General features: G+C 49.9%; 2 protein-coding genes across 9 annotated transcripts; one reads left to right on the top strand and one right to left on the bottom strand.

Moving 5' to 3' along the window:
• Positions 1 to 12,462: 12,462 nt before the first annotated feature.
• On the bottom strand, positions 12,463 to 39,763 carry CYB5RL (cytochrome b5 reductase like). 8 transcript variants are annotated; one of them, XM_065912400.1, is made up of 9 exons: positions 39,676 to 39,741; positions 39,252 to 39,340; positions 34,169 to 34,423; positions 33,091 to 33,249; positions 32,788 to 32,855; positions 30,121 to 30,208; positions 26,597 to 26,701; positions 22,650 to 22,853; positions 12,463 to 18,113 (listed from the first exon to the last, which is right to left on the bottom strand). In XM_065912400.1, exons 2-9 carry the CDS (start codon positions 39,294 to 39,296, stop codon positions 17,910 to 17,912), a joined length of 1,128 nt encoding a protein of 375 aa, XP_065768472.1. In that variant the 5' UTR covers positions 39,297 to 39,340; positions 39,676 to 39,741; the 3' UTR covers positions 12,463 to 17,909. The 8 variants fall into 8 exon arrangements, with proteins under 8 accessions (XP_065768472.1, XP_065768480.1, XP_065768526.1 ...); XM_065912408.1 differs by having other exon boundaries at positions 39,672 to 39,740; XM_065912454.1 differs by lacking the exon at positions 39,252 to 39,340 and adding an exon at positions 36,730 to 36,840 and having other exon boundaries at positions 39,676 to 39,703.
• Positions 39,764 to 39,868: 105 nt separating this feature from the next.
• On the top strand, positions 39,869 to 57,414 carry MRPL37 (mitochondrial ribosomal protein L37). Its single transcript, XM_065912388.1, has 7 exons — positions 39,869 to 40,273; positions 43,527 to 43,710; positions 43,798 to 43,913; positions 49,271 to 49,456; positions 51,541 to 51,698; positions 54,987 to 55,190; positions 57,005 to 57,414. Exons 1-7 carry the CDS (start codon positions 39,928 to 39,930, stop codon positions 57,080 to 57,082), a joined length of 1,272 nt encoding a protein of 423 aa, XP_065768460.1. The 5' UTR covers positions 39,869 to 39,927; the 3' UTR covers positions 57,083 to 57,414.
• Positions 57,415 to 58,061: the final 647 nt, after the last annotated feature.

The raw sequence follows: 58,061 nt of genomic DNA, 5'->3' as shown, positions 1-58,061 counted from the left end.
TTGTGGAAATGAAATGTGGTGACACAAGCTAAAAAACACAATCGGCATTTGCTACAGGTTTTCCCATTGCCTATCCGTGTGGGAGGGGACAAGGATCCCTGAGACATGCATAGATGAGTTCAGAGGAAGAGCAAAGGGAAGAATGTAGTAGGAATAACAGAATGGGAAAACACTACAGGACAACTCCTAATGACACCTGGGGTAAAGACCCTGCCTCAATGCAAGAGACAAGAGGCGGGGGTTCGATCCTTGGGTCGGGAAGATCCCCTGGAGGAGGGCATGGCAACTCACTGCAGTATTCCTGCCTGGAGAATCCCTTGGACAGAGAAGCCTGGCGGGCTACAGTTCATAGGGTCGCACAGAGTTGGACATGATTGAAGACAGCATGCACATAGCACGCACAATGCAATCATGGATTGCATGGCCAACACTATTAAATGGTCGCCTTGTTATTGATCCACAAACCTGGCTCAAACATCACCATGTGCCAGGCCCTGTGCTAGGATCTGGGCTGCGGCAATGCCTTCAGGGGTTCCATGTCCAACAGGAAGCAGGATCTTTCAGTTTACTCTAGGAGACTATTTGGTTCAGCCAGGCCCCAGGCTCATTCCCTAAGCTCCTTCTCTGTGCAGAGCCTGTGCCAGGCCCGGGGCATCTGAGGTAAACATGGCCCATGCCTGCCTCCCAGTGAGGAGGTTGGGCTCTGCCTAGACAGACGAGGTCTGAATCCCGGCTCTACCCCTCACTGCTGGGCTGTGGGGTCCCTCTGAAGCTGGGCCTCCTGGACCACGAAGGGGAGCTTACAGTGCCTACAGTGAAAGGATTAGATGAGATGATAGTCAGCGCCTGGCTCAGCGCACAGGAGCAAGGAGGATTTTGCTGACCTCTGAGGAGCTCAGACGTCCATCTGCCAGACCACGTGTTGCCTCAGAACCATCCTTTTGTCAGGAGGTCCCCAGGGGGCCCTTTGCTGCCAGCATGGGAGGGAGGCTGCCTGGAAGGTATTCAGCCAAGAGCATTAGGAATGGTCAGGCCTGAGGGATTGGCTTATGTGTGGGGCCTAACTGACAGGAAAATAGGGGTGCCGTGTCCTGGACAGTCTGAGAGGAATGGAGCTTTTATTAAACACCTGTTGCATGTGTAAGAGGGTTTCCCCAGTGGCTCAGTGGTAAAGAATCTGCCTGTAGTGAAGGAGATGCAGGAGATGCAGGTTTGATCCCTGGGTCAGGAAGACTGCCCTGGAGCAAGGAATAGCAGCCCACTCCAGTATTCTTGCCTGGGAAATCCCACGGATGGAGGAGCCTGGTGGTAAACACCCCACGGGGTCGCAAAGAGTTGGACAAGACTAAAGTGACTGAGCACACGTGTGTGCGCACACACACACACACACTCACGCATGTCTGAGAGAGGGCGCTAACCCAGTGTCTGCTGAGTCCTGGGCATTGCGCTGAGCTTCCCAGACCTGTGTGTGTTCCCCTCAGTTTCAGAGGCACAGATTGGCCTCCCCGTCTTGCAGAGAGGGAAACTGAAGCACAGAGGGTTTGAGCCACTGTTGTGGGTTGAGTTGCTTCACAAGAAGACCCTGTGGCAGGGAATCGAGGACAAGGAGTGTATCTGGAAGGTGATCCCAGGAAGCACATATCGGGAGCTGGGGCAGGGAGATGAGGGGTGAGAAGAAGCTGACTCAGGGTGCGTTAACCTGCAGCTGACCACTGTGAGTAACCGAGCCTCCACCCTCATGGGCATCTCCGGGAGACAGCGTTCCACTGAGGGGCAAGGAGGCAGTGCATTTGTCCGCCAACTGCCAGCTGCCCCTGGGTGACCGCCGCTTGAGACCATCCTCTCGCGGGCATCTCTAACCTGCCTGTTAAGCTCCAGTGTCCAGGTGTCACAGCAGAAGCCTGGGAATGGTGAAGACCGCAGGATGTGGGCGGGGCCGTGACGCATTCATGTGTTGCCCCCTGAACCCCTCACCTGTGACGTGTTCGTCCCACCCCTGGAACAGCCGCATCTCTCTCAGCACTTTGGCGACACTCCTTTCCTGTCCCTGCTCATCTCCCCCGTCGCCTCGCATATCCCTCACCCCCTTCCCCCTCGGGCTTAGACCACAGGGTCAGGGTCATCCTACTCTCCTTTCATGCCATCTGCTGGACAAGCCCAGCTGGCCACTTTCTCCCCTGGGTGTCTGGACCTCTGGGTGCTGCTAGGCAGAGTGCCGTCCCTGTGTGGTCAGCACCGTGCTGAACCCATTGTTCATGGTCTCCAGCCTCGTCTAGGATCTCAGCTCCGCCCCCAGCCTTGCCTTGGCTCCCCCAGTGGCTCTCTCCCTGACTCCACAGACACCATCCCAGGCAGTCAGCAGCCTCCCTGAGACAGTGCATCCCCACCGCTCCTGCGGGTGACCCCATGCGTTCCTGCAGAGGGAGAAAGGCAAGCAGTAAGCAGGGGCCCCTTCACCTTACGGTCCTCACCCTGTGCTCATGCACTCCTCCCCCGAGCCTCAGGAAGGTGGTTCCACCTCCCGCCTGAGCCCCGCCTCAGGCACCTAGCTCTCCAGCAGCGCCTGGCATTCTCCATCCACAGTTAAGTGCACGCGGGTCTCCCCATCATGGGACACACTCTCTGCGAGCCTGTGCTCCCCTCCAGCACTCACTTCTACCCATCTACTGGCTTTCACAGCCAGGCTTCTTGAGAACAGCATCTAGACTCATCTTCAGTTTCTCCCCTCCCCTCCCCCTTCCAAGTTCTGCTGGGTGCACTGCCTCCCTGCCGTCAAGTTATCTGTGTCCTGGTCACTAACAATTTCTGGTCACTAAGTCTCGTCAGGGTTCCCTCTTTGTCCTAAATAAACCACATGCTTTCACATCCTGTCTCAAGGTCTGCTTCTGGGAGGGCCCAAACTGAGACGCATGCCCACTCTTAGATCATCACTGGTGAGAGTTTATCCTGATGGGCTTAACACAGCTCACCTCGGAAGACCAGGCATATCCCTTCCACAACATACCAGAGTTTGGAGGGCAGGAGCAAAGGTGGCTGCTAGTCTGGCATCCAGCTGTAACCGCCGTAGAGCGCCTCAGGCCCCTCAAAATCCACGGCTCCCAGCTGACCACGACGCCGCCCCTCCCCAGACTTGCTGCTCCTCTGGCATTTCCTCAAGGTGGCAGCACAACCAGCCCACCAGGAAGGATGCGGGAGCTGCCCGGGCTTCCCTCCCCCTCATCCCCACAGCGGCGGTCGCACTTGAGCCTAGTAACAGCTCTTGGCTCTGAGGCAGCTTCTGAAGACACCACCACCCCTCCCCGCCTCTCTCTGCATTTCTACAGTAGGCTCCTCATCTCGCCCACCTGCGCACCTCCACTCTTGCCTGCCCCCTGCCCACCCCGACCACTCTGCTCTGATCTTTTTAAAATGCTGACTGACCATGTCAGCCCTCTGCTCAGGATAAAATCCAAAGTCCTCTACTTGGTGTTCGTGCCTCTTCAGGACTCCTCCCCTCTCCCCCACTCACACACACACAGAGCACGTCTCAGATCTTGTGCCCATCCTGAGCATCACAGCCCAGTCATCAGCACCTCTCTCACTTCTCCTACATGCCATGCCCTGAGCCTGGACTGCCTTCCTTTCTGCTCTATCTTCCCTTGACAGACTCTTGCTCACCCTTCAAAACATTGTCACCTCCTCCAGGCAGTCTTCCTGACCATACCCCGAGCTAGGAGTCTGCCCCTCCCTGGATGTACCCCCTGGCACAGAGAGGATCGCCCATGCTCTGACTGCCATGTTTCTCTGTGAATATCCTCTGTCTTCTTGGGTTTTCATCCCAGTGCCCAGCACGAGCTTTGCTCAGAGCACATCCTCTCATGGTCTCCATCCTGCTGCGTGTCCTCCCTAGCAGATGCTAAGGGCTTGGCAGCCAGTCTTGGATTGAATGGCTCAGGGACACCCAGCTAGGAAGTGTCCTTGTGGATTTGAGCCCATGTTCCTCTTCGTCCCCAGTGTGTGCTTTTAACCCCACCCAGTGACTGGACTGTCTAGTGTGGTGGTTCAGCCTGGCGCCCCTAGAACCTCAGCCACACAGGTTCAAACAGCTCTGGCAGTTACCAACTGTGTGACCCTGGGCTAGTTACCACTTCTTCAGGCCTCGTTTCCTCGTCTGTGACATGAGAATGGCATCTCCCTGCCAGGCGTTGTGAGGGTGGGTGGGTGGGGGCCCGTGGGGGGCGGGGAGGGTGCCAGCACTCACGGAGCTGGGAACACATGCTTTCCCTTATGTCTGTGTGAGTGCCAAAGGCTGCACAGCTCCCAGGGCACACCCGAGCCTTTCTAACCCTTCCCTCCTTGCAGTCACCTCTGAGTGGGGCCTCCCCTGCCTGGCTGCCCCTCCCTCCAGTCAGCAGCCTGGCCTCTGCGCTCTCCCAGCCCCCAGGGGAGGCGATGGGGAAGGCACAAAGGCTGCCCACTGCCACCCTGCCGAGGTCACTGGGGAGTGCTATACCTCCCACGGGACTGTCACCCTGGGCACCTGGGGCCTTGCAGCACCTTGCTGGGGAGATTCCCATGGCAGAACCCTGAGGACCCACCTCAGACTTCCAGGGGGTGTCTTGGCATGGAGAGGACCCTCCTTTCTGCCGCCAGCTCTGCAGCCCTTGGAGCTAGTGGACACAGGGCTGTCCCTGAGGGTCGCTGTGAGTATGTCCGGTGAGGGGCGCTGCCAAGCTGCTTCTGTCACTGTGCACACGTGTCCATCTCTGGGTGCACCCGTGTTGCCATCTGGTCAGACTGTTTCCTCGGGCTCACGGACCCACCTTAGCTTCTGGGCATTGGGCACCATGTATGTTGGTCTCCCCGTGGGTGACTGTCCATTGCTGAGTGTGAAAATGCCCTTTGTGACGACACCCAGCGCTGTGCACTCAGACCTGTTCCTTTGCACACACTTCTGTGTACACTTGAACCGCACACACCCATGTAGGCACGTGTCCCTCGCTATGACTGTGCTTATCCACCCGGACCTGCGTACACCCAGCTCTCTCCCTGGATGGATACACATTTCTGAGGGAATGTCCCTCACTGGGTGCATACATGTGTCTTGAGTGCAAATGTCACAGCTGTGGGTGTGTGTGACACTCTCAGGGGACACACACCTCTTCACAGGTATACACTTTATAAGTGCACGGCTATTTCTGTGGGTACACAGCTACCTGCAAGTGCATAGGTCAGTGTGTTAGTGTAAACCTGTCCCTCTAGGTGTGCACCCAGCTCTGAGCACATTTGCTCCCGTGGGTCTGGTGTGCCTGTCTATGTCTGGGGTTCCCCTGTAAGCTTGTTTGTTTTCAAGCCTGAGTCTGCCCCTCCACCCCGGGTACAAGGACAGTGCCCACGGGATACAAGAGTGCTGCCTCATGCCTCCCTTTCTCAGAGGTCTGGGCTGACAAAGGAGGGTGCGGCAGAGGGCAGGGAGGCTGTGCCCGCCCTGGGATTCCTTCTGGGCCCTGGGGAGCCACATCTCTCTCTTGGCCAGGACCCTGAGGACTCAGGGGAGCTTCGCAGGAGTCTGGGGGCCCAGGGGCAGGGGTCGGGAGGTAAGGACATTTGGGGTGCACCCACACTTTTGCTCCTGATGCCACACCCTAATGTCAGACTTCCTCTGCTGGGTCTGACCAAAAGCCACAGGTCAGCACAGTGTGAGTGAGTGTGTAAGATGCCAGAGGGGAATGAGAAAGGGGCTGGAATGCAGACAGAACTCAGGAGGAAGGTACAAAGCTGAAAGCAGGGCAGCATGAGGAGGCAGGCCCCTGCAGAGCTGGGGCTGGCGGGGAGCTGGAGTGGGGTCCCGGGATAGGGACTGGCTTCCCACACCCCTGGGAGCCACTTGCTGGCTTCCCACACCCCTGGGAGCCACATGCCAGCCCAGGGCTGGGACTTTGCCGAGAGGAGGAAGACACAGCCCGCTTCCTCCCTGTGTCTCTGTTTTCTGTCAGTCTTGCTGCCCTGTCCTTGTTCCCAAAGGCTGAGTACAAGGGCCACAGCCCGGGAACGACATCGCAGAAGACCAGACGCACCAGAGATGAGGTTTCTGGAGAGACCCCGGGCAAGAATGTGACCTTCTCAGCCTCTGACTCCAGAGCTTCTGGGAGGAAAGTGGGGAGGGGGCCTAGATCGCCGCCCTTTGTGGGGCCCACCCAGCTCTGGGCTCTTCCTGCCCAGGAGGGTTACTGACCCACATCGTAGACAGGAAGCCAGGGCCCAGCTCGGAAGGGGCCTGCCTGGAGCTGGGACTATACAGCGTGGACACCCCCAGTCCTGGGACACCCTGCCGTCTGGGGGATCAGGAAGAGAATGCCCCCCACTGTGGGAGTTGCTCACCCTCAGCGGGGCTGGATCACTGCTATTATGCTCGGTTTAGTGGAAAGAGTGACAGGTTTGGGTTTGAAACTCCCTGGGTCTGGACCCATGTTTCACATCTGACAGCCTGTGTAACTTTGGGCAAGTCACTCACTTCCCCACCCCCCATCACCGAGCCTCAGTTTCCCCATGTGCCAAGCAGGTTCTAATCCAGCCCGACCTCCCTGGGCTGCTGTGAAGACCACATGTAAGACGCAAGAGGGCTTTGTAAACTGTGAAGGGCTGTGCACAGCACGGGCAGCATGTTTCTGGGCAGATGAGTGATAGCTGGGGCCACCAGGCCTTGAGCTGGGCACTGGGCTGAGCTCTTTACGTGGGTCTATTCTGTTTCATTCATGTAAATGCACTCATTTCAACAAAGTTAAAAATCTTTATAACAACCTCACAAAATAAGGATGACTAGCTCCTTTTTACCACTTAGTAATCAGGGCTCAGAGAGAATTGCTTGTATTTGTTCACTTAGTCAACAAGCATTTATTGAGCACTTACTAGGTGCCAGGCCAAGGCTCTTCATCCCACTAAATTCTCACAGTTCAGTGAGGAGGTGTTAGTGTCCCCATTTCCAAACACCCATTAGTGGGGCAGCAGTGCTGTTTACTGTCTGTCTTCCCACCAGCACATGTTCACTGAGAGTGGCAGAGATCTGTGTTCTGTCACGGCTGTATTTCAGTCCATTGCACAGATTAAGTGCTCGGTAAACATCAGTTGAAGGGCTTCCCTGTGGTTCAGTCAGTAAAGAATGCAGGAAATGCAGGTTTGATCCCTGGGTCGGGAAGAGCCCCTAGAGAAGAACATGGCAACCCACTCCAGTATTCTTGGCTGGGAAGCCCCATGGACAGAGGAGCCTGGTGAGTTACAGTCCATAAAGTTACCAAGAGTCAGACACGACGGAAGTGACTGAGCACATGTGCACATAAATGTAAGCTGAGACAAGGAAAGCAAGCGCTGCTAGTTCACACACAGGGAAACTAAAGTTCAGAGAAGAGAGATCTGCCCAAGATGACTCAGCCAAGAAGTGGTAGTGCTGAGACTTGAGCTTACATTTGATTAGTTCAAAAGCCTGTTCTTACCATGACACTCATTCTACCCACATGGAAGGCCACTTTTAGGGAGGACGAAGAGGTCTGAACTCAATGCAGACTGGGGACACAGGGCTGTAGATGCCTGGAATGGCAGAGCTGGGGCCAAAGCTACTCTTGCCTTCTTTACTGGGAGCCCTGGTCCCTCCTGCCTCCCACTGCCCACCTGTGTTTCAGGTCACTGGCCATCCTGTGGCCAGTCAGGGGAGCAGCTTCCCTGACTTCAGGGAACTTCCTCATCAGGTCCTCCATCAAGAAAGGTGTCCAGCCAAGCTTCAGAAAGTCCAGGTGCAGGAGTTGCCAGGCTCAGCTTCCAAGGCCTCCTGGCTGTTCACAGGCTAACTGAGGATCTCAAGGTGAGAGGGAAGGGCTCCAACTGGAGGAGGGGGTGGGAGCAGGGTCTTGGGCCATAAGAGCTGGGGAGGGGACTTCAAAGAGCAAGTTCAACCCCCTCATACCCATTTTCTAGCTGTGGAAACTGAGGCCCGAAAGACAGAAAGACAGGACAGAGCCCAGCACTTGCTGAGTGTCCACTCTGTACCAGGCAGTGTGCCAAGCTCTGTCACATTTGTTACAATGGCATTTGCTCCCCAACCCCCTACCCCAAAGATTGAGGACACCCCCAAAGTCAGGGTCCTCAAGGACCCAGCCTGCACACAGGTGGGTGTCCAGGAATGTTTGCTGAACACATGAATGAAGGAGTTAATTAGTGAAGTAGGAAGCATTATGCCATTGAGGAAATTGAGGGTCAGAAAGGAGAGAACTGACAACAGCCTCAAATGCAGCTGAAAAATGATCTCTGGGTGCCAGGGACCTTGTAGAGCACATGGGGTGGGGGTGGGGCAGGTACCAGATGGCAGGAGACTGGGGAGTGATGGGAGATGAGGAAGGTTAAGGAGAGGCTGAAAATATGAGTCAGAGAGACAGAGACAGAGACTGAGAGATTGAGGGAGAGGGTATTCTCTGGACTAACAGGGAGGTGAGGCAGGCTATTGTTTTATTAACATGGGTGTGGTGGTAGGGGGCGAGGAACTTGGACAGGCTTCAGGTCTGGTTGGGTGGAGCAAGTAGGGACATTCTGGAGATTCTTCTGGGACCACTTGTCTGGAGGTTCCCTGCAGGTGGTCACTGAGCAAGGCATTTGATTCACCTCTTAGTAGAAGGTGAATGTGAAAGTAGAAAGCAAGAAGATTCACCTCTTAGTAGAGACCCCTACTGCCCTCAGAGGAGAAAAGAAAGTAATGCTTTGAGACCTGACTGTGGGCCAAGCCCAGTGCTGGGCACTGAGGCAACTCCTTTACTCCTCAAAGCAGCCCCAGGAGGAAACAAGATCTCATCTTCATTTTGCAGAAGAGCAGTGGCTAGCCCAAGGTCATGTGGCATCCACCAGCTCATCCAACAAACGCTGCTTCAACACTCCCTGTCTAGATGCTGTGCTGGTGGGGTGGTGGGGGCGGGCACGCTACAGAGGCTGTCCTCAGGCCACATCACTTTCTCTGCCAGCTGTTCCACCCTGAGAGCATCCATCCCTTCGCCTATCAAACAGGGAAGCTACAGCTCTCAAGACTGTGAGAATTAAGTGAGATGGCCCAGTGGATGCTGTTGACTGCCAAGCTGTCACCCTGGCCCAGCTGGAGGGACACACACTGGGCTTCCTGCATTTCCCTGCCCAGGGGCTTCTCTGGCTCCACACCTGGGAGGCCACAAGCGCTGGAGCTGGTGCCCTGGGAACAAGCCTCAGTCCCAGAGAGGCACTAGGGGCTGGTAGATAAGCAGCCCAGTTCCCTCGCCCCCAGAAATGCATAGTGCTGAGTGATGGTGGGACCCCCGAGGATGGGCCCCCACTGTGCAGGCAGAAGCCTGCCAGTTAACACATATGTGCTGGCTCTCCTCGCCCTCCCTCGACATGCTTCCCTGGGTCCCCTCCCACGTAAACTTCTTGCACCCACAACCTCGTTTGGAGTCTGCTTTGGAGCAAACGCAGCCCAAAACAGATGACTAAAACTTGGCGCTCAGGAGACCTTCAGCAAGCATTGCTTACCTCTAGGCTCATTCTCACTTTTCCAGAATCGGATGTCTTCGAGAACACAGTCGTGGCTCCAGTCGAACTGCCTGTCAGCATCATCCAGGAGCAGGTGTGGGCCAGGGGCCTGGGGATGCGGGGAGCTGGAGGGGAGTCGGGGCCATGGGCATTAGGGCACCTATCACAGGCTGAGCCCCTTGGAAGCACAGGACTACAGACTTGTAAGTCATGTCCCTGGTGCACACCATCTATCTGGAGTGAGTCAAACCAGGGTTCGATCCCTGGGTTGGGAAGATCCTCTGGAGAAGGGAATGGCCATCCACTTCAGTATTCTTGCCTGGAGAACCCCATGGACAGAGGAGCCTGGTGAGTTACAGTTCATGGGGTCGCAAAGGGTCAGACAGGACTGAGGGACTAACACGCACACACTACGCGAACCCCATGCTCTTCTGGGCGGCGCTGGTGCACGCCATCTATTTGGAGTGAGTCAAACAGATGAGAGGTCCGGGACTTGTGTGGGGCCCTGGTCTCGAGCCTCGCAGGGAAGACTCAGCCCCCAGCCCATCGGTCAGTGACCTGGGAAAGCAGACCCACCCACGCAAGGCAGGGCGCGCTTCCACAGCTCTTGGTTAAAAGAAAATGAACACAGTGCCTCTACATGGGCCCTCCTCAGGCCACCCAGACCACCCACACTACTGATTCCTTTGCCTCTGGCTGGAATTATGTTAGCCATGTGCAGTTCCCGGAGGGCTGTACAGATCAGAAGCTCTGAGGGGCAGCTATGTCTTTGATTAATAAAAAATGGGAAATAAATTAATAATGACTTAATACATGCAATTTGGGATCAAAATCTCCCAAAGCATGGGGAAAATAATAAAAATGGGAGTTCCTGAAACTGAAAAGTTTGAGAACAAGTGCTGTTGTCCAGAGGCCAGCATGAGCCAGGCGCTGCTGGGGAGGGCCTCTGGGGAGAGGATAGGCAGGGGACTGGTTCTCACACCTACTTTGGGTCACGAGTTGTGACCATCACATGTGTTTCCCTCATCTTCACACTGCCCTGGGAAGTCACGTTACCATGCCCACTTTACAGGTGACTAAACTGAGGCCCAGAGAGGACAAGTTACTTGCCCTGGATACTTGCAGAATCAGTAAGAGATCTGAACCTTGGTCTGCCTAACTTAAAAAGGAAATCAAAATACAGTATAAAAAAGGTGGGGGGGGGGGGGAAAGAGTCCAAAACCGTGATGCTTGGAAAGTCACTCTGGTTTGAGTTTACGAGGAAAGGAGGAACAAGCGGAGGGGCATGTAAGTGGGTGCTGGTCACTGTTTACACTATTTACTGTTGTATCTAGACTAAGGCTTCCCTTGTGGCTCAGCTGGTAAAGAATCCACTGGCAATGCAGGAGACCTGGGTTTGATCCCTGGGTTGGGAAGATCCCCTGGAGAAGGGAAAGGCTACCCACTCCAGTATTCTGGCCTGCGAATTCCATGGACTGTATAGTCCATGGGGTCACAAAGAGTTGGACACGACTAAGCGACTTTCACTTTCACGTCACTTTCCCTGGGTCAAGAATATTCCTTCGAGAAGGAAATGGCAACCCACTCCAGAATTCTTGCCTGGCAAAACCCATGGGCAGAGGAGCCTGGCGGACTATCGTCCATGGGGTCGCAAAAGAGTCAGACCTGACTGAGTGACTGAAGAACAAATAGACCAGGGCACAGGGTAGGTACTCACAATGGTTTCAAATGAAAGAATGAGCAGCTTGAAGGCATAGAAGGGCACAGCGTACCCTGAGGCAGGAGAGAAGCAGGGAATGTTTTTAAGCCTCTAGTTTCTGAAGCACTTTGACCAGGCATACTTCATCTTATTTTTTAAAAGTTCTCTAATTATGGAAATATTTCAAACACAAAAAAAGGTAGAACATTAATAAAGCAGACAATGGTGAACCCATCACCTAGATTTATCAGATGATCACTTTGCTATAATCAATTCAAGTATTTTTCTAGTGAAGTGAAACGGATAAAAGTCCCCATTTCATCCCACCTCATTCTCTTCTTTCTGTCAAGGGGTCACCACTATCCTTGAAATCAGTGAATCTCCTTTCTGAGCACTTGGTATTATTTCATGCTTTAATTAGAAAAAAAAAAAAAAGTTATTTGGCTGCACTGGGTCCAGGTTGCCACACACAGGATCTTTGATCTCTGCTGCAGCATGGGAGATCTTTTTAGTTGTGCATGCAGGATCTTTAGTTGTGGCAGGTGGGATCTAGTTCCCTGATAAGGGATTGAACCCAGGCCCCCTGCATTGGGAGTTCAGAGCCTTAGCCACTGGACCACAAGGGAAGTCCCTATTCTGTGTTTTTAATCTTTTCAAATATGGGTATCTTATTCTACCCTTCCTTTTATAATTTACTTTTCACTCTATTATGTTTTTAGAATTTAGTCTATGTTGATGCTTTTGAACTGTGGTGTTGGAAAAGACTCTTGAGAGTCCCTTGGACTGCAAGGAGATCCAACCAGTCCATCCTAAAGGAGATCAGTCCTGGGTGTTCATTGGAAGGACTGATGTTGAAGCTGAAACTCCAATACTTTGGCCACCTCGTGCAAAGAGTTGACTCGTTGGAAAAGACCCTGATGCTGGAAAGGATTGAGAACAGGAGGAGAAGGGGACGACAGAGGATGAGATGGTTGGATGGCATCACCGACTCTATGGGCATGAGTTTGGGTGGACTCCAGGAGTTGGTGATGGACAGGGAGGCCTGGCGTGCTGCGATTCACGGGGTCACAAAGAGTCGGACATGACTGAGAGACTGAAATGAACTGAATTGAACTGAACTGATACACATAAATCTAGTTCCCTCACTTTAACTGCTGTATGGTTTTCCACTGTATGCATCTACAAAGAACACTTCATTTCTCCATTTTCTTACTGATGAACATATTTTCATTCTTTGTGGTTTCAAACAGTACAGCAGTGGATATCTTTATACACATCTCCTGTGCACCCACGTCACATACAACCTGTATAACAATTGCAGCACACACCCCTGCATGACCTTGGAGAATTGTTTAATGTTTCATAAGCTTAGTTTCCTCATCAGTATCCTGGGGTAACAAAATAGCACAGATTTGGTGATGGCTGCATGCTTCAATGTAGGTGAAAAGCATTTTGCAACCTGTACAGGACTCCACATGTTAGCAAGGTAATGCTCAAAATCCTTCAAGATAGGCTTCAACAGTATGTGAACCAAGAACTTCCAGAGGTACAAGCTGGATTTAGAAAAGGCAGAGGAACCAGACATTAAATTGCCAATATCTGCTGGATCAAAGAAAAAGTAAGGGAATTCCAGAAAAATATCTACTTCTGCTTCATTGACTACATGAAAGCCTTTGACTGTGTGGATCACAACAAACTGTGGAAAATCCTTAAAGAGAAGGGAATACCAGACCACCTTACCTGCCTCTTGAGAAATCTATATTCAAGTCAAGAAATAACAATTAGAACCAGACATGGAACAACAGAATGGCTCCAAATCGGGAAAGGAGTACAGGCTGTATATCATCACCCTGCTTATTTAACTTGTATGCAGAGAAAATCATGTGAAATCCTGGACTGGATGAAGCACAAGCTGGAATCAAGATTGCCAGGAGAAATATCAACAATCTCAGATATGCAGATGATACAACTCTAATGGCAGAAAGCGAAGAACTAAAGAGCCTCTGGATGAGGGTGAAGAGGAGCATGAAAAAGCTAGCTTAAAAATCAACATTCAAAAAACTAAGATCATGGTATCTGGTCCTATCACTTTATGGCAAATAGATGGAGAAAAAGTGGAAACAGTGACAAATTTTGTTTTCCTGGGCTCCAAAATCACTGCAGATGGTGACTGCAGACACAAAATTAAGATACTCCTTGGAAAAAAAGCTATGACAAAACTAGACAGCATACTAAAAAGCAGAGACGTCATGGTGCCAACAAAGGTCTGTATAGTCAAAGCCATGGTTTTTCCGGTAGTCATGTATGCATGTAAGAACTGGACCACAAAGAAGGCTGAGGACCAAAGAACTGATGCTTTTGAATTGTGGTGCTGAAGAAGACTCTTGAGAGTCACTTGCACTTCAAGGAGATCAAACCAGCTAATCCTATAGGAAATCAACCCTGAATATTCACTGGAAGGACTGATGCTGAAGTTGAAGCTCCAATCCTTTGGCCACCTGATGTGAAGAGCCAACTCATTGGAAAAGACCTTGATACTGGGAAAGATCAAGGGCAGGAGGAGAAGGGGGCAACAGAGGATGAGATGGTTGGATGGCATCACCAACTCAATGGACATGAGTTTGAGAAAACTCCAGGAGAGAGTGAAGGACAGAGAAGCCTGGCATGCTGTAATCCAAGGAATCGCCAAGAGTCGGACATGACTTAGTTACTGAACAACAGCAAAGGACTCCATGAGTGTTAGCTGTTTATTATTCGCATGTTTGATATCCAGGATGTACTGAGCACCCTTCCATCTAGGGACACAGTGAACAGGGATGGCTCCCAATGTGCTCACACACAGAAGAGACAGTTTGATGAGTGCAACAAGAGAAGAACACACAAGACTCTGCTCAGTAATCTAGCCCAGGGTGCAGAGGCAGGTAAGGCTTCAGAGAGGGAGTGACACTAAACTCAGCCCTCTAAAGACAGGGAGGCAAAGTGAATGGAAGATGAGAGGATGGAACGGGCAGAAGGAGCAGTAGATGTGAAGGGACAGAAGGACGTAAGGGAACATGCTTAGAACATAAGAGTTGGGGGTGGGGGAGTGGCAGCAAGATAAAATAAGCTTAGACAGGTAAGCAAATAAGTAAGTGAAAGTTGTTCAACTGTGTCTGACTCTAAATTCTCCAGGCTAGAATACTGCAGTGGGTAGTCTTTCCCTTCTCCAGGGGATCTTCCCAACCCAGGGATCGAACCCAAGTCTCCCAAATTGCAGGTGGATTCTTGACCAGCTGAGCCACAAGGGCAACCTAAGAATACTGAGGTGGGTAGCCTATTCCTTCTCCAGCAGACCTTCACAACCCAGGAATCTCACAACCCAGGAGGTCTCCTGCATTGCAGGTGGATTCTTCATGGAACTATCAGGGAAGCCCGGAGAGGTAAGCAGAGCCCAGATGCCACACCCTGAGTAATAGGGAGCCACTGATGAATTTTAAGCAAGGGAGTGATAGATTCTGTGTGTGAGAAGCAGTCTAGGCAAGCTCTGGAGAGCCGCTGTATACCACTGTACCTCCACTCAACAACGATGTCTCCTCCACTTCGGGAGCTCTTCTCTGGTAGTCCAGTGGGTTAAGATACCATGCTTCTAATACAGGGCGTGTGGGTTTGATCCCTGGTCAGGGAACTAAGATCCTACATGCTGCGCAGTGTGGGCAAAAATTAAAAAAAAATTTTTAAAGGGTCTGGCTGCAGTACGGGAGGGGTATGGGGGAGAGGCGAGAGGCTGAAGACCGAGGATGGGAATGCTGCAGGGGTGCAGTAAAACACGACGAGGGCAGAACCAAGGCAGCCACTGATTTTGTCACATCACCCTGTGACAGCATTCCCAGGAGAGACGGGAGGAGTGGGCCGGCCGACGGGAATCTCACCGTGATTCAAAGAGGTCTGTGCTCACATACCCTGATGAGTCCTCCTCTTGGGCTCACTTATTATCTTTTGAGGCACAGGACCCAGCCACCAGCTCTCAAGCTTCTGGACGATGTGAGCCCTTCGGTATCATGGTACTAAGGATGTGGCTGGGTTCTCACCAGTGTCCCAGGATAAGAAGCCCCACCAGCATCCAGAGCACACAGATCCCATATGGAAGGAGGGGAAGGGGAGGGTGACACATCCTAAGATAAGAGGGGCCGTCAGTTTTCACTGGGTGGTGACATCTACACACCAAATATCTAACATGGGATAAAGACAGACATACAAGAACTGCCCCAGATCCCTCGCTCCTTAGGTGGGGGCCCCTGACCATCCGTAACAATGGTGAGAGGCCTCCACCCTCAGCGCAGTGATGTGTCTTAGCCTCCTCCAGACTAGCCTAGAGCCAGCCATCCTCCTGGCACTCCGTACTTCCAATTTTAGCATACTCATCTCTTTAAGAATAACAACTTTAATTTCTATCTTCCTTGTCATAATGTAAGCTCCATGATGGAGATTCCCAGAACTGCCCTCAGTGGCTCAAACAGAGTCTGGCTCCCAACTGGCCCTCCAAGAGTATTTGTGAGTAGAATCAATAGGACATACCAATTGAGGGAGAGGAAAAGTTGGACGAAGATGCCCCGACTGAGAGACCCTGAGAAAGGAAAAGTGCCTCGCTTAAGTCACAGGAGAGGCGGAATGAGGTCACAGTTTCTGTCTGGGACCTCTGTTGCTCAGAGAAGGGCCTTCTCCTTACCCTAGGCTGAAAAGAGGGTTTGCAACAGACCAGGATTCCCTGAAGCTGAGTCCATGGAAGGCTGGTCTCAAAATGTTCTCTAGTTTAAAAAGCCTGGGAAACCCTGGTTAAAATGAAAAATCTTTCTTCACCACTGGACTTTTCAGAATCTTTATCATGCTCACATGCACATAATTGCTGGCAAAGGCCGCAGGCTGTATTCCCCACATCTACTTGACCATGGAATGCTGTCTGTGAAACCTGGTTTGAAACCTTTGGCACCATCTCCCAATGGCCTGTCCTTATTTATTGAACATGGCACAGCACAGCTTTGTTGCAACTTTTTGGGCAGTGCAGGAAAACCCTATTTCACAATTGAAAATGACTCCAAGCCCCAAGATATAAATGAGATAAAAACAGAACTGCTCTGGTTGGAGGGGGTCCTGGGGATCCCACCCAGCTGCCATTCCTTCACGCCTCTCATGCCAGGAACTATGCTATCCTACAGAGTCCAGTCTAAAAAAATCACTGGTACAGAATCTGTGGACAGGGCTGACATTATAAATATGGCTTCTGAGCTGGCCCCGCCATGAACTGTTTTATATAAGGCAGATCACATGGCCTCTCTGGGCACTGGTTTCCGCATTGATACAATGAGTCTGGTAGATGGGATACTTTCTGGAGTCCTGAGCTTTAACCTCTGATATGATGAGGACTGGGCTTCCCAGGTGGTGCCAGCGGTAAAGAATTCACCTGCCAAGGCGGGTGGCATGGGTGGGTTCGAGCCCTGGGTCAGGAAGATCCCCTGGAGGAGGGCATGGCAACCCATTCTACTATTCTTGCCCGGAGAATTCCGTGGATAGAGCAGCCTGGCGGGCAAAGAGTTGGACACAACTGAAGTGACTTAGCATGCATGCACGCATGTGAAGAAGACTGTGATTTTATGACTGCAAAATTCTAACTCTACGATTTTACGGTCCTTTGATTCTGAGATTCCATGGCTTAATATTCCCATTCTGGGACCGCCTGTAGCCAGCCGGAGCTGGTGCAGCAGACAGGAGCATAGGCTGCAAAAACGCAGAATTCATTAACTGCAGTGTGCTGCCCAGGAGCACTGGGTTCCCTGGGGAGGGTGCCCCATGCAGGATGGAGCGGGTGGCGTGTGGAGAGGAGGGGTGAGTGGATTGGAACCAGCAGCAGCTCAGTGGGCAGAGCAGCGAGAGGGACCCAGGTCTCCCAACTCCTGCTCTATCTTTAGATCTCCATAGCAACCGTCACCAGGGCGCTGAGCTGCAGGCGCGGGCTGAGCTGGCTGCCTGCAGGAGGGAGGGGCATTAGCTTCCTTCCGTGCCTCTTTAGCCAGGGAAAGGACTCTGGGCTGGGCTCTTGAGCCAGGAAAGGGAGACTGAGAGGGAAGCCCTTTGCAGCAGGAAAGGCCTGGGGCCAAAAGAAAGGTAGTCTAGGGCCCCACCTTGTTCTGAGACGTGGTCAGGTCAAAGAAGCCTCGACCTTCATTGTGTCAGGCTCATAGCACTGGAGGCCCAGACAGCAAGGTCCTCCTTCAGCCTCCCCTGCGGTCGTTCCCTAAACAGTCAGTGAGCACCTCTTCTGAGCTGGCCCTGAGGCCACAAGAGATACACAGACTCCAGGGAAAGCAGGCTTTGGCTGAGGAATCAGGAAAGCCCCTCCCAGTCCTCCTCCAGCCAATTCCTACTCAGCTGGGACCTGGCTCCCTCCAGGAAGTCCTCCCTGACTGCCCACTGTATACTTTCCTGTTCAGGACTCCTACAGCCTCATCCTTTCTCCTCCCAGCAGAATGCCTGTCGGAGTGTCAGTGACCTTGTGGGATGGATGAGAAATGGAGGTCTGCAGCTGCAAAGATATTTGTCTCAGGTCACCTGGAGCATGAACAGTGGTCTCCCATTCATGTCTTCGGATTCCAGTCTGTGATCCTTCCTGCTTCCCAGTGCCGGGCCCCAGGCCTGAGCTTTAGAAGCGAGGCCAGGCCTAGAAGAGGAAGTAGGAATCCTCGGCCAGGCCTGCGTGCAGCAAGTACCCAGCCACGTCCTTAGTAAACTCAGCTGACCCACAGACCAGGGCGAATGGCTTTCTCCGACAGGAGCCGACCAGCTCTTCAAGCAGGTCCCGGTCCAGGTGGCCAAAGTGGGTCCTGTCCCGGTAACTCCAGGGAAGCTGCTCCAGGGAGTTCTCCTGGGAGGATGAGAGACAGTGGGGGTGATTCCTGGGCGTCCTCAGAGTTCACACAGACAGCTCCTCTCTGCCAAATGAGGAACCTGAGCTAGAAGGGGTGGGGTGAACCAAGTTTCACCCAGCCCCACTATGGGCCAGGTACTTCCTTCCACGGGGACTCAGGTCCCCCTCACAGAAGCCCGTGGGCCGGTAGGCACAGGTGAGGCACAGGGAGGGGGAGGGATGTCCCTGGGACACGCGATGAGGTGGGGCAGCACTGGGACCAGAATGTGGGTCCCATCATTTCCACTGCGTCCCAGGGGCTGTTGTCCCAGACACTCTGGGGGGAATGTTTTCTCACCATGACTCTGGGTCTCCCAGCATCTTTCCAAGGTTATTTATTACCATCACGCTCAGAGCATAACTTTTGTGCATTTAAGTTTTCAATTCACTTGTTGAGTTAACCAATGTCTACCTAGTGGACTCGACGGACATGAGTTTGAGCAAGCTCTGGGAGTTGGTGATGGACAGGGAAGGTTGGCGTGCTGCAGTCCACGGGGTCACAAAGAGTCGGACACGACTGAACGGCTAAATTCACTGACTGAGTGGACTGTGCCCGGCCCTGTGCTAGGCAATGGGGACAGGACAGCTGCTCCAGGCAGACAGGGCTCCTGGCCTCATCTGGCTGTGTATCAGCGACCCCAGGCTGCCTTAACCAAGAGAGGGGCTTATTTCTCTCACATGAAAAGGCTAGAGGTAGTATTCCGGGGGTGTATGAGGCCCCAGGCTCTTTCTCGTTCTGCTCCTCTAGCCTTAGCTTGTGGCTTTCATCCCCAGGGTTACAAAAGAAAATCTCCACTACCAGCTGACTTGAAAAAATTTCTTTTAAGGAAACATTTTCTTGAAGTATAACATATGTATACGTATATCATATATTGTATATGTATTGACAGTTTGGAGAATTTTGATAAAGAGAAGAAGCCATGTAACCAGCGTCCAAAACAAATAAAACCCCAGCAGAATAGGGCTGTCACCTCTGGAGATGCTATTGAGGTGAACTCATTATTAGAGCCAAGCTGCGAGGCAGGATGGAGAGAGGGACGTTGGGGTTGGAATGCAAGCTTTGTCACCACTTTCTGGTGAGTGACCATGACCTCTCTGAGCTACCGTGATGAGTGATGAGCTCAGGGTGATGGAGAAACCCTGAAAAAGGCTCCGTGAGAGCAGGCCTAGAATCCCAGGTGCACTCAGAGCCCATCAGACCCCGAGGGCCTCTGAGGATAGTGCTGTGCTGCTCACGGTGGATCCTCTCTGATGATCCCCATCTTCTCGTGTGCCCTTTGTGCTCTGACCTACCCAACGGGCCCCCTCGAGGTCAGGAACCAGCAAGGCCTACTGGTCTTGCCCCTCCTTCCCACTGCCCCATCCCCCCTCCCTCCCTGGCCAGTTCGTTCAGTGCAGCTCACCCTGACTGTACACCAAGAAATGCGTGGGGTCTGGTTGCTGCTCAAGTTGGGAGGGGACCCTCAGCAATGAGGATGCAGCGGGGTGGGTGAAGGAAAGCCTGGGCCATGACAGCAGAAACATCTACACCAGCCTAGAGGCTCAGGGAAGCTCCCAGGATGGAATTACACCTCTGCAGAGATGCGAGGGATGAGTGGGCGTTAGCTTAAGAAGTGGGAAAAAGTGCTCCCGGCGGGGGGAACAGCACGAGGAAAGTCAGAAAAGCATGGAGCACTTGCGACCACAGGCAGACCAGTGACACCAAAACGCAGCATGCAATGAGTGGGTGGAGGAGGGCCAGGATGGGAGGCTGCAGAGGGCTGGCACATAGTCCTGAGAGCTGTGGGGAGCCAGGGAAGGGCAGGAAGCAGGGCGGCGATGTGGTCAGAGCTGCCCTTCCAGCGACAGGATGAAGGACAAATACACAAGAAGTGGCCTGAATAGGGAGACCCTTGACGATGTTGTTGCTATGGCCCAGTCAGCAACTGGAGTAGAGGGAGCATGGACAGGCAGGAGGCGCCTCTCACTCCATCCTCCCCCACCTGCCCTTGCTATTGACAGCCAGCCCACTCGCTTGCCCAACCCCAGGGCACCAGCATCATCAAAACCCTGGCCCAAGGTAGAAGGTGCCCTATCGCTGGTGAACTTTAACTCTGCCCTCAAGCCCAGGCTCAAATGCCATCTGCTCTGTGAAGCCCTCTCTGCTTGCTGCCAGCATCTTGAACACCCTCCACAGCACCCATCCCTGCGCTGTTTTACACCAGCAAGCAATAAAGCCATGGCCTCTCCACCAACTTGCTGTGTTACCTTGAGCAAGGTTCTTAACCTCTCTGTGCCTCAGTTTCCACATTCATTAAAAGGCCATGATGGCAGTACAAGCCTCCTAAGATTTTGGTGGGGACTATATGAGTATATGCAGAGTATATCATGAGAAACACTGGGCTGGAAGAAGCACAAGCTGGAATCAAGATTGCCAGGAGAAATATCAATAATCTCAGATATGCAGATGACACCACCTTTATGGCAGAAAGTGAAGGGGAACTAAAAAGCCTCTTGATGAAAGTGAAAGAGGAGAGTAAAAACATTGGCTTAAAGCTCAACATTCAGAAAACTAAGATCATGGCATCCGGTCCCATCACTTCATGGCAAATAGATGGGGAAACAGTGGAAACAGTGGCTGACTTTATTTTGGGAGGCTCCAAAATCACTGCAGATGGTGATTGCAGCCATGAAATTAAAAGACGCTTAGTCCTTGGAAGGAAAGTTATGACCAACCTAGACAGCATATTAAAAAGCAGAGACATTACTTTGCCAACAAAGGTCCATCTAGTCAAGGCTATGGTTTTTCCAGTGGTCATGTATGGATGTGAGAGTTGGACTGTGAAGAATGCTGAGCACCGAAAAATTGATGCTTTTGAACTGATGGTGTTCAGAAGACTCTTGAGAGACCCTTGGACTGCAAGGAGATCCAACCAGTCCATCCTAAAGGAGATCAGTCCTGGGTGTTCATTGAAAGGACTGATGCTGAAGCTGAAACTCCAGTACTTTGGCCACCTCATGCGAAGAGCTGACTCGTTGGAAAAGACCCTGATGCTGGGAGGGATTGGGGGCAGGAGGAGAAGGGGACAACAGAGGATGAGATGGCTGGATGGCATCACCAACTCGATGGACATGAGTTTGAGTAAACTCCGGGAGTTGGTGATGGACAGGGAGGCCTGGCGTGCTGCGGTTCATGGGGTCGCAAAGAGACGGACACGACTGAGCGACTGAACTGAACTGATATGAGTTAATACACATACAGTGCTTAGAACAGTGCCAGGCACAGAGAAAATGCTTGATGAAGGGAAGCCCTTGTCAGCCATCTCTGTGGCTGCCTCCACATATATAGGTGAGCACCTGGAGGCCAGGAAGAGGGCATCTTCAGTTTTAAGCAGGACTGGCCCTCCCCTCACCCCTCTCCCCCTGGCTGTCCACTAGCCCTTTGCTTCATCTCTGACCTTGGGCACTGCTGTCACTGTTCACATTCACCAAGCATGACATCCTGGGTAATCAGGCCACTGAGCATTCCTCCTGATAGACAGGCTTGTGGACTCTGGCTCCTGGGGACCTCAGGATCTCTGGTTTCCTGACAGCCCCCTACCCACAACATCAAGGATCACGGAAGTCGTTAGGGACCCTCTAAAGCTGCCTCCAGAGGTAACTGATGAGAAGGGTGCTCCAAAGTACAGGGCAACGAGGCTGACCCTGAGCAAGAGAATGGAGGGGAGACACCAGCAGGGGACCCCAACCCAGGGTGTGTGGGAAAGAGAAATGAAGCTACAGACGAGGGGAGGCAGATGAACACACAGCTGAAGGCCTAGCCTGAGGTAAGGGACAAGACAGCCCCCCACTCCCGTGCTGTGACCCTGAGGGGAGGTCCCAGAGCGGTGGCTTGAATGAATGGAGGGATGGGGAACCAGAGGGAAGAGGGCTCAGGAAGCAAAGCCACTTCTAGCGAGAGTGGCTGGGACTTGCACGGAAAAGGGATGTGGAAAAGACCCTCACACATGCCTTGAACTCAGATCCAGTTTATTCCACCAGCTGTTGACAGTGAGTGCCTCCTCTGTGCCTGGCACTCGGTGGAGCACTGAGAGACTGGTTACCCAGAAACATGTCCCTGCCTCAATCAGCTCTGACAGCCAGAGGACGTCTGTGCTTGGCCCACTGCTTCCATCACCAGGCCCCTTGCCCACACAACGGAGGATGCTGGAGGGTGGATGGCAGGCAGCAAAGCATGCTGGGTGAGAGCTGGCGCTCTGGAAGCAGACAGCCTGGGGCTCAGATCCTGGCTTCACCCCATCTGGCAGGATGGCACAAGCTGGTGCCTTCACCTCTGAGCATCAGCTTCCTCATCTGCATGATGAACATGACAACACAGGCACACGCTGTGGGTTCCACCAGTGGCGAGAATGATTATTACAACACGGGTGAGAGAGCCCACGGCAGGCCCTCGGGGAGGGGTGCAAGGGGACAGCAGAGTCTCCATCAGGGACGCAAGTCATCCCTTGGGCTCACCTGGCTGAGGACAAAGAAGGTGCGGACATTCCAGAAACGGGCCTGCTCCTGGAGGAAGGTTTTCATGTAGATGCCCTCAAAGGTCTTGAAGCAGCCGACCAGGGTGATGAAGGTCTCGTCCTCTGCGTTGTCTGTGATGCTCTGGAGGATGGGCACCATGGGAGCCAGGCCAGTGCCAGCAGCCAGCATGAGGAGCTCCCCGTACTGGGGAACAAGACGGTACATGACAGGGGTGGGTTGGGAAGGGGTCTTACTCCACCTACCAACTATGGGGCCTTTTCCTGGGCTTGCTTGAACTGGATGATACTGTCCTTCTGGGATGTCCTCCCCAGTCATCTGAGTTCCCCTCTCTACCCCCTCCAGGGAACCCTCTGTGCCTGTGAAAGCTAACACTTGTGAGGCCTATGGAACAGAAATCATGGAATCCGGAGGCTGCAAGGAAAAGCAGTGGTGCAGTCATCCTACAAATGGCTGGCTGCCTTCTAAAGCATCCCCACGGGACTCTGCTTAGATACTTCTGCTGACAGGCAGCCCTCTAGATCAAACCAGCCAATCTTAAAGGAAATCGACTCTGAATACTCATTAGAAGGATTGATGCTGAAGCACCAATCCTTCGGCCAGTTGATGCGAAGAGCCGCCTCACTGGAAAAGACCCTGATGCTAGGAATGATTGAAGGCAGAAGGAGAGGAGGGTGACCAAGGATGAGATGGTTGGATGGCATCACTGATTCAGTGGACATGAATTTCGGCAAACTCTGGGAGATGGTGAGGTTCAGGGAAGCCTGGCTGCAGTCCATGGGGTCGCAAAAAGTCAGACACGACTTGGCGACTGAACAATAAGCCCACTACTTCCCAAGAAGTCTGCTGTATTACAAGCTGACTCCCCTTGCCAGGGAGGGCTTCTCATCTCACAATGACCTGAAACCTGCTCCAACCAAAGCTTTGCCCACCACCCCCATCCCGGCCCTGCCCTCTGGGCTGCTTCCTCTGCCCCAGGGCCACCTTGCAGATATCTGAGGACCCTGGTTGGACTCTGGGCCGGTTCTTCTCTAGACTAAAGGAGATACTATACCTCAGTGCCTGGCACAGTGCTGGCCCAGAGAGCCAGGCAATAAAGGTGAGCCTCCAAGAGGCCCCTGTTCCGTCAGCTCCCCCTCTCCAAACCTGTTTCCTGGTTCTAGGTCTCTTTAAGATCAGCGCTGTGCAGGTTAGTGCCTGACCCCCACAGTGAGGTGTTCACCTCTACCCTTTGTAGGTCTCTGTGAGTGTGGTCCGAGTTTCCACTAGCTGTAGTGACAGCCACTGCACACCACACTACTGCAAGGAATGCTTCCTGGACTACCACGGGCCATGCAGATCTCGGGGTAAACCCTCAGCCTATGATCTGGGCAAGTTCTTTCACCTCTCAGAGCCTTGGTTTCTTCACTGGTTTAAAAAAAAAAAAAAAGATCTCTGCAGAAGAGTACCTATCTCAGAACTGCCATGAGGATTAAAGAGATGACAAGTGTCTGGTACGGAGCCTGGGACCTAATGCAGTTGGATTCCTGCCACTCACAGCCCAACTGCTGGCCCGTCATCCTGGCCTGTGCTCCGATTCTCCCAGCCTCCAGTCACAGAGTCTGCCGTGAATCACCTCTTTCTCCCATCACTGCACAGGCGCTCCTCTGGGGAGCCTCCCCTGAGCCAGAGGCAGGTCTTCCCACAGCCTTCCGCATACCCTCCTCACCTTGTGTTGTCATCAATCTATGCGCCTGTCCCCCCATCAGACTGGGAGCGTCTGGAGGACAGGGCTCATCTGACCCATCTCTGGGCCTCCAGGGTCCAGCACTGGCCTGACCCTGGGTGAACCCCTATGGGTGTCTGTGGAACAAATGCAAGACAGATGCTAACACGCCAGTCCCAGGACTGACGTGAGCCACTTGCCACGAAGATGGTTGCAGAGTGGCAAGACTGGCCTGCACCCTGGCACCCTCACAGGAGCAGGGCGAAGCCTCAGCCACAGTTTCAGTGGCCAAATGTTGGCGTGTGAGACGCCATGTCTTTTCCTTCACGGCTGGGCCCTATACCCTCTCAGATAGCAAGTGTGGGGTTTTCCTATGGGGTCTGCGGGTGCCAAGGTCGTAAGACTGCTATGTCTGGGAAGATGGCCTGCAGGTATTCTTTATTTCTTCTTTTAGCTTCTTTATATCGGCAGATTTGGGGGGGGCAACGAACACAGATACTACATTTGTAGTAAGGAGAATACCAGTAAAAGCTATTTTTAAGTTACACAAAAAGAATGGACACACAGACATAGCAAACAAACTTGTGGGGGCTTCCCTGGGGGTTCAGTGGTTAAGAGTCTGCACTTCAAATGCAGGGGCACAAGTTTGATTCCCGGTGGGGAAACTGGGATCCACATGCCGCATGGCATGGCCAAAAAAGAAAACAAACTTATGATTACCAAGGAGGAAAAGAGACGAGGGATGAACTAGGAGTTTGGAATTAACATACACACACTACCATATGTAAGCTAGATAACCAACAGAGACCTACGGTATAGCACAAGAAACTATACTTAATATTTTGTAATTACCTGTAAGGGAAAAGAATCTGAAAAAGAATGTATGTGTGTGTGTGTGTGTGTGTGTGTGTGTGTGTATAACTGAATCACTCTGCCGTATACCTGAAGCTATCACAACATTGTAAATCAATTACACTTCAATTAAAAATAAAAGAATAGAGAGGAAGAATGATTCATTCTTTTCCATTTGTTTTGCTTTGTTTTCCTCATTATAAAGGTAATAGGTACTCATTGTGGGTGATTTGGAAAATATAATGAAGAAAATAAAAATCACCCATAATTCCACCACCCAGAGATGCTAACATTTTATTGCTTTTTTTTTTTTTTAATACTTTTCCTGTATAATCTAACTTAAGTGTCCTAGCTTGTTGTGTATTCAGTATTTTACTTAGTATTGGTCACTTGACCTTACAGCATAAGCATCAACATCATTTATAAACATAATTTTTAAATCCAGGATAATAGTCTATCAAGTATCTGTAACCCAGTGTACTTAATTGCTCTGTTGTTGGATGTTCAGCTGTCTCCAATTTCTTGCTATTATAAATAAGCTGCAATGAACATGTGCAAGAGGCAGCATTTTGGATTCTTTCCATAGGGCAGACTCCAGAAGTGGAAGCACTGGGTCAAGGATGTGAAGATTCCTAAGACTCCCAGTGGTGGTTTAGTTGCTCAGTTGTGTCCAACTCTTTGCAACCAAATGGACTGTAGCCCACCAGGCTCTTTTGTCCATGGGATTTCCCAGGAAGGAATACTGGAGTGGTTTGCCATTTCCTTCTCCAGGGGATCTTCCTGATCCAAGGATCTAACCCAGGTCTCCTTCACTGCAGGTGGTCTCTTGTATTGCAGGCAGATTCTTTGCCAACTAAGACACAAGGAAGTCCCAAGTCCCCAGTACATACTGTCAAATTGCTTTCTTATGTGCACCAATTGATGAGAAACTAGTGTTTTTTCCTAGGAACGTCAGGCAAGGACTTGAACATGCCATGAAGATGAGGGGAAGAACCCTTGGCCTGGGAAGCAGGGGACTTCCAAGCAGCAAGTCACAAGGTGTACTTAGGGAGTGGTCTCCATAGTCTTGTAAATGGCCCGTGAAACTGGAAAGAGATCTGAGAGTCAGCTGGCGTAAGGGCCCTACATGCCTAGCTCATAGTATGAATTTTTCCAAGCAATGTTCAGGCACAGATGGTTCTGGAACATGGGCAGTTTTGTTTCTGAGTACCTGTCCCATCTCCTCCCATGTCCAACCCCAAGTATACACTTGGCATTAAGTCTGGGCTCAAGAAGAATGCCACAATGAGATTCTATGGCCTGAAACATGAGAACCGCAGTCCTGGAGGCTAAGCTGGGAGGGGTCTCCTGAGCACGCAGCGTGGGCACTGACCTGGTTTGGTTTATAGAAGAAGCCTCCAAAGGGTCCTCTCCAGAAAGCTGTGTCTCCTGCCTTCCAGGACTTGACATACTGGGACATCAGCCCAGTCTGGTAGCACTGCAAACAAACCAAGGGAGATCTCATTGGGATGGGCATGCACTGCCAATACAAACCAAGCTCAGTACTTTACACGCGTCAGCCTCAAGCTCAGTACTTTACACGCGTCGTCTCATTTAATCCTTCCAATCATCCATGAAGTTAGTGCTGTCAGTCCCTGCTTTCAGATGAGGCCCAGAACCTTACACAGAAGGCAAATGGTAAGACCAGGATGAGAATCTGTATGACTATCAGCCTTAATTACAGAGGTCTCAAACCAAATAACCAGGAGCCACACAGGTAACATAACTGAGTGAAGAATCAGGTATGAGACAATTAATGGCGCCTAACAGTCTCAGCGTTAGGCAGACAAGAGTGAGTGGTGGGGACTAAGGTAAATCGGTGAGCAAATTCTCTTTCTAAAGGAAGAAGTCACTTTGCAAATTCCAGTACCCAGTCCACAGGGCCAGTGATGCCAGATCTTCTGACTTTCTAAGAGGGGCAGGAAATCCATATTTTTAAGAAAAATTTCCCATTTTTGAAATGTCAGCAGTTAATTTAAAATTTTAAAACACTATACAGGCCCAAACCAAATATATCTGTAGGCTAGAGGCAGTCTGTGGGTCACTCATCTGCAATCTCTGTATATGCCTATACTGTCTCCTGGCTGGATGAAAAAAATGAAGGTTGTGGAGGGGATTCCTCATGGGAGAAGGGCAGTATGCACTTGCTGGGTGCCCACCCACTCTGTGCTAGGCGCTATGCTGGGGCTGCAGGGAAGACAGCTGGACCTTAAGCTCCATGAAAGCAGCCAATGCCTGAATCATGGAAAGGATGTAAACATCTGAATGAACAAATTAGTAACCCAGATCAGGCCCTCCTAAGTGTAAGGAGCTCACAGTCTAAGAGGGACCTAAGGCTCAGACATAGACAAGGTAGAGACTACCTAATGCCTGAGGAGGTGCGGTCACTTCCAGTGGAGTAGGACTGGGGAGAGCTTCCTGGAGAAGGAAGCAGTGGGGCTGGACCTTGAAGGCTGGGTAGGATCAGACTCACTGGAGATGGGAGCAGAAGGGCACAGAGAATTCTGGGCGTCAGGTGTGGTATGCTCAGGGGTAGGACAGTCCAGGTCATGTTCTAGGAACAGCAAGTAGACACAATAGAGGAGGGGTCGGGGGGAGCACTGGGAGAGCGGACTGGAAGAGTGTTTGGAGAAATTATAACCAGGCCTGAAGGAGAAATTGGGCTTTGGTCACCAGATTTGCTTTTAAGCACTCGCAGCCACTTCTGGTACCATCGCTGCCTTCCTTGGGCACCAAATGCATAAAGCAAAGAACGTCCTTGGCTGACCTGGAAGAGGTCTGGGGAGGAGGCTACAGTTTTTCTAACTTGCTGAAAGATACAATTCAGCCCACCCCTTGTTTTGTGGCCCCGGTCCTGGGGAGGCACAGCCCCAGGGGTGGCCTTAAAAGCCCTATGGCACAGAGAGAACTCGAGGAGAAAGGAAGGATTTTTATGTGCTTCTGGCACCCACACAGAGCCTGGCACAGGGTAAACCCTCAAAACACATTTATTAAACAGAACTGACACTGGACTTGTTCTTCCATTTGGGATCATATTACCCAAGGGGCCTTGGGACAATATCATCTCTCTGAGCTTTAGTTTCTTCATCTGCAAAGTGGGGAGAATATGATCTACTCTGCAGGGTGGTTACAAGGTTGAAATGAGGTAATTAAAGAGCTAGACGCAGTACCTGGAGCCCAGAAGTGCCTGAGAAATGGGAGTTCCCCCTTCCCATCTACAAGGGAGCGTAAACCTTAGAAAACCCGCCTGCCTTCCCAATTTGCCAAGACATTTCCAGTTCTTCCCAGCCAGCGGCTTAGGGATAATTAAGCATCTCTCTGAAGAGAGGCTTTCCGGTAAACGAAGGAGAAAATCAGCCTTGCAGCTGGGAACGATCCAGCTGCCCCGAAGTACTGTCTCCAGGCTTATCCTTTCAATAGAAACACACCCAGACAAGCAGCTTGGGGAAGTGGGCCATTTGGAGAGGATTTGTGGAATCTCCCAGACAAACAGTTGCGTGGAGAAGGGATCCCATCCAAGCTTATGTGTGAGGGAATAAATACTTGAGCTCTGAAGGCAGACGGGGAAAGCAGGGGCCATAGATGGTGCTAGGTACTTGGAATCAGGAGGCCAGGGCTTACCCACCACTTGCACTTGTTACTACCTGGGGAGCCTCAGGCTCTCCTGGGGTCTCAGTTTACTTGTCAATGAAAGGGGGATAATTTCCATCCTACAAGGGAGACAAAGGATGTGAACACCTAAAGATAGGTGTTCCCTAGGATTCTGTTTGGGAAAAGATCTAGAGCTATGTATTAGGCTGACTCATGTGAAACTGCTGGTTCCGTAAGTCAAAAATGTTAGCGTGTCAGCAATTTCATGTAGTTCAACCCAATTATTTGTGCTCATAATTTGAACTTCATGACTTCTTATACATTTATTGCCTACTCCTTGGGTCTCCAGGGCATTTTGTATCCAGCCCACTTTGTTCATCTCATCTCTACCAATTGCCCAGTCCACCTTGGCTGCCCCCACAATCACATCTCCTTCCACCACTCAGACTGAGTATAGTTCCCACCAGACCCTGCTTTATTTCACTTCTCCCTGCCTTTGGTTCTCCACCCCTGGAACACCACCTCTAATCTGTACTCCTTCTTCAAGGCCCAACTCAAATGCCCCGGCCTCTGCCAAATTACCTTGCATAAGGTAATTTCAGTTAGCTTGGTCCCCAAGGAACTCCATGTCCCGTCTTTTGCCTGCGCACCCGCTCTGTTCCAAAACTAATGACTGGAAGTTCCCCAAGTCATGCCCCCTTGGCGGCTGTATATACGCGCTGCTCAGCACTCAGAGCTTCCTTCCCACTCCCGAGCTTAACACAGAGCTCACACACATAGCTTCCTCCAAGAAGCCCAGCCCACTTTCCCTGCAGCCCCAGGTGCCCTGAGCTAGGCTAGGGCTTGCTGCATCTACCACCTTGCAGTGTTCCAGTCTGGCCCCATCTGAGGGTGGGCACTGGGGTCTGACTCCCTCTGACTCCCCCCTGACTGCCCATGACTTGGTTCCCCATTCCCTGGCTCAGTGCTCACGCTCCATCAGTAGTAAGAAGGTGAGGAGGAAGAGCTTTACTCTTCTCAGTCCAAGCCTTTTGTTCATAAAATCTATCAGGAACATGCCCTTTGTTGGTGATGCAGCAGCCCCTTTTCCCTAAGAAAGGAGATGAGAAAGGGCCACCCCCATTGTCCCTGCTCTTCCCTCCAGCCAGCCTCCTCCCTTGTGAATCCTGGCTTTTCCCAAGTCAAAGGGAAATGCCCAGCCCCGATCAAGTTGGCAAATGGAGGTCCAGTCCTTGGCTCTTAGAGCAACCATGTGAGTTGACTTACCTTGATTAAAACTTCAAAGTATCCTTCTGCATTGGCAGGGCTGATGGGCGTATAGGCTCTCTGAATTTCTAAGTCATCTACTGTCCCTCTGGGAAAGAGATGCACTTGGTCAGGCAGTCAGCCAGTCATTCAATAAATCCTTAGAGTACCTAACCTGTGCCAGGCTGGTGAAAGTGAAGCTAGGGGCCCAGGCATCCCAGTGGTCCTCACTGAAGGGCAGGCAAGGTGGAGCAGAAGAAAAGAGTACTGGGCTCCCCCACGACTGCGTGCTGGCTGTGAGACCCTGGGCAGGTCCTTTAAACCTTCAGTTGCTCCTTCTGTGAAATGGGGACAATCACCCATGCCCCTGCCATGTGGTTTCATTGGGATTACAGATGAAAAGTTTCTTCAAAAAACACACTGATGATGTGAGCTGTTTTAGGACATCACTGGAGTTTTTCCTGACCTCTTCCCAACCACAGCATGATCAAGATAAAAACAGCTATGTTTAACAAGTGTTTAACATTTAGCAAATATTACCACATGCCAGGAGCATTGGAATTAGGAAGGATCCTCAAAGGTGCCCTCATCCAAAGCTTGACCTGATGCATGAATCCACTCCAGTATTATCAACAAGGGGGCCACAAGGATAATCATGCAGACATGTTGTATTAAGTGCCTATGATGCACCAAGTATATTACAGGCGGTACCTCATTTATTGCAAACAATAACCAAAATGAGGAAACCAAGGCTTAGAGAAGGGATGTCACCTGCCTGAAATCACACAGCTAGAATCAACTGTAGCTCTGTCTGCTTCAGAGCCAGGTTCCTTACCACTACTCCTCAGAGCTTCCCTGGAGCACCCAAGCACCCCTTTCTTGAACCTTACTATGTACAAAATTTTCTCCTCCGAGGTATGCAAAGATTAAAAAGGCTCATCCTAATGTATCAAAAGTTGGGCAGAAACATTCAATAAATGCTTACAGAACAAGGAACTAACAAACAGAACATATGGCATGGCTCGGATGCAAAGGGCACTGTGACATTTGCTATGACAGAGGTAAGTCTCAGGCACTCTCATCTGGGGAACCTCAGAAGGCCTCCCTGAGCTGGGTATTAAAGGATGAGCCAGTCACTAACACGTGAAAATGGGGACAGGAAGTAACGGGAAGAACCTAGGCAAAAGCTTGTGCTGTGTGCTTAGTCACTCAGGCGTGTCCAACTCTTTGCCACCCCATGGACTGTAGCCCGCCAGGCTCCTCTGTCCATGGGGATTCTCCAAGCAAGAATACTGGAGTGGGTTGCCATGCCCTCCTCCAGGGGCAAAAGCTTAGAGGTAGTTTAATGTAGGACAAGCCGGGAACTGGTGAGAGGGGCAAGCATATTGGTGGGCAGCAAAGAACCTGGTGGGCTAGGAAGCTGGGGCTGTGGGCTGGCGTGTTGCTGGGGAGGTGCTGTGGAGCACCAGAAGAGGTCTGAATGAGGAGGGACCTGGGTGTCCTGAGAGTGACAGAGACAGTGGAGAGGGACCAGACCAGAAGCAGGCAGTTCTGGGCATCCCTGACTTATGGATGGAGGGTTTCTTGGGCTCTGACCTGTCCTGTGGCTCCTAAAGGAACAGTGACCTTTAAGAACCGCCAGTCAGGCCACAGGCCAGAATGAGCTGGATACAAACACCAGGGGTCAGTGTGAGGCAAGTGACTAGATTGTGATGAGTAATAAGCTCTCTCCTGGTTTCCTTCCTGGCTACACCTTCTGTCTCCTTTGCTGGCTCTACCTCCTCTTGCCAACACTGTAAATAGTGGAGTTGCAAGGGTTCAGTCCTAACTCCTTCGTTCTTTGAATGTCCCACATGCTCCCAAATGCCATCCAGGTATAACAATATACCTGGATGCTTCCCAGATCCATGCCTGCACCTCAGATCTCTCTGCTGAGTGTCAGGCCTAGAGAGCTGACTGCCTGCCAGATGCCTCCACCTGGAGGTCCCAAAGGATCTTGTCCCTGGGTAGGTGGAGGTGGGGATCAAGGTGGGAGGAGAGGACAAAATTAAGCTGGGAGGAAGAAGGAAGTGTAGAGGAGTGAAGGGTGTAATTCAGGAGGCAGGCTGTCTGGGCTTGAATCCTTATTAGCTGTGTGATACTGGGCAAGTCTCTTATTTTCAATTTCAGTCTCCTTTCTATCAGCTGGTGCTAATTGTATGAGGTTAACGCCACAAGCTCTGGAGACACACTGTTTACTTTCGAACCCTGGCTCCAACATCTGCCAATTGTCTGATCTGGGGGAAGTTATTAAACCTCTCTGACTTCAGTTTCCTCTCTGGTATGATAATGGTGCCTACCACACAGGATTTTGTAAACAATAAATAAGCTCATATGTATGAGCATAAACTGTGTGAAAAAAGTGTTGTTATTATTTATCATGAAAATACATTATCTAGGTCAATTCCAAGAGCTCTCTAAGTCATGTATCACACTGTTTACTCTGAAGACGGCAAATGGAAGCTTTAGGAAGGTTAAGCAAGTTGCCCGAGACCACGCTGCTAACAAATGGCAGAGCAGGGCTGCAAAGCCTGGGTCCTCTCACTACCTGAGTGTAGTGTAGGACGGGGTCCTTCCACTACCTGAGCATACCGTAGGACGAGGTGCTCCCACTACCTGAGTGTACCACAGGATGGGGGCTCCCACCACCTGAGTGTACCGTAGGATGAGGTGCTCCCATCACCTGAGTGTACCGTAGGATGAGGTCCTCCCATCACCTGAGTGTACCGTAGGATAAGGTCCTCCCATCACCTGAGTGTACCGTAGGATGAGGTCCTCCCATCACCTGAGTGTACCGTAGGTGAGGTCCTCCCATCACCTGAATGTACCGTAGGATGAGGTCCTCCCATCACCTGAGTGTACCGTAGGATTAGGTGCTCCCATCACCTGAGTGTACCGTAGGTGAGGTCCTCCCATCACCTGAGTGTACCGTAGGTGAGATCCTCCCATCACCTGAGTGTACCGTAGGATGAGGTGCTGGCCAGGCCGCAAGCCGAGCTGGCTGTTCCCGGGTAGTGCAAACCGGACAAGGTAGGTGTCCTTGGTGAGCCTGTCTACAGCACTGATGAGGAAGGCCAGGAAGGTCTCTGGGTTCAGCTTGGAAGGGCAGCTCTGCAAGAGGAAAAGATTCACCAGCTAGAACTTGGGACTCAAGAGACAGGCAAGCCTCCACGAGCATCCTCCCCACAAGGAGGGGCTACTGCGGTTGACAAGTTTTCTGTATAAAAGTGCAGCCCACCTTCCTTCCCTTTCAGGCTCTAAGAACGCCGGAGCACTTTACATCAAGGTCACTCTGCTCTGAAGCCTTGCACGGTTCCTCTCAGCCCCAGGATAAAGCACAAGGTCCTTAGTTGGACACTCTAGTGCCCGTGGATGGGTCCTGAGTCTCGTTTTATCTCCCAAGCATCCAGCGTCAGACCTTCCTCTGTTCCCCACAAGAACACCTTGTGGATTCCGACCTGTAAGTCTTCATTTGCTCAAGCTGTGTCCTCCATCCAGAACACTCATTTCCAATGCATGAAAAACCCACCTATCCTTGAAATCAGCTAAAATCCAGTATGCAGATTTAGAAATTGATGGGACCTTAAAGATGACCTAATCCAATACCCTTATTTTACATGTGGGGAAACTGAGGCCTAAGTGGTAGTGACTTATTTGTACAAAGTCACCACCATGAGCAGAGGTTCAAATTCATGTCTTCTAAGTCTCAGCCCATTGCCCTTAATACTCCAGCCACCCCCCAGACCTCCTTCAGGAAGTCTTCTCTGACTGCCCAAACTCACAGATCCTGTTCTCCTGAAAATGCACCCACCCAATTCACTCCTGGGTCCTTCCCTCACTATACCACCCCATCCCCCACTCCCCAACTCAAGGCCAGGCTTTGAACCTGGGTCAATCTGCTTCATCAGGCCCACTCTTTTCCCTCTGCTGCAGAGTCAGAGAAAGCTCCCTTGAGCAGGTACACAATACGGGGCTGAAGTCAGGTGGATGCCGACACCTGGCCCTCGTGTCTGAGGAGCACCCCCCTTACCTGTGTCTCTTCCCTATGCAGCAGGCTCCTGTCCTTGCTGGCTCGGGCAGCCTCCCACCTTGCCAGATCTCGCTGGTAGAGGTCGAACACACAGGGCGAGCAGCCACTGCCGCAGCACTGGGAGGGCAAAGGCTCCACCGGCCGAAGCTGCAGCCAGGCTTCCTCTTCGTCACCTTCCTCCGCCTGGCCCATCATCAGTGGGGCTTGATCAGATACTCTTCCCAGAGCAGGCCCAGGCCCTGCTCCCTTGCCAGCCTGGAGGAGGGAACACATGTGGTTACACTCTGGGCGCCTCTATTCCACTGGTTCTCCCTGAGGCCGGCAGGTGCCAAGCTCCGTGTGAGCACAAGGATGAATCAGTCCTGGGGTCTGCTGTCTGCGGGGAGGGAGGCAGACAGGCACAATAATCCCAACAGGCAACCACGGTTTCTTGACCTCTTCCCATGCTCTGAGTGCTGGATCAAGATTACAAAGAAAATTTCACAACATTGTTCATCAGCTATACTCCAACATAAAAGAAAAAGTTAAAAAAAAAAGATTACATAGAAAATTTCATTGAACTTTTAAAATACTTTAAATGATGAAGTAAAACATTTACGTACAATTTAATAATTGTTATCAAAGAGCCATCTTGTAACCATCACTCACTCAAGTAAAAACAACCTTGCTGGCATCCCAGAAGTCGCGCACTTGTGTCCTTTCTGATCACACCTCCGCCCCCCATAACCACTATCGGTTTCCTTGCTTTTCTAGACTCGTGCCACCTTTGTTTGCAATTCTATCCACAATTTATCAGATTTGCTTAGTTTTTATCTTTATATGAACAGCTTCCCAGGTGGCTCAGTGGTAAAGAATCTGCCTTGCCAAGCAGGAGACTTGGGTTAAATCCCTGCATCAAGAAGAAAAAGAAATGGCAACCCACTCCAGTATTCTTGCCTGGAGAATCCCAGGGACAGAGGAGCCTGGTGGGCTACAGTCCATGGGGTCTCAAAAAAGTCGATCATGACTTAGCGACTAAACAATAACAACAGTATCATATGAATGTATTCTTCTGTGCCTACTTTCCTTCACTTAGTATTGTTGGTGAGTCATCTACCAAATTGCTGCATTTTATTTAATCTTTACAACAAGGCCAGTCCTGGAGGTGCCATTTTATGGATGGGCAAACTGGAGTCTGAAGAGGTTTAATAACTTACCCAGGATCACACGCATGCATGCTAAGTCGCTTCAGTCATGCCCAACTTTGTTACCCTATAGACTGTAGCCTGCCAGGCTCCTCTGTCCATGGGATTCTCCAGGCAAGAATACTGGAGTGGGTTGCCGTGCCCTCCTCCAGGGGATCATCCTGACCCAGGGATCGAACCTGCATCTCTTGCGCCCTCTGCATGGGCAGACAGGTTCTTTACCACTAGCGCCACCTGGGAAGCCCTACCCAGGGCACAAAGTTCCATAAATGATGGCACTGGGACTTAAACTCTGCTCTGTCTAGTCTCAGAACAATTGTTCTTCAATCACAGGAAAACAGAAGGAGGTAGTGATGGTCCAGGTGAGAGCTGATCTGGACCAGGACAGCTTCAGAGAAGATGAGAGGAGAGGGGACAATGAGAGAAATCCTGAAGCAGGAATTAACAGAACACAGAGACTGACGGATGCGAGGTGAGCAGGTGAGGGGGAGAGAGGGCTGAAGCGACATCCAGGTGTGTGGCTTGGATCCTTGGGTGGAGAGTGGGTCCAAAAGGAGTTGAGTTTTACAGGAAAGAGGAAGGGAGGGAAAAGGTAAGTTCAGTGAGAGGTACACTGAATGTCTGTGGGGCATCCAAGGGCAAAATCTAGTTCCATTTGGATTAAGCAGGTCTAGGAACCTGAGTCTAGAGATGGAGCCCTGGGTAGCGGACAACAAGGAAGGGATGGGCTGGTGGAGAGCAGGCTGGGGCCCCTGCGAAGCCCGCTTGGCTGCCTGCAGCGCTCATGGCCCTTGGTCCAGCCCTGGTCATGGTAGGCGCTCCATAAATGCTCTTCCAGGGGATGAATCTCCACCCTATAGCATTTCACACTGTTCAGAAATGACAAGTTTACATGTTTTTCTCTTCTGAGATTGGGAACTGCTTGAGGGCAGAGACCCGTTTTTTATTCATTTTATGAAGCAGCACAGTGTATATTTAAAAATATGCATGTTATATGAAAAGAAGAAAGGAAGGCAAGGAACTTGGTTTCAGGGCCATTAGGTAAATATTGAAAGATAGACCAGGGAGGAAAATTTAAATGGTTATGATTTATTTTGGGATGTTTCTGTGAGGGCAGTTTGGGATTTATCAAGGTTTTCTGTATTTACATGTGGAACTCTACAGTTCATATAGAAATAGAGCTGTCATCTCACTTCCAAGGAAACTATTCACTTAAAATCCCACAGGCAAATCAAAATAAAGGGGGGAGGGGTCTCTTCTCCCCCTCTTGTCTGAGAACAGAACTTAGGGGAAATCTGATGTCACAGAACATTACTTAAAATGCAATTAGACTAAAACCTCCAGTTTTTGCTATCCTCCCACTCATTTGACACTTACTGGGCAGGGGCTGCTGAATGAGGTGCTGGGACACAGAGGTGAGTGTCACTACTCGTCTATGTCCTGGAGGAGCTCCTGGCCTGGAGGAGTCAGACACTAAGCAGATAATAACTGGGAAAAGAACAGAGGTCACTTACTGGGCCAGTCTGTCCCAAGCACTTTGCACTGTCTCACTCTGCTCCCGACAGCCATAGGTAAGGAGGCAATGCATTTCTTTATTTCACAATGGAGAAAACTGTGGCCAGGAAGTCAGAAGTGGCAAGGTTAGTGCATATACCTGGTCTCTTAAGACTCCAGGATATTCTTTCTCCCTAGATTTCACGCCTCTGGAGGGCAGAGGAGAGTGTCTTCACCTCCAGTTCCCAGTGGGCTGGGCTGGCACACCCACCTTGTCAAACTGCCATTGAATTTTATGGGCCCCCTGGAGCCTCCCAAGGGCAGTAGCTTCATGGGTGCATAAAATGCTAGAATCAAGGTGTGGGTCAAGTCTGTGGAAAGGCGAGGAGCAAACCACTACGCCTGTCAGAGGACATGGAAGTCCCATTTCTTGGTTACCAATCACTTCCCAGGAGTCCTAACTTTTACGATTTTTCCCACTTTTCCCGCTTCCCATACCCATTTACATTGGAGTTTTCTATGGGTCCAAATGATGTGCTCCCCCAACACTATCCATCAGCACACCTGCCACCAGCTCTGACCACACATGTCCCCTGCTTCGCATTCTCCAACAATCCCCCACTGCCTACTACACACAGTCCAACCTTCTTACCTGGTGCCCAACATTCTTGGTCAGCACTTGCCCAAATGCTCTTACCACTTACTATCACTGATTTTAGAAGGGCAGTTCCTGTGTATGCCACAAATCTCTCTCTTGTAAAGGAAAGATTTCTCTTTAGAGGAAAGAAAACCTTCTTCTACTGCTAGTTCAATGATTTCAGGAAGGTTCAGCAGACTAAGACCCTCTTGAGGGCAAGTGTGGTGTCTTATACTTTCTGCATTCTACCACCAAGCACAGGCCTGGCAGGTGGAAGGCTCAGGCAAGTGGTGAGTGCTCAGTTTACAAACAAGGCCTGGGAGCCAGGCATAGTGCTCGGTGCTGGGATACAGCAGAGGTTAATAAAACATGGGCGCTACCTTCACGAGCTTCCAGACAAGAATGGTGCCACATCAGTTCAACCCATTCTTCCTGCATGTTATGTACCAGGTTTATATTAAAAGTGAATGAGATCTGGTTTCCTCTATATGCTGATTTCTTACTCCCAAGAGGTTTGGGAGAAATAAAGCGAGCTAAGCTAACAGAAGGGGCTCTGTTAACTGTAAACTGCTGTACAGTGTGAGAGTTATTTATCTATCTTTGCCTTAAATTTACTTTCTGGATTTTACTAATCCCACTTTCCCTGGTATTTTGGAAGTGATTAGAGAAGTTGGCCATGTCAGTTGTGACTTTTAAAGATCAGTTTCGCATCTCCTCTCAGCCTCTACTTTTTGAGTCTAAGAAGGCAGGCCTTGACACATGTTGCCTCTGCCTGGATGACTCTCCACACACTCAGACCCTGCTTCAAGGTCACCTCCTCTCAGAGCCACCCCCTGTACCACCTCCTTCTCATTTTCTAGCATAGCTGGCTTGGACTGGTTTCGTGGAAGTCAATTTTTCCTCAGTCTGGGGTGGGGGAGGGGATGGTTTCAGGATGATGTGAGCACATTAGATTTATTGTGCCTTTTATTTCTATTTTGTGGCAATCAGGATATTCTGCCTTTACTTTAGGGTTAGGGTCTATGTTCCTATAAGAATCTAATGCCAGCTGCTGAACGGACAGCAGGCAGAGCTCAGGCAGTGATGCAAGTTGATGTGGAGTGACTATCCTGGGGGTTGAGGACCCCTGCTTTAGCAGGTACTCTATTTGCTTATTCATTACATCATTATAAATATACAATAAATATACATTAAATGTATATTTACTATGTGCTCAGCATTGATCTAGAGGAAGACTTCACAATAATGAAGAAACAAAAACTCTTGCATTCATGGAGCTCCTTGCAGTCATGGAGCTTATATTCCAGTGGGAACGTCATTAAGATCAAAATGAAAAATAGGCTATGTTCAGTGTTAAATACTAAAGAGGAAGACAACTGAGGGAAAGGGATATTAAGTGTGTGTGTTGCAACTGCTATTTGGTTTACTTGCTTTCTGTCTGTATCTCCCACTTAAACTGTAAGCTCTACATCGCACATTTGTTTTATTCACCAGTGAAAACCCGCTACTCAACAGTGCCCGACACACAGTAGGTATTTGATAAACACCTACTGAACAAGGAGCAAGGCACCCCTCTGCCGCTCTGGCCCCGCTCCTAGAAGGCGAAAAGGGACATTCTGAGGAAAGACGAGGAAATGAACTCATTTTGGGCACTGGGGAGGAGGCATGCAGTGTGTGAGGTCAGAGCGGCCTCAGCGTGGTGCAAGAGCCACGCTCAGGCTCCACGTCAGAAGTGGTGGAGAGAAAAGAAAACTTAAGGGATACCCACCACGTTCTGTACGCTGCGTGATTGAGCTAGTTTAGGCATTTCCATCCCTATTTTGAGGCTTCCAAGTTGCGGAGTGGTAAAGAATCCCCCTGCCAATGCAGAAGATAAGAGATGTGGGCTCGATCCCCCGGTCAGGAAGATCCCCAGGCGGAGGGAATGGCAGCCCACTCCAGCATTCTTGCCTGGAAAATTCAATGGACAGAGGAACCTGGCCAGCTACAGTCCATGGGGTCGCAAAGAGTTAGACTCGACTGAGCACACAGACACATCCCTATTTTTACACCGAATGACTTTTAAGGCTCAGAAGGAAGTACTCTGCCCAAGCTCCAATTGCTAGTAAGAAACCAAGGTTGTCGTGAGTTCAGGTTTTAAGTCCTGAAGCTCTCCTAGTTCGTTCCAGCTCTCACCACAACCACTCACCTACCCTCCTGCGCTTCCCCTCAGGTAAAGATCTTGCAGGTTTCACTCCCACCCGGGAGAGGTGGGCAGGCTTCCACCTGTGAAAAAATGTGGACGGCCTGCGGGGTGGGGCAAGGCAAGAGTTACTTGGCGGTGATTGGTTAAAGGACCTGTCACTCATAAAACGAACCTTAGCGGTCGGCCCCTTTCGTTCCCAGCAGGCTTTGCGCGCGGGAAGATGGCGGCGTCCAGGTGGAGGTCTTGAGAGCAGATTGACATGGCGTTGGCGTCGGGGCCCGCGAGGCGGGCGCTCGCTCGCCCTTGGCGGCTCGGCCTTGAGGGCTGCGGGGTCCCGAGACGCGGGGCGTACGAGTGGGGCGTGCGATCCACGAGAAAGCCGGAGCCTCCTCCCCTGGATAGGGTGTATGAGATTCCTGGACTGGAGCCCATCACCTTCGCGGGGAAGATGCACTTTATGCCCGGGATGGCACGACCAGTCTTCCCGCCCTGGGACCCCGGCTGGACGCACCCGAAGTTCCGCCGCTTGCCCCCGCTGCAGGAGCACCCGCTATACAAGGATGAGGTCTGCTACATCTTCCACCAGCGTTGCCGCCTCCTCGAGGGTGAGGCCCCAGGACGGCCGGGAGGGGACCTTGTTCCTCTAACCAGCACTAACCCCGACCTTCTGTGGGGTTGGGCAAGACTTTGAAACTGTGGGTCTTGGTTTCTTCGTCTGTGAAATGGGCCCGGTATTGAGTCTTATTTCTGAGAATTGTCAGGATTAAGTGGGATGTAAAGACTAGCATGTGTGAGGGAGTTTTAGTTTTTGTGGCAAGTGAAGAGACATGGTTTCTAGGCCTAGCCCTGCCTCTCACTGTGTGTGTGATTTGGGGTAAGTTACTGAAGCTTCTTGAGCCTCTGTCTCCTGTGAATTGAGTGGTTTTGACAGTGACCCAACCATTGCACCTTGGAGATGTATCTGTTTAAGAATTAGATGGAGGGGGATTATAGTGCATAGAGATGGCAGAAACAGTGCTTAACCTGCAGGTCTATTGCGTCTTTTCACAGGATTGGTAACTGTGACAGAGGGGAGTGATTTGGCAGTGATTTGCTCATAGGTGCACTGTGGGTATCTAGTAAAGCCAGGGCTACACCTCTGGTTTCCCAGATCAGTGACCTTTGTCAGAGGTCAGAGCTGAGATGTTTTGAGGGAAAAGATCTGGACCTAAAAACCATCTAGTCCCTCCTCACCCTTTCACTCTCACTAAGGACAGGTCAGAATGACTTTAGCCAAAACCATCTGTATGTTTGGGGCAGTACTAGAAATTATGTTCCAGAGTCCCGTGGAGGGCGGTCTCTATTGAGTTCTCCTACCCATTGTTTCCAACTCATTCTTCCTTAGTCCCTAAATCAGGCTGGGGTTAGGACAGGTCCTGAAAATACAGAATGGTCCAGGTAAGTGGGAACAAAATTTTCTAATGAGTAATTAGGGAAGAAAGAGACCAGGCAGGATTTGGGGACTCAGCCAGAGAAAAAATCCTAGGTTTGAGGAGAAGTCAACTGGCTAGCCTCTTAAACTGCTCAAACCCATTCCTGAAAGCTGGTTTTTTCAGCCTTTAAACACTTCCAGTGTCCTCACAAGGTGCTGTGAAGGACCTCAGAAGACTTGGCACACTTGCGTGACCCCGGTAACATTACTATGTGGATGAATTGCATCAGATGTATTTTAGAAGTTAAAGTTAACTTGTTTGACTAGGCTGAAAACATATCCTATGCTTTCACCGTTTGCAGAGAGGTTCTGTAAAGTCTATAATAAAATTCTATAACATACAGGGCTAGAGAAGCAGATTGGGGTAAAGGAGAGATCCTGGGCTTTAATGTAAATGCTCTCCTCCCAGCCCCATCGCTTACAAGTTTTGAGACTTGAAACAAAGTCCTTCATCTCTCTTGAGTTCCATCCTCCATTTCATGAAAGCCCATCCAACTTGTTGATAAAGCTCCTGGTACAGAGTAGATGGTAATGTTCAGTAAATGGCAGCTCTGTTACATATTATTCATATACTAGTGAACCATAAATTCTTACTATTTTATCCATTTTCAAATTCTAGGAACAGTTGCAGTGTTGGGACTAAAACTTGGGTTACCAGACCCCCAGTCCAGGGTTCTTTCTGCTGTACCACACAATCAAGAGGTTAAATTTCTAAATATTTGTGTTTCTGATATATTATGAACCTTACAGTGAAAAGCTTCAATGCCTTTCGTTTGTCACCACAAGAGAAATTGAGGGTGTTTTCCTTCAAAGTGTTCTGGGTTTGCTTTAATCCCATAGTTTTTCAAATGAAGATGTGTTCCTGAGTCAGGTGATGTTTTTTCAACTGGAATGAGTAGCAGTCACCAGCGCTCTGCCAGCTGACAAACATAGTCGTCAAAGAGAACGCAGTGTTAACTCTGAGAGTTAGAGGACTGGTATGTGGACTTCGTGCAGATTTTAGGCCACTATATCTGCGCCTCTTCCTCCTTTAAGGAAGTGAGTTTTGGGGAAAGTGAAGCAAGGGAGTTTTGCCTGGCACCGCAGCCCCATCCCCCTGAGAGTAGGATGGTTAAATTAGTTTTTAAGACTAAGCACTCTGGATCAAATCTTTGTTCTTCCTCTTTTTCCTGAGAAGCGTTTTGAGCATCTTATAGAAATTTTATAGTACAGCCAGATTAAATTAAAAATAGGTAAGGGGATGAGCATAGAAACAGTGAGGTGAGTACAAAAAATCCTTTCTGTGAGGTTGTACTTATATAGGGGAGCGCCAGAATTGGCTCTCAGCTTGCTGGCAGTCAACAGATGGTACAGAGATGGGGTCCACTGACCAGGCCCATTGCCTTTTTCTATAAATCATACATACCTGTTTACTTGTTACCTATGGCTGCTTTTGTGCTAGAGTGGCAGAGCTGAGTAGTTGTGACAGAGACTGTATGGCCCAGAAGCTGAAGATATTTACTCTCTGGCCCTTTAAGAAAGAATTTGGCCCCTAATATAGAGAAACATTTTGAGTTAACATAGTTCACCGTGTCCAAAAGACAAAATAGTACTCTACCCGGGAAAAGCCAACCCTTCTTGTACAGAGGCCAAAAAGAAGTTCAGAAGGCCTCGGAGGACCCAGTATAATAAATTGAAAAACATCTTCAGAAGGATTCTTTTAACAAATATAGCAGTACAGTTCATATTGCCTCTTCATACAAAATTCTGCTTATAAAATGGCTCATTATATAATCTCAGAGGTAGATGCGAAAAATTATATGGTGCTCCCAAACTCAGCGCTCTTCAAGTTATTCATGATCCAGAAGATATTTCCTTTATTTCTGAAAGCTGCTTTTCCTTGATAAAGCAGCATGTGCTTAATGCTGGGCCTGTATCTATTGAATGAAGTATATTTGGCAGACATGAGCTTTTCCAGTCAGGGCTAGGGTGTGGGTTAATAGAAGGGATCTAGGTTTTGAAAGGTTGGCATCTATTGATCTAGGCCTGTATGCTAGGGTCTGAATCCTCTATACCTACAGACAGGCTACAAACGACCCTTGCCTGCGAAGTTCAGTCTCATGATCTCAGCCATTTTAATAGCTGTTTGAATTCTTCCTGTGGCGAGTACTGTACGTCAATCAACTGTTAACTGTTTTTAAGCAGATGGTCATTCCTGGAGCTGAGTTGAAATCTGGTTCTCCTTGCTTCTGCTCTTTATTTTTAGTTCTGTCCTCTCAGATGTCAGAACAAATCCCATCTCTGTCTCAAGGCTGCTCTTTCCCCAAAATGCTACCAGGAAGGCATAAGCATCTTTTCCTGAGTCATCTTTGTTTAGTGTTTGTTTTTTGTGATTGATGACCCTAAAGGTGTAAAGCAGGCCCTCTGGCTTACCAAGACCAAGTTAATAGAAGGCCTTCCTGAGAAAGTGCTTAGCCTTGCTGACAATCCGAGGAACCACATAGAGAACCAAGATGAACGCGTTCTGAATGCGATCTCTCATGCTCGTCTCTGGCATTCTACTGAAGACATCCCCAAGAGAGAGACCTACTGGTAAGTTTCTCCCAAGTCAGTAAGATTTCCTACTGATGGATCTTGGAGTCACCTCTACACCTCCAAATGTCTCTTCTTTTCTCCAAGCCCAGTCATTGTGGACAGCCTGATCCAGCTGTGTAAATCCCAGATTCTCAAGCATCCTTCTCTGGCCAGGCGGATCTGTGCTCAAAACAACACGTTATCCACCACTTGGGAACGAGGTTAGTCTTGTACACCAGAAAGGCCCCGTCCTTTCCCTGTCTTTCTACTCTCAGCCCCACCACCAGCTTATGTTCCCATTCCTGCTGCCATACCTGTCTCACTCCCATCCTTCATGGTCCAGTTCTGTGGCTCGGACACATCCTCAGTGTCATTAGTTTTTGCCCAGCCTTTTTCTCTTATAATCATTTCTTTCCAAGACTTAATTCACACCATATCAGTTGAGTGCCTTGAAGTGCCTAAATGTTGACCATAAGTTATAAAAGACAGTCTGCACTCTCAATGCTTATATTCTACTGCAAGAGCCTTCTTACTCTTATGCTTTTTTCCCAAATCCACTTTCTGCAGAGCTGTTAGACTGATCTTTCTAAAGTGCAGATTCTCTCCGTCCCTTCCCTGGTTCAAATCTTTTATTGTCTCCTAATAGCTTAACAGTTTTTGGTGGTATCCAAGGTCTCCTGGGCTTTGACCACCAGCTGGTCTTTCTAGTCTTATCTCTTGCTCTGCCGTTCCCACCTCCATTCCCATGTTTATACTTGGCCACTTGCAGCTTTTTGGCATCAAGCTTTGCGTTTGCACATGCTATACGTTCTGCAGGGAATGTTCTTTTCTGTTTTCCTCATTTGACTAATTTCTGCTTGCCTGTACCACTTAGCTCAAGCCCACGTCTCATGCAAATCCACAGATCAGCTCTCTGCTCCTTTTGTCCGTATGCCTACTTTTGCCATAGCACACATTATACTATGTTATGTTTTATGATTGTCTAGTATCTTTTCTATCTGCCCCACCAAACTGTGAACTTCTGATGATAGAGACTGTGTCTTATTTGTCCACAGTAACAGTGTCACACAACATGTGCTGACTAAAGTTACCGGTGAATCAATACCAAATCCCAGATGTTTTAGGTAGGGATGTTCCGAGAACACAGGTGTTGTCCTTGGTGGAATCCTGGAGCAGGGAAACCAGCTGTGGAACAGTGGGTTTTTAGGACATCGACTTGGTCAGGCTTCACCAGTTTGCCCCTGTGAGTATGGACTTCCTGGCAAAGAGTCAGCTTTGCAGAGGTAATGGTACCACTAAGGAAATTAGTGAACCTCATTAATAGAGGAGTGCTTGTTGGCCCATTATCAAGTATTACCTCTAATTAAACTGCCCCACTTGGAGCTGTCACTGGAGAAGGGATGTGGAGGGAATTGAATTGGAAACCACAGTAGAGTATTCTGTGGGGAGAATCTAAAACCCAAGGTTACGAGAGGTCCAGGCACATTTATCTTCCTTGCAGATTATATGCGAAGAAACAGGAAGTACTTGAGAAAACTGTTCTTGAAGTGTGGGTATGAGGTGTTTTAACAGGTGGGTCAGAGTTTATCCATCCACAGATTTAGTATCCCTTTTTTGCATAGCCAGTAAGGGAGGGCCCATGTTAATTAAATGACATTGCTATTGGTCAGACCAGTTTTTAGACATACAGCATCATCAGCCTTGTCCATTCCCATCACATTGTGATTGTAGTATTTGATTTGTATTTCTGAAAACTCAAGGACCTTCAGAGAAAAATTTGCCCCTGTGGAGAGTCCGTAGGAGGCCGTTGTCCAGGAGACTTTCTAGATGGCATTCATCTTCCTGTGGGCACCTCTGTGAGGGGCATCTACTCGCGTACACAGTGGCAGGCCTGCTGCTTAGTCAGATGTGCATTCGCTTGCTCATACGCCTGTGTCTCCTTGTGGCAAGTATGCTCATCTGACTTAAGTGAGGCTTTCTGACTGGCTCATTTTTTTTAAACTGAGTTACTGAGGTCAGTTGAACCCTTTTCCTGGGTTTAGCAGCCTTTCTGCTTAGCCTGTGGTCTCAGTACTTCTCTCTCCCTCCCTCCTTCCTACTGTATCGTGCTCCAGTTATCTGCACTGACTTCCCCGAAGCTCTGCCATGCAGCAGCAGGCTTCTGTACCATGGAACATGTTACTCCTCCTTCACTAGAAGTTTCCTCCCCTTTCTTTGCCTGGCAAACTCTGACCCAGCAGTTTTCAACCAAGGGTGGTTTAATCCTCTAGGGGAGATTTGGCTTTGTCTGGAGACATTTTTGTTTGTCCTGACTTGAAGCAGAGCCGGGGCTGGTAGTGAAAGCTCTGTTGGCATCTAGTAAGCAGAGGCCAGGGATGCTGCCAGATACCTACAGTGCATAGGACAGCCTCCCTCACCAAAGAACTACCTAAAATGTGAACAGCACCAAAGTTGAGAAGCTCTGCTCTTATCCATCTTTCAGAAGCAAGTTTGAAGGCATTGCTTCTTTCAGGCAGCTTCCCAGACCTCCCAGAGGAGGTCGATTTCCCCACCTCTGCTGTCTCCCAGTGTTGGAGCATTTACTCCCTCATCAGCCCTTGAGAGGAACTCTACTCAAGAGAGTTAAACTGGTCCCCAGCGTAGAGCAGGTGCTTGGGAAGATCCAAACCCACAGCCTCTGAGCCCACAGAGATCACCAGGCCTCACGGTTCATTGGAAAGAACATAGGGAGAAGAGTGCATTGGTGAGTCCCTCTCTCAAGAAACCCCAGAGTAACACCTTAACCAAAGGTGTTACTGGTTTTTTCTTTTCTATTTTTTAGGATAAAAGCTTTATTTTTAGCTAATCTTTTTTTAAAATTTATTTTATATTGAAGTATAGTTAATTTTAAAAATATGGGTTTTCCGGTGTACAACAAAGTGGTTTAGTTATATGTATACATATTTTCTTTTCAGACTTTTTCCCCATGTATGTTATTACAGTGGGTCCTTGTTGACTATTTTATATGTATAGCAGTGTGTATATGTTAATCCCAACTGCCTGACTGTTTCTCCCCGCCCCCCACCACCCTTCCCCTGTGGTAACCCTTCGTTTGTTTCTAACTCTGTGAGTCTGTTTCCATTTTGTAAATAAGTTCATTTGTTTAGATTCCACATATAAGTGATATCGTATGATACTTGTCTTTCTCTGTCTGACTTCAGTTAGTATGATCGTCTCTAGGTCTATTCATGTTGCTTTTTTATGGGGAGTAATATTCCACTGTAGGGCTTCCTTGGTGGCTCCATGGTAAAGAATCCGGGTCGATGGACATTTAGGTTGTCTCCTTATCTTGGCTATTGTATATAGTGCTGCAGTGAACCTCAGGGTACATGTGTCTTGTCTTTTTTTTTTTTTCCATTTATTTTTGTTAGTTGGAGGCTAATTACTTTACAATATTATAGTGGTTTTTGCCATACATTGACATGAATCAGCCATGGATTTACATGTATTGCCCATCCCGATCTCCCCTGCATGTGTCTTTTCAAAGTATGGCTTTCTTTGGATATCTGCCCAGGAGTGGAATTACTTGATCATATGGTGGCTCTATTTTTAATTTTTTAAGGAACCTGCATACCATTCTTCACAGCGGCTGTACCAAGTTACATTTCCATCAACGACGTAGGCGGGTTCGCTTTTCTCCCCACACTCTCCAGCATTTGTTGTTTTTAGGCTTTTTGATCATGGCCATTCTGGCTGGTGTGAGCTGATACCTCATAGTAGTTTCGATTTCCATTTCTCCAATAACTAGTGATGGTTTGGTCACTAAGTTGTGTCTGGCTTTTTTGGGACCCCATGGACTGTATTCTGCCAGGCTCCTCTGTCCATGGGGTTTTCCAGGCAAGAATATTGGAGTGGGTTGCCATTTTCTTCTCCAAGGGATCTTCCTGACCCAGGAATCGAACCCAGGTCTCCTGCATTGCAGGCAGATTCTTTACCTACTGAGTTATCTGATATTAAGTATCTTTTCATGTGCTTTTTGGCCATCTGTATGTCTTCTTCAGAGAAATGTCTATTTAGATCTTCTGCCCATTTTTTGATTGGATTGAGGTGCATGAGCTGTTTGTTTATTTTGGAGATTAATCCCTTGTCAGTTGCATTGTTTGCAACTGTTTTCTCCCATTTTGTGGGTTGTCTTTTGTTTTATTTATGGTTTCCTTTGCTGTGCGAACCTTTTAAGTTTGAATAGGTTCTAGTTTGTTTGTTTGTTTTCGTTAGGAAGTGGATAGGAAAATGTATCATTGCAATTTATGACAGAGTGTTCTATTGGGTTGGCCAAGAGGTTTGTTCAGATTTTTCTGTAATAAACCTGAACAAACCTTTTGACCAACCCAATACCTATATTTTCCTCTGAATTTTATAGCATCTGGTCTTCCCTTCAGGCTTGTGCAGTATTCCTGGTGGGAAGGACTGGTGCTTGCCCATTGATGGGTGGAGCTGGGTCTTGTCCCTCTGGTGGGCAGGGCTGTGTCAAGGGGTGTGTTTAGAGGTGGCCGTGGGCTCAGGAAGACTGAGCAGCCTGTCTGCTGATGAGTGGGACTGCGTTCCCGCTCTGTGGTTGTTTGACTGGAGGGTCCCATATGGGCTGTTGGGTGAGGCCAGGACTTGGCATCAAAATGGCAGCCTCCAGGACAGCTCACACCAAATGAGTACTCCCCAGTACCTCTCCACCATGGGTTTCCGTGACCCCAGTGTGACCACAGCCGCCCCTGCCCCCCAACTCCCTCCCCCCCCAGGAGACCCTCTGAGGTCAGCAGTAGGATCTTGTGAGCTCAGTGCTTTTGGGTCCTGGTGCTCTTAGAAGACCCTTCCTCCACCTTCCAGGAGTGGCATTTCTTCCTATTCCAGCCCTGTTGAGATTCTGCGGTCAGGTCCTGCTGGCCTTGAAACCAAGTGCCCTGGACTTCCTCCTGATGCCAGACCGCCAGGTGGAGGAACCTTTTGTAGGGCTCAGAACTTGAGAACCTCTGTGATACAATTATTTTCCAGTTTGTGGCTCACTCACTTGGATGGTATGGGATTTGATTATGTCACAAATGTAACACTCCTACCATCTTGTCTTTGTCTTTGTAAGTAGAATATCTTCTTTGGTAGCTTCCAATTCTTTTTGATGATAGTTGTTCCGCAGTTAGTTGTTCCCATGTTTTTGTGAGAGGAGGTGAGTTCAAGTCCTTCCTCCACCATCTTGTCTTCGCATTCCCTTCTAGTCTATAGAATTAAGATCACTAGATTGAACTCCAGTCCTGTTAGGTGCTTTTTCTGTGACTTTAGCCTGGCCACTCAGTCTTTTGGATCTGATGTTAATTGTCTACTCCAAGGCGTAGCAGAGGCAGAGAATGGCATCCAGACATGAAGTGAAGAAGGCTCACCTGCTTATATGATAAGCACAAGGATGAATTTCCAAAGTTGTATTTTCTGTGATGAGGCAGATCAGATAGTGAAGCTGTAAAAGACTTGAGGAGCATAGCAGGATGAAAGCTTTTGACTTTGCCTAGCTAAGGCTTTAGACCAGATTAGACTAACTGCCTTTCTCTCTGTTTAGAGTCTACTTTGATTCAAGTCCATGGTTCCAGTGGAGCCCAGCTGAATGCCAAGGATCCTCTGCCTCCCATTGCCTCCCAAGAGGAAGTGGAAGCTACTAAGAATCATGTTCTCGAGACTTTCTATCCCATATCTCCCACTATCAGCCTTCAGGAATGCCATATTTATGATGTGAATGACAACACGGGTAAGTATCAAAGCCTTTGACTTTTAGGCAGCATGCAGACAGGCTTTTTCCGAAGAGAAAGGAAACATTGAGTACTTACTAAGTATTGGGATCTCATGTGCATTTTCTCCTCAGAGCCGTGTAGCAGCCCTGTGAGATAGGTGTTGTTAACCCTAAGGAAACTAAGACTCTGGGTAGTTGTGATTGACTCAGAGGCTGGCTTTACTTTTGACCCCTAAGAAGTCATTCTGTTGCATCAGTTTTAATGGGTAGCTTGAGGGGCTTTTGACCGGGCATCAAATGTTTCCTTTATTTATAATTCTCTTTGAAAGATACCCCCTCTCTGTGCACCCTATAAACTCTGGCCAACCTTCTGCTAGGATGGAGGAAGCCCACAGTTCTTGAATGGGGCTATTCACCCCACCTCCATCGAACAAAGCACCACCACTTCCCCAGTGAGACACGACAGAAACTAAGGAGTCGGCCTGGGGAGGCCTGCAGTTCCTGCCATTCACCCAGTCATTATGAACTGCAATGTCTTCCTCCTTAACCTCTCTCCCTTTCCACAGCTATGCCTCAGTCAGTCCCCACTGTCTCTCACCCAGCCCGTTACCCCAACCTCTTTATGGGCTAGCATGACCCGGGCCATTTCCTCTCTCGTCCCTCTAGTTCACAGTACCAGAGTAGTCTTTCTAGAATGTAGATTTAATCCCATCGTTCTTCATGCCCATCACCCCACTGCCTGTTGGATAAAGTTTGAACTCCTTAGCTTATCACACAAGGGCCTTCACATCGGCCTCTGCCCCTCTCTCCAGCCCCATCTTTGCCTCCTCGCCCACAGGCTCCCTTTATTCCCACTGTCCTTTTCTCACCACCGTGCTCTGGCACTTACTTTTCCCTCTACCTGCACTCTGACCATTCGCCCCTCTCTCTTCAGCTAAATAACTACTCATCTGTCATAATTCGCCTTCGGACTCACTTCTTCCCAGAACTGCTCTACAACCTCGCAGTTTGGTCAGGGCCCTTTGATCTGTCCTCACCCAGCTCCCTGGCTCCCCTCGTGTCCTGACATGTCCCTCTGTGTGGATACGATCAGTTTTCCTGTCTGTCTCCCCTCTAGACTTGGTGAACTCCTCAAAGACAGTTGCAAGCGCTGTGTGGGCTCTGTCCCTGGTGCCTGTCTTAGAGCTTGACACAGAGTGAGTGCTGAGTGATGCGTATTCACACATGCGGAGGAATCAAGGCAGACAGGAAAGTCGGGTCTCTCTTAAGTGATGCCCTCCCCTGGGATTTTCAGAGCCCACACTTTCCCAGCCTCTTTGTTCCTCCATTTTGTCCACTTTTGCCAATCCTGGTCCTTCCCTGTAGCAGCCTCCAGCCTCCGAGGGTTTGCCCGTGGCCATGCAAGGGAAGAAACGGTGACCCGACAGGGTTGTGGCTGAGATGGACAAGTGCTGAACTTGGATTCTCAGCACTGTGTTGTGGGGTATGAGACCCCGTTTCTTACTAATAATGAAGTATTTTGCAAGAGATTTGCTTTTTAAAAAGATAATTACTAATAGGTGTTAGGTTATCTTTCTAATATCACTGTCATCTGTATACCTGATTGAATGAGAAACAAGTGGGGTTAGAGCTAGCCAGCAAGAATCACCTGAACAGGTGAGCAAACATTTTCTATAAAGAACCAAATGGTATTAGGTTTTGTAGGCCACATATAGTCTCTGTCACAGCTATTTAATAGATATATGTAAATGAGTGGGTATGGTTGTGCTCTGGTAAAAATTTTATTTCAAAAACAGGCTAGATTAGGGACTTCCCTGGCAGTCCAGTGGTTAGAAGCTCACCTTCTGAGGCAGGTTCTCTCCCTGGTCAGAGAGCTAAGATCCCATATGCCTTCCAGCCAAAAATCCAAACCCCAGAACAGAAGCAATATTGTAACAAATTCAATGAAGACTTTAAAAACAGTCCACCACCACCACAACAAAATCTTAAAAGAAAACAACCCAAAGTATGTAGTGTCTGGCACTAAGGTAGGTGGGGTGACTTTCCTGAGGCTTTGGGCGGGCCAACTAACCTGTCCCTCCACATGACGGCGTGTCTTGCAGGATTCCGAGAGGGCTATCCTTACCCGTATCCCCACACCTTGTATTTGCTGGAGTCAGCCAACTTGCGAGCACGCCGCTTTCAGCCAGATCAGTTGCGGGCCAAGATGATCCTGTTTGCCTTCGGCAGCGCGCTGGCTCAGGCCCGGCTCCTGTATGGGGTATGTGTGTGGGGAGGACCACCGAGCTGTCTTACGTTGTGTCGGTTTCCTGCCTTACCCTGCTCAAAGGAAAGGAAGTATGGGGGGAATTCTTTTGCTTGACTGAAGAGGTTCAGGGAGAGGCACTTCCACTCACCCTACCATCTGCTGGGGGCCTACAGTGTGCCCGTCTTTACATAAGATGCCTCATCACAATAGCCCACAAGGTTTCATTGTGATCCCCATTTTTCAGATTATACTTCTGAATCCCAGAAAAGCTAATAAGCAACTTGTCCAGCATTACACACAGTACATGATGGAGAAAGGATTGGGACAAGATGGTCTCAACTCCTGAGGCTTCAGTTATATGTCCTCCAGCACTCTGCCTCTAAACTGCACTAACGGAGCCTGAGCACAGGGCTTTATCAAGAAGGCAGGAGATGGCCCAGGCCTGCCTGCCCTCTCAGGACTGGTTCTGAAGACCCAATATACCACTTGGATGGGCGCCCCTTGATTCTAAGAGGAGGTCTCAGGGACCTAGATGTTATAGAATGCAAGCTGAGTGGTTGTCACACAATGCTGTCCCAAGATTGGAGGAAAGCCTGGCTGGGGAGCAAAGGCCTCCAGGCAGGAGATAGCAGTGTCGAAGTCCCCAAACAGGCCTGGGACACCAGACCCCTGGTTTTGTGTGTGTGTTGGAAGGTGGGAGGGGAAGAATGTTTTTGAGAGCTGCTGTCAGGCTCCCAAGTCTTGATTAGAACCTAAGGCCCTCCTGGAGGAGCAGTGAACTTCAGAATGTTCTTTTTCTCATCCTCCTTGGTCTAGGAACTAGATGGGGTTGGAACAGTGTGGTTAGCTTGATGAGATAGGAAGTAGAATGGACCTTGTCTGTATTGAGCATCTGCTACATGCCAAACATTTAACTAGGGCTCCTTAAAGCGGTGGTTCTCAAAATATGATCCTGAATTGTTAGCAGCATGAACACCATCAAGGGACTTGTTGGAAATGTGAATTCTCAGATCACCTGACCTCCTGCATCAGAAGGTCTGGGGGTGGAGCTTGGAGGTCAGTTTTAAAACAAGCCCTTCAGGTGATGCTGGTACAAACTTGAAAACCACAACACTAAAATTTGAGAACTACTGCATTATTTAATCCTTATAGCAGCCCCCTTGTGGCAGATACTAATAGCTTCATTTTACAGATGAAGAAACAGGTTCAGAGAGGCTCAGTAACTTCTGCAGGGTAACACAGCTAAGAGATTAGCAGCTGTTGTATCTTTCTGTAACATTTTTGTGTCTTTCCAGTCCTTGGGAGGTTATCTTAATTTCTATTTTCTGACATAGTTTTTGAAGGCTCTGGAAGGTTGGGTAACTTGCCTAGGATCCTACAGGTAAAGAGTAGGGAGGCAGGCATTAGAACCTTGATCTCTCCAGCCTCAGGGGACGTGCTGCCTCCTGACTGTGGGGCAGGAGAGGGAGGCAGAGAGAGTCACATGCCAGGCCCCAGGCCTGCAGGCTCATTGTGGCTCCTGTGCCAGCAGAGCACAGTAGCATCGCTGTCACTAATTGCCACCCAGTTGGGTAGGAGAGGAGGCCTCTCCCAGCCCCTCCAGGTACAAATTATTCCTGGGGATGTGAAGTTGAGCAATTATGGGAAGAGCCTCTGAGTAAAAGGTAAAATTGCTGAGAAATTTATGTACTACCTGCAGTTTTATTGATCTGTAGAGGGAGATAAGAGTCAATACAGAATTCTCAGCTAACACTTAGAGGTACTTTTCTTTTTATTTATTTCTCATGCAGCTAAGAACAGGTATTTCTAAGGCCGGCAGTCCCAGTGTGGCCCTCACTGAGGTCTGCCATTAGCTATTCCTAATGTCAGATTCAGCCCTAGAGCGGTGAATGTAGTAGGCAGCATCTTTGAACCAAGGACGCTTTGCTTCACAGGGCCTGCCTATTGAATCCTTTGTCCATTGGGTAGTAGTCATCAGACTGGATTCCTGCAGACTTAGTAGGGTGAACATATGACTTGTCATTGAAACTGGAATACTGCTGAGAGTGACAGAGGTGCTGCCATCAGATAGAATGGGACACTAGGTGTAAACTAGAGCAGTAAGATTTTAAGAGATTTAACAGCCTGGGTCTTGTCCTGGACAACCTTGAACGAGTTATACCACCTCTCTGAATCTGCTTCCTCATCTGTTAAATGTGTATGCCGTGTCGTACCATGCTAAGTTGCTTTAGTTGTGTCTGACTCTTTGCGACCCCAAGGACTGTAGCCTGCCAGGCTTCTCTGTCCATGGAGTTTTCCAGGCAAGAATACTAGAGTGGGTTGCTGTGCCCTCCTCCAGGGGATCTTCCTGACCCAGGGATCGAACACATGTCTCCTGTGGCTCTTGCAGAGCAGCGGATTCTTTACTGCTGAGCCACCAGGGAAGAGACCTAAGTGGGTATATACCACTGGATTTATGAGACTAGAGGTGACTGTGTGAGACTGCTGTGATGCCCGCGACATGAGAGGCCTTTAGTAGAAGGTTGCTAGTATGTTACTGTTATCAGTGGCACTGATGGAAAGAGATAATTAGCAAATGTGGCAACCAGCAAAAGCCTGGGGCTGACACAGCTGGAGTGGACACTCAGTAATCTGACACACTCAGAGTTGCATTTTGAGAGCCCAAAGCCCAAGTGAGATGCCTGCCTGGAGGCTTAGGACGTTCCAAGAAGCCCGGCCCTGAGGGGTAAAGGCAGGCAGAGAGAAGGTGTGTCTGACTGAGCACCAGCCACTGTGGGTGCTGATGTCACATGTCGTTGTGACCTCAGACAAGTCACTGCTGCACCTGGTCTGTCTCCTCAACCGTCAGATGGAGTGAGAGCTGAATGAGATCAGGTCTGTCATATGCACTGACCCTCCAGGTCAGCGTTTGATAAGCGTCATCATTGTCACCGTCAGGTTACGCCATGAATTGGGTTTCCCGTCGTTAACCTCCCAGCTCATCCTCCCTGACTGTGCAGCTTGCCTGGCAGTCGCCTCTCAGTGGCAGGAATCAGTACTCTAGTGTGCTCAAGCTGGAGAGCAGGTACGCTGGGGCCACGATTGATCTGAGCCCAGGGAGAGCCAGGCTGGGCATGTGCGAGAAGGCCTAGCCCTGGACAGTGCCCTTAGCTCCACCTTCTATTTTCATCTTTCATTGTAGGAAAACCACTCAGTGGGGTAGGGGGTTATTTAAAAGGCCAGAACTAGAAATTGCCTGGTTTGTGCTGTTCTTATGCCTCGCGTTTCTGATTGCATTTCCTTGTCCTCTTTTCCTCTCAGAACGACCCTAAGGTTTTGGAGCAGCCAGTCGTTGTGCAGAGCGTGGGCACCGATGGGCGTGTCTTCCAGTTCCTCGTGCTGCAATTGAACACCACAGATCTGGCCTCCGAGGAGGGCGTCAAGAATCTAGTCTGGGTGGACTCCGATCAGCTCCTCTATCAGCACTTCTGGTGTCTCCCGGTGATCAAAAAGAAGGTGGTTGTGGTAAGTCCAGCCATCTCTGGCTTGGTGATTGGACCGGGGCCGTGGCTCATCCTCCCCAGAGAGAGCCTGACTTGGGGTTGAAGGAGTGCTTGTGAGTGGAGCACTGGCTTCAGGAACCTCATGTTCAGGACCTCAGTCTGCCTAGAGGGCTGCTTCAGCCCAGTCCATCATCTAAAACAGCACCTTCCACCCTGGGCCCTGCCCAGCTCTTCGCGCTCCCCTCTGCACCCCCACCACGCTTCACTCCTCTCAGTTCTGTCTCCAGTTGCCTGAGCAGCTCAGGATCCTAATAAGTTGTGCTCTTTTTTTTTTTTCAGTGGGTTAAGTTGTGCTCTTTTTATAGAGGAGGCTCCTTCCTTCTGGCACCCCACTCCCTCTTCCTCCACTCACCCTCCCCCATTTCTCTTGCATCTGGTTGTCCCTATTTGTCATTCCAGGTTTAGTCTAAAGCCCAACATCCCAGTCCCAGCCCTGCTCAAGTTCCTTGGGTAGGTCGCCATAGCCTGGGTGCCCCCATCACGGCGCGGTCACACTGCTGTCCTCCTCCTCCGTTAAAATGAGCCCTGAGCTCCTGGAAGGCCGAGTCTGTGAATGACGTGTTCATTCATTTCACTCCACAGACAGGGAATTCCTCTGTGGACTGTCCGTAACTGCTGCACCTCCAATGCCCAGCTGACTGAGACCAGGCCTGTGTTCTGTGCTCTGGGCAGTGACCGTATCTTAACAGATTGATAATATAATATCAGGCAGTGATAAAGCCTGTAAAGAGACAGGACAGGATTTGGGGGTGAGGGAGAACAGCATGGGTGTACTGCTGGATCTGTGGCTCACTAGCTGTGTGTCACGCAGGGTCTGAGTAGATTTGCTTAATGGGGTTGATGAGTCTTTGAACATCATCTGTATGTTAGTTGAATAACGAGTTCTATCAGTGTTGACATACCCTTGAAATGCCTGCTGGTGTGAGCCCTTCTCTCTGGCCCCAGACCCTGTCCTTTGTCCCTCGCCTGTGTAGCCACATCAGCCACCTCCGTACATCTCTGCTCTTAGCTGTCCTCTGTCTCCTCTTCGTGGCTTCAGGTGCTTTTCTCTTAACCTCTTCCTTCCATGAGCATGGCTTAGTGCCAGGCCTGTCCTGGTGTGGTCACGTGGCTCCTCCTTACCCACCTTTTCCTCTAGCCACCCCACCTCTACCAGCATGACCCTGGGCTCCAGCCTCACCCTTTCTTTTTCTTCCTGGCCCTTTCTAGTTGCCCTTTAGTGCTCATTCATACATGTTCTCTTCTATGTATGGAAGTCAGTAAGTTAGTTTACTCTCCTGCTTTCTTAGCATCTTTTTCCTACTTCATGATGAGGCCTGTCACCCTTCATTACCACTATCTGCACCCCTGGCTGGAAGCTCCTTGAGTGTGGGAGCCAGATTCAAGTAATTTTTGGGTTTCCAGTGCTGGGCACAGCTCTCATACAGAGAAGGCGCCTGATAAGTGTGTGTGGGATGAGTGAGGAATTCTCATCCCTGGGAGTTAAAAGGAGCAAGTGAAACACTTTTTTGTGGTGGTTGAGTTGAGCAGGACTAGGGATCAGGGCAGGGTTGGCAGATAAGTTGGCCGAGAGGCGCGGAGATGCCTTCTGTCCTTCTCTCGAGCCCAGCCCCCGCCTGGCATCACTTGGCACCAGCTCCCAAGCACTCCTTCTTGATCGCAAGAGAAAGAAACAGTTATTATCCAGGCACTTAGGATTTACATAAAACCGACCTTTGTTTTAATTGCTGCCATTAAACCTAGTAGCAAGATCCTAATGGGCTGTTTTCTTTCCAGGAACCTGTTGGGCCGATTGGTTTCCAGCCAGAGACATTCAGGAAGTTTTTAGCTCTGTATTTGCACGGTGCTGTGTGAGCCAAGGACTGTTCTGAGGCCGGAGCCGCCTGTGCCCCGCTCTTCCTGAGGGTCCTGGAGCCTGGATGGTGCCTGAAGCCACAGTGCTCCTCTGGCCGGTGGTCTCACCAACAATAAAAGAGCCCTTCTGGCGCTCCGGAGCCTGTGTTTGTCGTCAGGGTGCTTCCAGGTGGGGCACCCACAGCTACGCACAGGCCCTGCCCCTGAGTCTGCCTCTGTTGCAAGGGCCAGTCCTGGAGCTTCACCTGCCCCAGCTTTGTCTGTGACCCATCTTGTGACTTTACATAAGAATCTTCCTCTCTCTCAGTTTCAATTTTATCATCTGAAAACTTGTGGCTAGTGTGACCTACATTGTTTTACAGACTATAGATTATGTGTATGTGATGTTTGCTTCCTGTTAGGTGCTCTGGAATGGTCACTAGGTTCTGTGGGAATTTTTAAAATTGTGGACACATTCCACAGTGACTGCAGGAAATCTGAATAGAATATTCAGTGTAGATTTCCCACTAGTATCTTGGTTAATGGACTGAGTACATCCCTGGTTCAGCTGAGCTCTGTTCAGATAACATCAAGCCCTGCTCTGGTCCAGGCAGCTCATACACAGCATCTTGTTCAGTCCTCACACAGCCTTTGCAAGGTAAGTGTCGTTTCCACATACAAGAAAAGTGTTGAGAGCGCCTGCTGTGTGCTGGGCTCTCTCCTCGGCCCCGTAGTTGAGGAGGTGCAGGTAGTGTAAGGAATCACTGAAGGTCACACAGCTGAAATTTTAGGTCCGCTCCCTTAGGAAACTCTGAGGTGGAGATTTCCTGGGGAAAGCTTGGGAGAGCCTTGGGGATCGGCCCCATGGCGGGAGAGTAGCGGCATCAAGTGGAGGAGGGACTGGGCTCAATGGGTTTGTACTTGAGGCCTCGGCTGATTCCGAGCTCCTTGGGCACCCCCATGCTGCCGAGGCTGAGCCTTTCCATGAACACCGGTGGTG

Source organism: Muntiacus reevesi, chromosome 1 (genome assembly GCF_963930625.1).
Source record: "Muntiacus reevesi chromosome 1, mMunRee1.1, whole genome shotgun sequence".
Classification (NCBI taxonomy): domain Eukaryota; kingdom Metazoa; phylum Chordata; class Mammalia; order Artiodactyla; family Cervidae; genus Muntiacus; species Muntiacus reevesi.
The sequence above is the reverse complement of the archived record's forward strand: the minus strand, read 5'-3'. Positions and strand labels throughout refer to the sequence as shown.

Excerpts from the sequence above, each read along its gene's own strand:
- CYB5RL (XM_065912400.1), bottom strand. The coding sequence starts at position 39,296 with ATGGAAATGCCTAAACTAGCTCAATCACGCAGCGTACAGAACGTG. Across the intron at positions 34,424-39,251 it reads CACGCAGCGTACAGAACGTG|GCTGGCAAGGGAGCAGGGCC; the intron begins GTGGGTATCCCT and ends TCCCTCCTCCAG. Across the intron at positions 30,209-32,787 it reads TCATCCTACGGTACACTCAG|AGGGACAGTAGATGACTTAG; the intron begins GTGGTGGGAGCC and ends TCTCTTTCCCAG.
- MRPL37 (XM_065912388.1), top strand. The coding sequence starts at position 39,928 with ATGGCGTTGGCGTCGGGGCCCGCGAGGCGGGCGCTCGCTCGCCCTTGG. Across the intron at positions 40,274-43,526 it reads GCGTTGCCGCCTCCTCGAGG|GTGTAAAGCAGGCCCTCTGG; the intron begins GTGAGGCCCCAG and ends ATGACCCTAAAG. Across the intron at positions 49,457-51,540 it reads TGATGTGAATGACAACACGG|GATTCCGAGAGGGCTATCCT; the intron begins GTAAGTATCAAA and ends CGTGTCTTGCAG.